Genomic DNA, 72,089 nt, shown 5'->3' with positions numbered 1-72,089 from the left:
CCTGACAGGCTTTTTATATGTTTGATTATAGAAGGATGACACTTTCAGAGTACAGTTCTGAAGATAGACGGTGGTCCTAGTAGATAATTATGAGCGTGCACCTTACACCCAGATCCACACCGCGCGAGTCACACTCCCCATGGGGTTCAAACTCACCAGAAAACAGTAAGGCTACTTTCACACTGAGGCACTACAGCTCTTAAAATAGCGCCTGTAAAGAGCCTCTCCTGTGTCTAGTGTGAAAGCCCAGGGGCTTTCACACTGGAGCGGTGCGCTTGCAGGACGGGAAAAAAAGTCCTGCAAGCCGCATCTTTGCAGCGCTATAGGAGCGGTGTATTCACCGCTCCTAAAGCGCCCCTTCCCGTTGAAAACAATGGGGCAGTGCCGCAAACCCACTGGCAAAGCGCCGCTGCAGTCTTAACCCTTTTTCGTACGCTAGCGGGGGTTAAAACCGCTCCACTAGTGGCCGAATAGCGCCACTAAAACATTGGTAAATCAGCGCTAAATATAGCGCCACTTTACCGCCGATGCCCACAACACCGCAGTCTGAAAGTAGCCTTAATCACAAGCACAAGCCTTGACATTATCAGAAGGAAGTCATCCAAGATAGAGGTCTGGTTAGGGCTGCAAATCGTTCCATGAATAGAGAATCATAGAAAAGAAAGATTCCACATAGTGTGATCCTGTTTAACACTTTTAATGCAAAACACAACCCCCTAAAGATTGTACTTAAAGTTTAAAATCAATGAGCATATAATGCAAAATGTAGTCACCAGTCCACTGATATGGGAGACCGCCAGTGTAGGTTACAGGTTTGTGCTAAACTTCAAGGCAGAATGCAGTCCCACTGACACCGATATGGCGGCAGGTTGATTCACATGCTGTGGAGAAATACTTTAACTGATTGGCCCAACTATTTACAAAGCCTTATGGTGATGCTGCACTTCGCATGTAAAATGTAAAGGACAAAGGCAGGAGAGTCAGCCCACCATGATACTGCAGCTTCTGTGGTCTTGCAATGATTGCCTATGTTATGTTCATTTTTACTGCAGAAGTACAGTTATCCTTTCCTAGATGTGACCCCATCACCTCTAGGCAAAGTGACAGGCTCACTTTACTTCAAGGACCATATATAATCTGTATTTCAGTTTCTTGCACTGCCACCCTGATCTCCCATCAGACTGAGAAATAGAAATACTTTAGAGTATGAGGAGCATATGGTAATCCCTGCTGCCTTTCCATTGGATGCATTGGGTAACAAGGGCTACTGCAGCTTGTTTATGATCTCTTCTAAAATAAACTTGTTTGCTTAGGTTGAGCTTGTCAGAAATAATTTATTTCTAAATCTACATTGGCATGTTCTTATGGTTTTTCTTTTTTGTTTTTTCCCCATTAACAGACAAGTATGAAGAATTACAATGACCAGAAAGAAACTACAATGGAATGACAAATGTCCTTATCTATATTTGTTTACAATTTGGTTGTATGCATATTATTCACTAATATAAGTTTTTTTTTTTTATAGTAAATAGAAAAAAAAACAACTTATTTCATTCACTCAAGCATTTGGCGCCCAAATAGTATACAAAATGAAAGAATGTTGTGGCAAAGTGGATAAATGTAAATATAGTGGATACTGTGTATCTTGTGCTCTGATCTTATTGCTATGAATCTGAAAGCACATTATTTCACAACATGCCAAGTTAAGCAAAACTGTAGTGTATTTTCAGTGAGTACGCCTTTTATTATTTTTTTTAATAAAAGTCATCATTGTTACATTTACCAGAAAGTCATGTTTTTTTGATATAACACTAACTGACAGACATAGTGGCATCACCCCCCTTTTGATAATTATATTTTTCAGTCCCCCTTTTACCTCTTCTGCTTAGTTGCCTTTAAAAAAAAAACAAAAAAAAAAACGGCATAATACGATGATAAGCTGCTGCACAACGTGTTCCATGCTGCCATCTTCTTTTCTGACTTCACTGGGAGCTGGTTGCAAGAATCTGAAAGAGAGAGCTGGCTTATATATTGGGTCACAAAGGAAGGAGGCAGCATGTGACATGATTGCCTTCTTGATGATCCCAGGCTGTTAAAGGAGCTGAAAGTCTCATAATTTTTCACCTTAAGGCATTGAATTCCTTAAGGTGAACACCCTTCTGTGGTGCAGCTGCCCCCCAGAGCTCCCCTTTTACAGCAGCTCCGGCCGTTTTCTCGAGTCCTCACTGAATAGATTGATAGCAGTAGGAGGCATTGGCTCCCACTGCTGTCAATCAAATCCAGTGTCGGGGGGCGGAGCCGTCTCCTGCTGTCTGTGTCAATGGATGCAGCAGCAGGACTTGGGAGCACGCCCACATGAGTGCCCCCATGGAATGCGTCTCTCCGTGGGGGTACTCGATGCAGAGGAGGAGCCAGAAGCACCGCCGGGGGGACCTCAAAAGAGGAGGATCAGGGCTGCTCTGTGCAAAACCCTTGCACAGAGGATGTAAGTATAACATGTTTGTTAGGTTTTTTTTTTTGTTTTTTTTTTCATTTATTTTTTTTTTAACAAACCTTTACAATGACTTTAAGATAAATCTGTAAATATCTTCAGAGAAAGTTAAAAAAAATGTGTGAAGGTCCACTTTAACCTATAGACTCAAGAGGGAAGTGATAGAAAAACTCTCCAAAATAACAGAAATTACCTCAGTTGTCACTAGGACAAGTGTTCCCATTTCAAGATTTTCTTTATTATGATAATTAACAAAAAATAAATACATTGGTTTTATATACACTTAAAGCTGAGTTCCATCTGCAAAAAGCAGCAGTTACAAACACTGTAGCTGCTGACTTTTAATAAGGACACTTACCTGTCCAGGTCGGTCCCCCAAAGCCGATCCGTCTATCGTATCGGGTGCAGGCGCCGCCATTCTAACTAAGGTAAACAGGCAGTAGAGCCTTGCGGCTTCACTGCCCATTTCCTACTGCACATGCGTGAGTCGCACGGCGCTTTGTGAATGGCCAGCGTGTGTTCCAGAAGACAGCAGGGGGGGTGGGCTCGCCGCACAAAAGCGTATGACGTCCTGTGCCACGGCCCGGATGGATCGGAAGTACACTATGTACTTCATAAAAAGGTAGGAAGGAAACAAAAAAAAAAAGTTTTAATATCCAAAAACGAGGGGTGGAGGGGTGGTCTTTCGTTTATGACCACCTCTCAAAAGTAGGTGGAACTCCACTTTAAGTGTGTAAGTTTGGAGACTGTGACCTCTGCAGATGGGGTGTTACTGAATATGGGCTGTCCTTGTACCCAGATATTAACACCTCAATTTTTTCAGCATTATTCAATAAATAGTTGGCCTATCTGAAGAGCTATAACCCCTAGCAACCAATCAAAATTGACCCTCCCAACAGACTTTTGCAAGAGGGATTCTGACTGGTTGCTCTGGGTTACTGCACTTTAGTATTAGCGCTTGTAGTTTGGGAAACACATGGTTTTATTTAATATCTTTAAGAAAAGAAATAGTAATTTAGATTTCTTCCCTTCAGCTGTTGTATTAACATCCAAAAATAAACAAAATATAATTTTGACTATGCGTGTTGAGATTGTGTCCAATGCATGGCCCTAGATTTATTGGGGGCACCATAGATAGAATTGTCCAGACAGGCTGTTATGGACTGTAAAATACAAAATGTTCCTTACGTTGGGGGTTATTTACTTTGCACTGCAAGTGCACTTGAAAGTAAAGTCACTGTAGATCCGAGGGGGACATGCAAGGAAAATAAAAAAACAGCATTTTAGCTTGCACATGATTGGATGATAAAATCAGAAGAGCTTCCACTCATTTCAGATCTACCCCTTAGATTTAGAGTGACTGCACTTCCAAGTACACTTGCAGTGCAAAGTGGATTTGCCTTTCGTAAATAACCCCCATTGCGTTATTACAATATATTATTATATCACATTATAGCAAACAAGATTATATAACGCACATTATGTGTGGGCTTCTGTTTGCATATTTAATTAAAAAAAGAAATGGTTGCGGAAGGGAGTTAAAGTGGAACTTCACTCTCCCAATCAACATTGAATATTTTTAATCCTCATGCTACTAGTACAAGTATTAGTATTCACAGAGCTTCACTTTTTCCATATTTTGTTATGGTACAGCTTTATTCCAAAATGGATTAAATTCATTATTTTACTCAAAATTCTAAAAAGCATACCCCATAATGACAACGTGAAAGGATCTTGTTTGAAATCTGAAAAAAAATGAAAAAAAATCACATGTACAGAAGTATTCACAGCCTTTGAGCTCAGCTTTTGGGTTATAAAATGAATAATTCTAAGACAGAAGTTCTTCCCCTCAACATGCCTCATCAGACACTATCCCATCTTTCCCAATCATTTAATTATTTGTGGAGGACTTCTACTTTAAAGTACTTAGGTGTTAATCTGACACTCTTTATAAAGCTAACTTCCCCCCACTATATACTTCTATTAAAGCCTCCTTTTCCGAGTGGAAATCCCTAAAGTTATATCTGGTCGCTTAGCGACCATCAAGATGGCAATCTTACCCAAATTCCTCTATCTCTTTAAGGCGCTGCCCATCCACATCCCGTCCTCGCTTCTTAAGACTCTACAAGACAATTTGATCAATTTCTTTTGCAACTACAAAACACACCGGATCGCTAGGTCTATCCTTTACACTCCCCGTGGCCAAGGCTGCCTTGCGTTCCCGAACGTAGCTAAGTATTACTTAGCGACTCAGCTGCGCCCTCTCGTTTCTTGGTATACCCTCCTTGCATACAATCATTAGACAGAAGTCGAAGTTGTGGTTGTCCCATCTATCCGAACTTTATGATATGGGGTACTGATGTCCTGCTCAACCCTTTGTGACTGTTGGGACCTATGTCACCTTTGCGGTGTCCCAAATCGCTATACCCCCTTACCTCTACTGCCTCATTGGCAACCTTATTTCTGTTTATGCCTAGTGTCCCAGACAGTTTGACCTCGAAGATGTCTCATTTTTAGATGGAAAGGGCCCTATTTCACTTTGGTCAATTGGTAGATAGTGATACCAGAGCTAGAATACTGCGGACCTTCTAGGACCTGCAGGATGCTTACGACCTGCCCAGACATGCTTTCTTTAGTTACTTACAAATACGACACTTTGCACAGTCCTTGGTAAGGAGCCTCCAATTTTCCCCTCTGATGGAATTTGAGAAAATCTGCTTAGAGGGTCCATCCCCTAGGGGTATGATCTTGGAATTTCCCAGCTCCTAATTACAGACCTATCCCGTCCGGGCCTCGGCATGCCTATATGCGTAAATGGGAGCAGGCCTTGGGTGAGGAGTTACCTCTGAAAACGTGGCAACTTATTTGGTCACAGGTGGCTAAGAGCTATAGTTGTACCCAAAGAAAACAATACAAGGTACTATATAATTGGTATCAAACCCCGGACCTGCACCATTCCATATATCCCGTACGTTATATTTACTGGTCTTGCCCTCTGATCATTATCTTCTGGCATATGGTTCATTCCTTACTCCATTCCATCTTAGGCTCCTGGGTGCCTTTCAATCCTAAAATCTTTTGGGTCTCCCTCCTCCAAATTGTTTAAAAAAACTCCATGCTCACCTGTTAAAGCAGAGTTCTGCTCATTTGTAAGTTTATTAAAAGTCAGCAGCTACACTTTTTGTAGCTGATGACTTTTAATAAACTTACAAACGAGCAGACACTCACCTGTCCCGCTTCCAGTGGTGAGTCGGAGAATGGATCCGCCGGCCCCGGATGGTGTCCATAGAGATTTCCGGGGGACCAGATGGTCGCCGGAGTCTCTATGATCGTTCAGAGGCCGGGCGCGATGTTATGATGTCACACCCGGCTTCTGCATTCAAACAATGCCTCCCTCCTGTCGAGTGCTCCCACAGCAAGCAGCTTGCTGTGGGGGCACCCGAACCGCAGCTTAGTGTGTCCATTCAGACATGGAGATGTGGTTCGGCCCCACCCCCTCTCTCTCCTGATTGGCTAACTGACTTTGACAGCAGCGGGAGCCAATGGCGCCACTGCTGTGTCTCGGCCAATCAGAAGGGAGAGTCCCGGATGTCCCAGGCACTCGTGCACATCGTTGGATAGAGAGGGGGCTCAGGTAAGTATTATGGGGGGCTGGTGCACCCAGAACGTTTTTTATCTTAATGCATACAATACATTAAGATAAAAAAACCTTCTGCCTTTACAACCACTTTAATCCCTAGAGGGAGTAATCCAGAAAGTGGCTAGGGAAGAGATGAATGTTTGAAAGGCCTTGCCAGAGTGTTCTTTAACCTCCAGGAAGTGTTACAGTTCTCCTGGCGCTGTTGTCTGAGACAAGAGATTACAGTCTGTGCCTCTGCAGAAGCTGACCTGAGGACCTGGAGAAACTTGCCAATGGATTTTGTTGTAGGGCACTGTCCTGAAGTCCTGGTCTGGAGAAGGATCTTTTATCTCCCTCACTGAGGATCTACCTGTGGATTCTGTGTGGCAGACAGCTCCTGGGACATTTTGAGACTTGATTTGGGACTGTAGTGTGTGCCTGCTCCTTAAAGGATTTTTCTACTAAGAATTTTGTCCTCCCTTTGATTGCTATTAATGTTTAAACCCCTCTCCTGTTCAAGTTTTTCAGCAATAAATTCTAAGACATCTCATAGACTGAGCCTGTATTGTCGGCATGCATGGATCTCTATGTGTGACTATCATCCTCTGTACTATTCTGGGAAAACCTAGGCATATTCTCAGAAGCCCCTCCAGGGAGTAAGTGCTACAAAGATAACCCAGGAATGCCTTACTCAAATGTATAAAGAAAAACATAGGTGGGTGGGGGAATTGAGTGCCGCTTTATCTCACACTGGCTCTCTGGCACTAAATTTCTATAGCTATTTCTGTAAATATGTTTTATGAATATATTTAGTACATAATCCATTAAAACCAATCAGATTTCATTAGTATATATTAAAAGGCAGCTATGACTTGCCAACCTTTTCCCTGATATCTTATGAAAACTATTTATTGATGAGCTCAAGTTTTGTATATCAATTTGCATACACACAAACTCAAAGCTGGGCATGTTTCATAAATTATGGATAGAGTTTCTTTATTTTACCTTCCTTGCCTTCAAAGAATGACTTTGACAAAAATGTAATCAGATCAGTACCTGGTTCTCCACTGCAAAGCGGCAGGTTTTAATTAGAGTGCAAATCAAGGCTTTGCAGTCCAATATTCTTCAATTTGAAGTTGTAACCATGCCACAAAGATGCTTTTCAAAAGGCCTGCAGAGAGCTCTGAAAATGCTTACATGTTCAATTCGTGGAGCATTTCCTCTCAGGTAATAGAGGGAGGAATGTTGGTTGTGGTGAGTCAGCAGCTTCTTTGAGTAGTAAAAAGAATCCCCATCGAACTAAAGCTCATATGGGGTAAATGAACAACTAACTCCTACTACAAACTGTACTGTATGCATTACATTTAAACACTAATGGAAAAGTTCTAAGCAAGCCTCAGTTAGAACAAATTGTATCGCCAGGGTTTGGTTGATAATTAGATTGTTGGTAGATATGATTTTAGCTTTGCTTTTAGACAAATTTTCAGTCATCTCCTTCTATAATGTGTATTTAATACAATTGTAGTCATTTACGAATATACAAGGTGGTATAAAAAAGTTTTGAGACTAGTTTTGTAACACGCCAACAGATGGCAGCACAAGGCCGAATGCACAGTCACAGAGAGCACCGACCTTCTTAAGTCAGTGTGCCAAAAGACATCCTCTTGTGTACATTGGGGACTGTGCAGCTGACCACGTGTGTTACCATTTCTACTATTTCATCATGGACAGCAAGCTAGAACAAAGAGCAAACGTGGATTTCTGCCGCAGAGACGTTTGACATGATTCAGCACGTTTACGGTGATGCTGCAATGAGTTGACTATCCAGCTCAAAGGTCACCGTTTTGACACCATTGCAGAGATCCAGTCTGAATAGCAGAAGGTGCTTGACGTGCTTTGAAAAGAAGAGTTTCAGGACACATTCCAGAAGTGGCAGGAACGCTGTAAACCTAGCTAAATAAAGTACTTTCTTGTAAACAGAGATAGTCTCTAAACTATTTGATACCACCTCGTAGTCATGGCATGGTGTGTCACATCCCTGTGTCAGCTCTGAAGTTGTAGAAATGTTCAAACCTAACATTAAATTATATCTAAAGCCATTTTTCCATTTTGGGTAGAGTAGGGAATAGTTTAAACCCCTCCGGCATTTTTAAAATCTGTGTCACATTGGGGAGATTTCACTTCACTTCCTCTCCCACAGACACAAGAAGTGAGTTGAAGTCCCTTCAAAAGAAAAGAAACACCCTCTTAGACAGTTGTTGCTGGAAGATTTCCCCTGTACTCTTGTTGACACCTCAAAAGTTTGGATTTTACCTCCTGGTGACCTGGACAAATAGAGAGATTAAAGCTAACCTTAAACGTACAGGTTTGTCTTGTTCAGCCCGCCAACTGAAGGAGAGAAATCATGATAGAATAGATTCCTCCATGCACACTAAAGAGCAAATGGCTGGTTTGAATACGTGAACAATGCCTGGATGTGGTTGGATGCATTCACTATTCAGCCAACAATTTTCTACCTGGGTCGTTCAACAAAAGTCAACTGGAAAAAAAGTCAACTTAACTTTTTACTCAAAAAAAAAAAAGCTCCAGCCTTGCTGGAATATGACAATTTTTTTGATTATAGCCTCATATATTAATAATTGATATAAGATATGAAAGTACCATCATCCAAGTTGATATATGAAAAATTGGAAAGGTGGGAATGTGGGGGCAGTTGCTGACGCTGACCAAAACACATTACCACCTGTAGTGGGTAATGGACTATCTTGGTACTGATACAATGACAAATTAATTGTGATAAAAATCAAACTTTAATACACATAAAAAACATACCCAGGTATTAAAAAATACACCACAAATAACTAACTACTAACGGGTTCCCCCGCAGAGTTTCTGTTGGAGTGGAGTACAAGTTGTTTACTCTCTGGTTTTGCGGTTTAGACCGCTTCTTCAGGAGGAATGGTCTATGGAACAAGTAATACATTTAGACAAAGCATAATTACAAGGCAAAATTAATTTTAACAACATTACAATCAATGTTAAGGCAGGAAGACCCGCTCACCTGTTTGGACAAAATCAACTAGCGCCAGGACCCAACAAATTCCCCCCGCGGCTGACAAGGGGAATTGTGAATGACAATCTCTAATTAAAAGGTAATGATAAAGGTTAAAATATGAATAAGTTTTCTACAAAAGGTGGTGTGGTAGAGGAACCAAATCAGTGCAGCTGTGAGGCCGAATAAGGGGGGAGGGGAAAAGGGGAGGAAAAGGAAGAAGGGGGTGGGAGGGGAAAGGCCAATACAGGGCATCAAGGAGAAGAAAGGGGAAGCAGAAGGGATTAAGGCCGGAGGGTGGCAAAGGGGGGGGGACGGAAGGGACTGGAAAATCAAAATGTGAGGGGGTAAATGTAGGCGTGAAGGAAAAGGAGGGGGGTGAGAGGAAGTGGAGGAAAGAAGAGGGGAAAAGAGTGCAGGGAAACCAAAAGGTGAAAAGAAGTGAGTGGTGTGAAGTGAATGTGTGGAAAGAAAAGAGAAGAGATAGTGATGGAATGGTGATAGTGTAGGAAAAAATCCTATACAGGGGAAACGGGAGGGGGGGAAACCAAGGGAGAAGGAAAAAGGAGAGGAAGGGGAGGGGGAAAGTGTGGACGGAAAACCACCTTGCCCACCACAGTAGCATATATTTCAATAAGCAACTCACCAAACTGTTAAACTGGCCATAGTAGAGGAATTGCATGAGCTGGATGGAATGTGGGGCGGTACAGGATAAAGTTAGATGGGAGTACAATCAAAGGTAGCTCCAAAACAATGCAGAGGCCACTATAACTGTATCGGCACAGATGACAAATCAGTCTATAAGTCCCTTAGTGGCAACCAAATCTGCAAAAGAAACACAATAGCGGTACCATAATGTCAGGAGGGTTGGAAAAAGGGGGGGAGAGAGGATAGGGGAACAGGGAGAGAGCAGAGGAGAGAGGACGCTGAGGGAAAGCATATCCCCTGCACCGCTCTCAACAAACGTCACTCACCTGTAAATGCAACGGCCCATCGCATCAGCCCAGCATGGAGAGTCACTGCTGCTCACATAGTGGTCCCGAAGGAACCGCTATATGAGCTCCTCAACCCTGCGGGCGTCAACGCACACCGCCGAACAGCGGCGTCTGACGTCACAGGGTCAGTTTACCCGCACTGCGCGAGTGCACGAGTCCGTGCTACTGCGCAAGTGCGTCCTGGCTGAGCCCACAGGCCGGAAGGCCCAGGCTTGTTCAGGGCAAGCTGGGACGGCTGAAGGCACAGTCCCGCCAGGGTAAACACATGTCTGCCAGTGGGGAGAGAGAGAAGGAGCCCAGAATCGCCCAGATCGACCATCAGGGGGAGCAGGTCTCCCATACATCAACATAGTACATAACAAATAAGATACAATACACTAATATGGAATATTATTCAGACCATTAAAAAAAGGTTAATATATGGGCCCTGGGGTTAGAAATTCCCAAAGTGTCACCAACCCTAATACACAAAGGAATCATATGTCACCTAGATGGATTGACAATTTAGGTACATAAATCGGCATAATTTAAGGCACTACGACAGGCACATTAGGGATATATGGACAATAAGGGAGGAACAGGAAGGGATTCCCCCAATGAAGAGATGATAGAAAGAAGAAAGAGTGAGGGAAGAAGGAAGATGGGGAAAGGGACAGGGAACAAGGAAATACAGAAAAGTGGGTTGGGGAAGGAGAATGGGAAAGGAAAAGGGGGGGGGGGGACCACACTATAGGGAATAGGGAAAGAGTGGGGGAAAGGAAAGGGATGAACGAAGAAGGTAAAGAAATGGGGGAAGGAGAGGCGGAAAGGGGTAGGGGAAGAAAAGAAGAAAAGTGATGAAGTAGATAACAACATAGGGGAAAGGACAAGAAATAGATCACAAAAATGGTTTGTAAGAGACCATTTCATTAAGGCCCGGGGGGGAGGGTGGCATTGAGCCGTTCAATCCATAGTGTCTCCCTCTGTAGGATTGTTTGGTCCCTGTCAACGGTCAACATGTTGGAGAGATTCATTACTCATTGGACTGAGAGAGTTGAGACATAGCTAACCAAGTCTGGAGGACTAGGAGAGCTGAGGCAAATTGAGCGTGTGAGAGGGCCGTCCACCTCCACCGTTGACCGTTTGGCTATCGGTGACTGCGACCCAAAAGACAACTTGGCCGATTGGAGATCGTGATCGAAGGGCGAACCCTTGGAGAGAGTGTACTGGAGGTCTCCTCCACAAGCTCCGATAGACGCACAGCTATATGGCTGGTATGTCCCACTTGTTCCGGTAAGAGTACCTTACTCTAGATGTTTTGTCGTGCTGTCCATGATTGATATGCTTTCCAGTCTCCAGTCAACATCATGGGTTCATGTACTCCAGCTGCCTGAGAAGACTTCCTCTATGTACTGACTCCAGTTCTTGATTGCAGTCCGTGGAGCTTAATACAGTGTTATTGGACATTTTTGTATTTCATAGTGGTCTCTGAACCTTTATTTTCACTTCACCAGTGTCTATGTTTATGTAGATTAATATTTTATTGTATTTAGTCTTTTTCACCAATCATATATTTGATTCATACACTTTTTAGCGCTGCACTTATTTTGTTTATACTTTACGAGACTTGGTTTGTTTGTGTGCTAGCAGCTTTTTACCACCTGTTCACATTTATTTTTGGGGTCAGCGCAACTTGTTTTTCACATCACATCTTGTACGCGAATACCCTCTCAGTAATAGCCGTTTGCGTAGGGCATTAGCCTGGAGTCTGAAGTCACTTTCGAGTGTGCAATTTCTTCGTAAGCCCAAGTATTGCGCAAAAGGTATGCTACACACCAGTGGTTTAGGATGGGCACTGGTTGCGTGTAGCAACGTATTTCCGGCTGTGGGCTTGCGATATAGATCATTGCCCAACGTGCCGTCTGGTTGTTTGATAATGGACAGCTCCAAAAATGGGATCTGACCATGATCAAACTTGAAAGTGAATTTCAGGTTAAAATCATTATCATCCAGGCTTTGGACAAATTCTAATAATCTATCCTTCGTCCCGGTCCATATCAGAAAAAGATCGTCTATGTAACGATAAAAGGACATTTTCAAGGAAATCTATATATCTTTCGTCCGAATGGATATATCTCTCCCATCCACCTAGATAGAGATTAGCATAGGCTGGGGCACATGACGTCCCCATAGCGACTCCTTGAGTCTGCAAAAACAACTGGTCGTTAAAGGTAAAATAATTTTCAGTCAGGATAAATTGCAACAATTTAAGAATAAAATTGTTGAGGGGCCAAGTAGTTGTGTCTTGTTCTCCCAAGAAGGATCCAGCCGTCAGGATGCCCCGCTCGTAGGGGATACTTGAGTACAATGCCTCGATATCGATCACCACGAGCAGGGTGTCCGGAGGGATCTGGATCCCCTCAAGGTGCTGCAGGAGGTCTGTAGTATCCCTAATGTATGAAGGGAGGTTACGCACACGAGGCATCAAAAATGCATCAACAAATTTGCTTGCATTATCGGTCAATGAACCTATCCCAGAGACAATGGATCTACCCGGGGGGGGGTGGGGGGGGTGGGGGTGTCTGAACGTTTTTGTGGGTTTTGGAGAGGGAGTAGAAAGTGGAAACACGGGGAAACTTGGGGACCAGGAACTCGAGGGTGTCCTTGTCAATGAGGCCTAGGAAAAGGCCTCAGTGCAAAGGACCCGGAGTTCCGAGGTAAAGGTGGACACAAGGGATTGGGGGATGGATCGATAGCAATTACGATTATTAAGAATAGTCAAACACATAGATTGATATTGGCTGTGCGTCATTAGAACGATGTTGCCACCTTTGTCTGATTGCTTAATGACAATATCAGAACGTTTTTTTAAAGATTTAATTGCTTTGGTTTGACTATTGTTGAGATTGGGAGAGATAGCATGCCAATGTTGCTGCTTCAAATCCCTGATAGTTGCCTGCAGAAATGCCCATATGGAGGGGCAGGTCATTAAATCTGGAAATCTTCCTGAACGTAATCGAAAGGGTTTGGACACAGGCTCACGAACTGGGGTAGGAGTGTTCTGGAGTGCAGTAGGGGGAAAGATTTGAGAGGAGAATCCTCAACGGCTCCCCCATCGTACAAGAGCATGAGGTCTCGGAGCGCTGGAAACTCCTCCATCCTGAAGTGCTTGGTGTGCTCCGCGAGCTCATGCTCAAGATTTAATTTTGCACGATCCTTATCGAAAATTAATTTATCGGTGAGATTACGAGCAAACAAATACAAATCTTTAATGGTCTCCGTGACTTAACTTAACTTTTGTCAAACTGGGTTGTACCGACAGGCCACCAGCAGAATAGTGATGAGCTTGAGTTCAGCCAAGATTACGAGGTGGTATCAAAAAGTTTCGAGACTAGCTCTGTTTACAAGTACTTTATTTATCTACGTTTACACACTGTTACCTTCAAAATAGTTCCCTTGCACAGCAAAACAGCACTCCCAGCATTCTTGCCACTTCTGCAATGTGTCCTGGAAGTCTTCTTTTCAAAGCGTGTCAAGCACCTTCTGCTATTCACGTTAAATCTACGCAATGGTGTTAAAACGACAACCTTTGAGCTGGATCTTCAACTCATTGCAGCATCGCCGTAAACTTGCTGAATCATGTCAAATGTCTTTGTGGCAGGTTTGTCCAGTTTCACGCAAAATTTCATGTCTTTTCTTGCTGTCTAGGATGGTCTAGAACAACCTTTTCAACACTGAGGAACCCTTGATATAACTTTCTGGTCTCAGGGAACCCCTGTTAAAAATTACTATATCTACTGTACAACTCATGATACATTAGTGTAATGGTCAATGGGAAGAATGCTCCTTACACTTGTGGACACTGGGAAGAATTACCCCTTATAGATAAAAATATCAATGGTGGCAGTGGGAACTTATTTGGGAGGCAGATATTGCTAATTTCTCAAGGAACCCCCAGCAACCACTGGAGGAACCCTGGTTGAGAAACCCTGGTCTAGGATGTCACAAACATCCTCGTCTCTTGGTGTATGTAAAGCTATGGGTGCGGAATGTCCCAGCCGCAGCTCATTGGTGCGGCATTGATGGCTAACGTCCAGGTTCAGCCGAGCATATCTCCAATGCTGGATCGGCCTCAATTTGAGCTGTATATGACAGGTGTAAATCTCCCTAACACAGATGGCGATAAAAATCAGACATGGATCTCACCCCCTCACCACTCTATCCAGAACAAAAAAAGAACAAGTTTTGTCTTTATATACAGTACACTTTAAGAGCATAATGCACTACTTTAAAAACAGTCAAATGTCCACACTCTTTGATAATTATAAGATAGGCTGGGAGAGGGGAGAGGGGAGAAGTCACATGGTTTACAGAAAATGTGAAAAACTGTTGGTAGAAAATGTGAGATTTATTAAAAAACAAAGTGACATGCTCTAAACTAATAGAAGGATTATTCACAAAATTTAACAAAAGGGCAAGACATGAGAAACTGGACAAAAAAGAAATAAAAAAAAACATTTATTTTTGTGAAAATTGTATTGTATATTGCTTTGATTACTGTACACAAACTTGGAGTTGGAGTTTACTCAAAAAAAAAAAAAAAAGCTCCAGCCTTGCTGGAATGGTCAAGTTTGCTTCTATCAAGGTGGCATGTGCTTAATGCTGCTCATGCACATATTCGATTTGTTAGAAGGTAGCTCCTATATTTCTATTCTTTAAAGGCATATTCCAGCTTTTGCAAAAAAAAAAAGAACAAATACACCCACATTGCTTGAGGAAAATGCGCATTTAATAACTTTCTTGCATTTGAGCCTGCAAAAGCATTGCAACCACAATTAGTGGATGATAGGTGCAATGCACAGCTTCCTAAAGACTATTCCTGAAGCTGCAGGTCCGAAGGGGCTGGAGCAAAAATGAATAGACTATGAGCGCAGTGACATTACCGCAGTGACATTGTGTTCCTTTGAAAACTACAAGCCCTTACCACAGAGGCATGCTATGCACAGCCAGGCTGAGTTTAGCAAAAATGACAAGAGCCTGTGGGGAGAAGAACCCCAAGATTCAGTTAGATGGGGGAAGAGTAGGAGGCTGTGAACTCTGACAATGTTTCATGTTACTCTAAACATGTGCGTAACATGCAAAATGGTCTGAAAGGTGGACTTAGCTCTTAAAGGCTTGTCATGAAAGAAACATGGAGGCTGCCATTGCTGACACCTCCTTAAAATGCTAGTTGCTTGGCTGTCATAGTGAACCACATTCTCCAATAATTTGAAAAATGTACCCAGTACCAGTATGTATGTAAGTACCTTTGTCTTTCCTCATCCAGATCAGTGAGTCAAAGGATCAAAGCCAGAGGGTCAGCACAATAGCTATCACTATGACTATCCTTTTGAGAAGGAGGTCAGCAGTAGCGTCCCCTTGATTTTCTTTCTTTGTTTAGTTTATTGTAAAATCACGAAATATCTATGCTAGAGTGAACGTATGAAGTTTAAATTATGATTATATGGTAATATACATGCTTAAAATGTTGTTAAAAAATGACTGTTAAAGTACTCCTGTATATGTGGAGAAATATGTGGGCTGCTGTTGCTGGCCTTGGCTTAAAGTAGACCTTGATTTAAAAGGCTAAGCCCATTTATTAGATCAGGTCACCTCGTAGCTTTTAAAAAAAAAAACGTGAAAAAGGGTATTGCATATATTTACTTTACACCTGGCTATCACACTGGAGAAAGAAAGGGTGATATCCACATCCTACTGGCAAGAATGCTAAGGATCCTGGAGTTTGTGACAGGCGCTCCTGCTGTTTGCCAGAGTGTCTTCTCTGCGAGCTTAGGGATATTCAGTGTTCCCAGGATCTTGTTGGATGGATTTTGATGTCACCATTCCTCCAATTTTTCCCATGGGTTTTTTTTTTTAATTCATTTTATTGTGGTGTTTTGGTTTGGATGGACTCTGATGCCATAAGCAGATCTTGCCTTTTAATGCTGGGTTTGACTTTAACCACATGCCGACTGCCCGCCGGCTGTGGCAGAATGGTTCCCCTGCGCAAATCGCCATAGCTGTACAGCGGCCGCTTTAAAGAGGTATAGGGGCGCGCACCTTGAGCCTGCAAGGATGCATGACATATCTGAACATTTTGGCCATACAAAGGGTCTGCACAGCATCATTGGTTGGTATGATGGGTGTGCTATTGACCATGCTATCACAGCAATTAGTCTAAAGCAGTGTTTCTCTACCTTTTTTCATTTAAGGCACCCTTTAAAATTCTGCAAAATCCCAAGCCACCCCATTCTAAAATGTAAAATCCTAAACTAATAGTACACCAAAATCCACACACTTAGGACACCCAACATTAGAGAGGATTTAGTCTTCTGAATACTGAATAGTATTCCAATGTTTCTCTTCTCCCTCAGTTTCTCTCACTCACTCAGCTTATGTGACCCCAATGCCGACAGAGAGGGGCAGGGGAGGACAAAAACAAGCATGCTCTGCATGTGCCCAACATCCTCCTTATCAACTGATGACATCATTAGTTGTTAGGACACCAGGGGCTGAAAAGTTGTAATGGTGCACAAAGAAAATCTGTGTCTTACTATAACTAAAAGACAGGCTTCATCCACCCGCTGGCTTGTATAAGCATTTTTGAGCAAATTTTAGGCATTTTGCCAAGGCACTGCTGAAGAAACCTAAAGGCACCCTGGTTAAAAAAGGCTGGTCTGGACGGACAGGGTGAAGAGCTACATGTGCTTTGTAGCCTGGGGGAAAGGAACAAAAAATGTGTACTGAGACTTCTCAAAATTGTTACTGTGCCTGGCAATATTTTAAGGAGCGATCATCAATGGTCAACATCCATATTTCTCTAATCCCAGGTTTTGCTATAATCACTGGTAGTTATCGTTCTTATGTCTGTGTTTCAACTTGCTGCCGTTGTACTGTGGTACATTTCAGCATGTGCCAGGGCAGGTTATAGTAAGATTGTCTAATAGTGACATTACACAACTGTTCTTTACAAATGAATCTACAGAAAGAAAATTCTAACTTATTGATTCCTTATGGATCAAGATAGAGCATGTAAGAAAGGTTCTGGTGAGCTGCTTATGGGAACCCTCTTTTTTTTCCTTTTATTCACTTTTTAAAAAATTTTCTAATATAAGATTAGGTAAACACATCTTTTTTCTGATTAAAGGAGACCTCCAGGAAGTACCACTGAAAAAGGTGGAAAATGCACTTAGCTCCATGCCGTCATTTCTGATTTGCAACCCTCCAAACCTTGCTGACAACATAGTAGTACCATTAGCTAACTGATTCCAGACTCTTTCATTATCTAAATAGAACTTGTCTATGATGTCTACAGAACCAACATTGTGCTAACTAATCCCATTGGCGCACCATGACTGCTTGTACTGTGGTGCTCTCTTTTTTAAAAGACATATTTCAGAAAGGATGGCAAGGAGGTAATTGTAATTAATGCATTTTCCTTTCTAATGACACTTCCTGGAGTTCCCCTTTAAACATGTTAAATATCTGTATTACATGCATACAGAATGTCATTCAGGCATTCAGAAAGTCCATTGCATTTCAGTATAAAATGAACTATGTTACATGAAGGATAGGAATGGCAGTGTTAGCTTACAAACAAACTTCTTGTACCGGGAATGCCTGAAAATTGATTTAAAAGGGTTGTGCAGGGAAAATATAAAACACTTAGCCCGGGTTCACACCTATGCGAATTAGATGTTCGTTTCCGCACATCTAATTCGCATAGCAGGAGAATGTGACTGGCTCCCTATGGAGCCGGTTCACATATCTCTGGGGCGGCTGCGGAGCGCACTGCGCAAAAACGCTGTGCGTCTTTGGCTGCGTTTCAGGGCCGAATTCAGGCATAGAATCGGCCCTGATTCGTCCCTAAAACGGGGAACAGGGACACACAGCACTCCTGTGTGATCCGCAGCGCATTATAGTGTGAACCCGGGCTTAAAGAAAAGTTCTATGACCTAGTATTATGGTGAGAGGTGTGTTTGTGTTTTCATTTTATAATCTCCAGGCTCATGTCCTACTTACAGTGATATAGTGTACCACAGTAAGGATAGAGATAAATTGAAGTCGTCAAGAAGACAGTACAGTCTATGCAGAGAAGGATGAGGCTGGATTCATACATGTGCAGCTGCGGTTTGCAGTCCGGAGTCCGGTGCGTTTCTGCTCACCGGTTCAGGTGCAAATTTTTGCCTGAATTCGCACCTGAACCTGACCCCAAAACACACAGGGCCCTTTTCAAAACCACACCGCGAGAACCCTGGATATGTGCAAACTGGCTCTATTAAGCGAATTGGATGTGGTTAAAAACACATCCCATTCGCATATATGTGAATCCAACCTGAACCCAGAATACATGCAACCTGCTCATTCTGATTTTGTCTCCCTTGAAGTGCACTGCAGCAAAATGCTGTGAAATACAACCAGTAAAAAATGATTTTCTGTTTCCGCCAGAGATTTTGGAGTCTCACTTTTCCTAATGGCACTTGTTGACAGATAAACGTGCTGGTAAAAAAAAAATGTGCATTCAACCTGTCACAACCCTTTTAAAAATACACAAGAATATAAATATTACACACATATAACCTCAGTTCTAGGCCCTAAAAATGACATTTTAGTAAAAATAAAACTCCCAGGAAGCTGGATTTCCTGTCTTATGTGACCTTTAAAAAAGTTCTTGGTCAGGTGGTATTCCAGGTTTCCACCTTGAAAATAGATTAAATGCCTACAGTACAGCATAAAAGTGGACACTATATATATACAGCCCACAAGGCATTCATGTCATCTCTGACATCATATATACATCATATATACACGGAGTCATGATTAGGTAGGGAAAAGTGGTTTCTGGTCCATTGTGGGGGCGCTGTTTGCATTATCTTCATTTCAGGAAGAGCTGTATTTGTTTGTCAGACGAGAACTGCTGCGATCCAGGACTAAGTCATGGCCGTTAGCTTTCCACTTCCCACCAGAACCCTTTTCATCCATAGGAGTGATAGTGAGGTTGGGCCTATGGCACCAGCAGCAGAGGCAAGACTGAAAAAAAAGGAAAAAATGCATAATTATATTGAATCAAGACAGAAGAAATCAACAAAAATTTGAAAACTATCTTGAAGATCTTTAAAGTAGTTGTAAACCCTCACGTATACTAATTGAAGTGAACATTCTCAGATGATACACAGAAATTAAACAAATCCTCCTACATAGATGGTAATTGTTTATCTGCAGTCTCCTCTTCCCTACACCCCTTTAAAAGGGCAGATCGTGTTAAAAAATTTTCTTCATCTGTCAGGAGGGGGTAGAGAGGCTGCAGTTACAGTGTGTGAGAGCTGATTGGAGGAAAAGCACCCCCCCTCCACACAGCAGAAGAACTGTGTTCTGAATAGACAAGCTCTGTTCTGAGCTCCCCCCCACCCGACACAAGTTCATCTCATATGTCTGGGAAACTTGTCATAAGTGATTCATGCTGTTAATAGAGGAACGAAGCAGCAGGGAGAAACGACACTTAGAGCTTTGGCGAGAGATAGGTAAACACTGCAGATATATGTGCTTTGCTCAGATTCCATGACTGAGGTTTACAACCACTTTAAAAAATCTCACTAACCATCTCGAGCCATCCAAACACCTTAAATACTGATTAATGAACCTAGCACATGTGAGTGAGGATATTATAGCGCTACAATATTTGTTCAGGGACCTTCAAACCAGCGCAATGGAGGAATTGCTTTATGTGTTTCTCTGGAAAATATGACTTCTCAGGTTTCCATTAACATAATTGGAACCAATATTTGTTCTTCCATCTGGAAACTAAAGTAGTTTACTGTATAACTCAAGTCATAAAAGTGCACATTTTAATCTGGAATTATTTATTTGTATAAATATTCTAGAATAATCTTGCTGGTGCAAAGCATTTTTAATTGGGAGCTGCTTATATGAACAAATGTACATTTATAACATTTACATATGACACAAATAAAAGGTAAAGATGGGGTGGAAGATGTTAATATAAATGAATTAGGGTCCTTTCACACGGGACGGATCCGTGATGATCCACCCCGTGAACATCCGCTTGCTCAGCGGGGATCGCTCCGTTGATCCCCGCTGAGCCAGCGGATAACAGGGCAGTCCCTGCACACTGTGCAGGGACCGCCCTGTCAGATCTCCGCTCTCCCCTATGGGGGGATTGGATGAACACGGACCGTCTGTCCGTGTTCATCCGATCCGCTCTGCAGACGGATAGAAAAATAGGATTTTCCTCCGTCTGCAGAATCGGACCATAACAGGGACGGATGATATTGGGTGTCAGCGGATGTACATCCACTGACACCCACTATCCCATAGGGATGCATGTATGTCCGTATTTCATCTGAAAATGGATGGATGAAATACGGACATACTGTCCGCACGTGTGAAAGGGGCCTTAGGCCTTATTTTTCTATCTGTCTGCAGAGCGGATCAGATGAACACAGACAGACGGTCTGTGTTCATCCGATCCCCCCATAGGGGAAAGCGGAGATCTGACAGGGCAATCCCTGCACGGTGTGCAGGGATCGCCCTGTCATCCGCCGGCTCAGCAGGGATCAACGGAGCGATCCCCGCTGAGCAAGCGGATGTTCACGAGGGAGGATCATCACAGATCCGTCCCATGTGAAAGGACCCTTAGGGTTAACTAAGAGTTAAAAATTGTTTTAAAAAACTCTTGCTGTACACATTTCAGGACTGAGCTGTCAGATTGACACCTCAGTCCTGCGCAGTACAGGTGACAGCCAGGTGGTGCGGAGGCAGGAGAGGCTCCCACCCCAGCTGTATCCCCCTAGAACAGTGCCTGTATGGGTGCTTCTTCTGCCCTGTCCCAACCTGCTTTAAAGCACCCTTGTGTAAAGGATCAATGCATTTTCAGACAAGTTCACTTTCCCTTCTTGGACCCTCACCGACTTATAATAACCCCTCCCATCCCAGAGGCTTACTTACCTCCACCCCACAGCTGTTTTATTACAGTTGGGTGTACCTTAAAAAAATCTTTGAATATGTTTTTTATATACATTTAATCTAAAAACCTGAATTTTCCTTCTAATCTCCTGCACAGTGGGATGTAGACGGGGAAAGGGAAGGCCAATGTGAGCTTTATGCAATGCAGACTACACTGCAAAGCACTGTCAGTCTAACACTGGGAGCTTGCAAATAGGCAAAAAAAAATCACAGAGTTAAAGTGATTGTAAAGTCAAAGAAAGATTACTGCCAGCCCCACTGTTCTACTAAGCTATACTACACAGTGTACATGTTAGTGTAGCAATAACTCTCGGTGGAGCTGCTTGTTTAAAGCGGGCTGTTACCGTTACCGTCACCTTCGTTACCTCTATTTCACCAGAATCGGGTCTAGGGTCCCGTTGAGTTTAACACCAGGCAATGTAGGCACCGGACACTTGAGTATCTTTTCCAATGCTTTAATAAAGGTAAATTGAAGGGAGTAGCAGGAAAGAGGTACAAGGAAAGTTGCAGGGAAGTTCAAATACCTTTCCTTAGTGCAGTATTAGGAATTGAAAGCTTGTAGATGAATATACTCTCTCTGTAGAGTTGAATCTTTGCCCGCCTGGATAGGTTTCTCTCACTAACCTAGCAGCCAGTACGCAGCACGAACAAAAGTCTCTGCCACAGACTTGATTGGAACAAAACCCGTACGATCCTCTGCCACAGGATGTAATGATTTACGATGAACAGCAAACACAGCACTAGAACCTTTAAGCGAACCCGGCAGTACTATGCGGTAAGATTACTTTAGGATGCGTCCTCCAACTGAGTCACCAGGCCCCTCTCCAGACCAGCACTTTGCATGATCCTTCCATGACGGGTCCTCCCCTGGGATCTTGTCCAGCTTCTTCACAAGGATAGACAGCCCAGGACCATTCCTCTGCCGCTGTGGTAGACCCCAGACAGGCTTCTGGGCCCACCCACACGCTGCAGCGACGTGGGCCTCCCGATGGGAGGCCCACGAGGTAGTACTCTTAGCACATACCTGTCTGCCAGGAGGGCCAGCAGGTGGAACGAAAACAAACCCTAAAACATGGCGTCTCCCCCATAAATACCCTCTCCCAGAATGCAACCCTCTCCCAGAATGCAACTCGGAGGACCACCTCCACCGAGTTATGCCTTTCCAACACCAACCCATGGTGACAACGACAGGCACAGTGTGAAACTACATACAACTCAGCCAAGCTGGAACAGAGGCAAATCTGACTATGTATAAACAGATAACCCACTAAATTTACCTATCAGCAGTAGATTGAAAATCTACCGGTGCTACATTAGTATACAATTATGCCTCTAAATACCTTCTTTCCGCTCTTTTCTGGTTGGTTATGTGACCTCCAGTCACTCTCCTTTCCCCGTTCTAAGGGCTACAGCGGGAGGGTTGAGATCCCCTCTGACGTTAGCCGGGAAGTCATGTGACCGCTGTGCTTTCTGCTCAGCTCCTCCCGCTGTAGCCCTTAGATTGGGGGAGGAGAGCGGCCAGAGGTCATGTGACCGACCAGAAAAGACCAGAAAGAAGGTATTTAGAGCCAAAATGTTATACAAACATGTACACAGTGTAGTAAAGCTTAGTAGAAGAGAGAGGCTGGCAGTAATCTTTCTTTGACTTTGACTGCCAGCTACTAACAGCGGCAGGAGGGGAGAGGCAGGGAAGAGATAGCTCACAGCCTCACACGCAGGAGCTGACAGGAAGAGAGGGAGGGGAAGAGAAGAGCGCACCGGGCTGATGGGGGCAGGTAAGCTGACAACGGTATCATGATCAGCAGCCATACTGTGGTCTGCACACTAAGGGGGACACAGGAACAGGCAGGATCAACCAGGTTTTCTACAGCATAGAAAGGGACAGATTAGACAGCGCACTGTGCTGTTAAACCTGTGTAACATCGGGGGTTGGTTTAGCTTAAAGGTAGAGCTTACCAGTGAGCTGAGTCCACGCCAGATATGCAGTTTTAAGGGCTTGTAGGCCCAGTTTTATTAAAGAAAGAAAATGTCCGATAACAGAACAGTTGCCTACACAGGGGTTTCAGCTTTCCACAGCAACAATGTAAGATCAATCAAAAATACCAAGCCACCTGGCTCTCTTTAGCAGCACTGCTGCTCAAACTTATGCTTCAGCCCTCTCGGCTCTATTACAGAGTTCCTGTAAACCCAGTACCTCAGCACTCTTTTCCAGCTTCCTTTTCCAGCCCACAGGCTTGGACCCTCTGTCTGCTCTGACAGACAGACAGACCTGTGCAGACATGCACACTTCTCCCTTGCTTGCCTGGACTCCTCGGGAGGGTGGAGCAGTCTCCAACTGGGAGCCTTGAGGTCTTCCCATATCCTCATTATAAGTGCTGTGCTCACCTGAGCACACACCCTGCTGGTAATCTCCAAAGTCTGGACACAGGGTTGGAGATCCCGTCCCACCCAAGACACTATGGAATCTCCAAACTACAGAGCCCCATGACCAAATACCAAAACTTGGAGAAAGCTGCGAAAGCAGTTTTCTCCAGTCCACATTTATGCTCTGTAGCCTTGCACCAAGCAAATGTGCATACCCTGTGTCCCCCAAACTATCAATTTTACCTTGACAGCATCTCCTACTGTCACACCTGCTATAAGGGAACAGGATCTATTTCTTAAGGGCCCTTTCACACTGGGGCGGGGGCGTCGGCAGCGGTAAAGCGCTCCTGTCCATTGAAATCAATGGGACAGTGCGGCTATACCGCCGGCAAAGTGCCGCTAGCCCCCGCTAGCGGGCGAGAAAGGGTTAAAAACCACCGCAAAGCATCTCTGCAGAGGCGCTTTGCCGGCGGTATAGCCGCGCTGTCCCATTGATTTCAATGGACAGGAGCAGTGAAAGAGCGGTATACACACCGCTCCGAAGATGCTGCTAGCAGGACTTTTTTTCCTGTCCTGCTAGCGCACCACTCCAGTGTGAAAGCCCTCGGGGCTTTCACACTGGAATCAAGGCAGCGGCACTTTTGGGTCGGTTTGCAGGCGCTATTATTAGCGCAATAGCTCCTGCAAACCGCCCCAGTGTGAAAGGGCCCTTAGGGTTACAACCTTTTTAAGGCTTCATCTGTGTTGTGCTGCTCCTTAATTTTCTAACTAGAAGGCTGGTTTGGGGAAGCGAAGGGACCATACTGTGTTGCTTACTGCAATAAATAAAACAAGCATGATGCTTACCTGGAAACAGTTTTTGAATTTCCTACTGACAAAGTAGAGCGCCACTGGATTTATACAGGAATTCAGTGAGGCCATATTTATCCCGATGTAATTCATGACTAAGAAAAAACTAAAGAAAGAACAAACATGTAAATAGATATAGAGACCAACCAGCCTTCTTGTTTAACGTGTATTTTCAGACAAAACTTTTTCTTAGTTTTGAATAGAATAAAGGGTTAGATTTTAGAGAACAAACTCTCCAACAGCAACACTGAAATTATTTTTAATCTATAAAGTAAAATGTGAAAACTGGTTAGTCGCTATTGGCAACAACTGTAGCTATGTGTTAATTTTCTTTCTCCAGTTTTAAGGTCTCCATGCTTAATGCCAGCAGGGAATATTTAACATGCACTGGGTGAGAATTTCACTGAGAATTTTCTTCTAGGTCTGTCCTGTTTTGGTACTGTCCTAAGGAAGATTATTATGGTCAGCTCTGTCTATGTCTATAAAATATCTCAAAGAGTATCTCCTATAAAAATAAAAAAAACCCATATTTCTTCCTCCATAAATCCTACATGTCTGATGACTGCATTCCTTTGTAGATTTTCATAATAACTTTGGTCCTAATTTAGTAAATTCACTTAGGCCCTGCTTAGTAATAATCTACATAGTTTCTAGAATGCAACAAAATGGCTAGAACTCTAATTGTACCCACTTGTCCTCTGTTTTTATTTAATTATACAATTAGTAAGTCTGCTGACTCTACAGTATATCTCTGTACAAAAAAAGTGATGTTTGTATTTCTTTGAAATTCTATATTAGTTCCTGTAGCAAAAACATGTTTTCAGAAGAGTTTGGGACATTATCATTGGTAATAAGTTTCAAGAGTGTGTAAACACTTCTGTTCTATGACGGCTGCTGTTCTCATTCCAGCATCCTGGTTTTGGCTGTGATGTATTCTCCCTGTCCACCTGCAAGGTGATTGATGTAGCCAGTCTCTGTGTGGAGACCAAACCTAATTTAAGCCCGCAAGTCTGCAGTCTCGTGCTTGTGATAGCGTTGTAACATGTGCTCCAAGCTCCCTGTTCGTCTCCCTGCCTGCTAGTTTGGATTCCATTTTTTATGACTTCGGATTGGAACTCAGACTATTCTCTGAACTCTGCCTGCCTTTTGACTATGGATTTGACCCTGACTATTCTAAACCTTGCCTGCTGTGTACCTGGACTGTCATTAAACCACTCTGCATGTCTGCCAACCACAAGTACCTGTTTACTGTGCTCAGCTTGCGCCTGCCCTGACGTAGTAGCCAGGCACTGTAGCATTGTGCTACCGAGTACCAGTAGGCCTGCTTTCCTTATGCAATAGATGAAGAACACAGAAGCCAGCTATATATTCTGACCATCTACACTAGGGGTAAGCGTGACAATAATTGTTTTAAGGTGAACAGTACTACAGTACTTTACCCATATTGGGCAGCAAGTAAAAAGTTAACTTTTTCCTAGAGACCCTTAATGTAAAAAAGATAATATAACAGCCTGCACAAGAAGTTGTTTAATACTCACCTTTCCGTCAATAGGGAGTAAAACCTTTGCTCTTTGGAAGAGCTATGGGTGTCTTTCCTTCTAGGTCTTATGGATAATGTGCCCCTGCTGGATTCTGTGGATTCACATAAAAGCCAGCAGAAGACCACAGTGCCATGTAGAGGACGTGCTAAGTAGCAGTGTTCTATTGATGTTTGTGTTCTTCTGTCCCAGTAACACATTGCCCACTAATATTTTGGTCTTGTGCCACCTGATCAGGTGACAGGGTGCCACAAGGACAGGTTATCTTTCTAACTTTCTGATGAAGTCAGAAGCAACAACAAAAGCCGATTTATTTATTAGAGGAGAGTCAGAACATCTGTCACAGCAAGTGGGGTGCAGACAATTCTTTTCATTTCTGACCAGGTATCATTTCTGAATAAGTACCATGGCACGTTAAGTGGGCAGTTCTTATAATTTTCTCATCGTCCCTTCTCTCTTCCTTTATAGATAACTGCTGCCTTTAGTTGTCCATCTTAAAGCCAAATCTCCAAGAAAAGTAAGAACTTCCCTGACACTCCAAGGCTTAAAACGCTTGTTTACATCGAGGGGGCAGGGAAAGAAGTTTACCTACCTGATCCTCCTCTCCCCCAACAGATAGTGGTCCCCTATGCTCCAGTGGAGGACTGTTTCACAGCATCTTCATGTCCATTGCAGGCTAGAATATGCCCATTTGTAACCAATGATACCAAAAGGTTGCTAATTCACTTTCTTGTTACCTCTTGACTCGACTACTGCAACTCCCTCCTTGTTGACCCATCTTTATAGAGACTATCCTCACTTTATCATTAATATTGCCGTCAGGCTTATCCACCCTACCAAACATTCAGCATCTGCAGACCCTCAAAAATACTAACTACAACATACAAGCCATCTTCAACTTTGCCCAGAGTTACATCACCAACCTCATCTTTATTTATCACCCAGACCCTCCTCTCTGCTCCTCTCAAGGAATCCCTCTCAGTTATTACTTTTTATATTACTTACCCTCCCTTTTAGATTGTAAGCTCCTATGAGACAGGCCATCCTGCCCTTCTTGTATTGAATTGTATTATCTTCCTTCACTTTGTAGAGCACTGCACAAACTGTTGACATTAAATAAATCCTGTTGTGTTGACACTCACACCCTCTGATTTTTTTGTTTTGGTGTCATTGGGAACAGGAAGTAAGATGAAATCCCCCCCAATGGGGACATAAAAACTTGACGGATGTTGTGATTCTTACCTTAAAGTTGTAAAGGCATTAAGATAAAAAACCTTCTGTGTGCAGGGAGCTGTGGCTCGGCTTGGGTGCTCCCATAGCAAGCTTCTTGCTGTAGGGGCACTCAGCAGGAGAGAGGGGCCAGGAGCACCGGAGAGGGGTCAGGAGTGCAGACGTGGAGGATCGGGCCTGTTCTGTGCAAAACCACTACACAGAGCAGGTAAGTATAACACGTTTGCAACACTTTAAAAAAAACAAAGCTTTTTAAAGCCAAGGAGTTTGGATTTAAAGCCTTTATTTTCATAATGTAGTAGTGGATTCACTTTGTTTTCTGGTCACTGGGAAGCTATCCCTGCATCCTCCCCTTATTCTACATACAGAAGATGCATCAAACCAGCTGGAATCTCACCTGAGAAGTTCACATCTGTGTGGATCTGTTCCATCATATACGGTTTTTTTCAGTATACTGCTCACATGGAGAGGAAGCCAGCAGAGTGCAAAGATCACCACCAAGCAAAACACTGTCTTTGCCACTTCCCTTCTCTGAAAAACATCAGAATCCTTTAACATGGAGTTTCCCAAAGGACATGCATAAGGCTCTATGATATACTTATTTCAAAGAAACATGAAAAAAAAGTCTACATCAAGGAAAAAAATGGTGGATATATAGTGACAAGAGGCCAACTTATGGAATGTGGATATGTTGTATGGCAGCAATGAGTTATGTTTAGGCTGTGATTTTTCAAGTACTGGATAGAAAAGGAAGTCTAGGCAAAAATTTTACAGTTACATCTGTTATTAATGAATACACTTATATTTACTTATATATACTTGTCTGGGTTTCCTAATGTTTTATCGCTTTTAAAAGACTGCAAGTACAACAAAATACTGGTTGATCTTCCAGAAAACCACTGTGTTCCTAATTTCCTGTATGAACTGACAACACACTGCCAAATCCCAAGTAGTGTTGTCAGCTCTACTTATTCCTCCCCTCCTGGACCACAGAACCCCATTATGTGATGGAGATAAGAAAAGGGAGAAGTGCTCTGTAATTCAGAAGGGGAAAACTGGACAGGGTTGACAACACTGCTTGGGATTTGAAGTGGAACTTTAGTCACTTCAGGCTGGCCCTTTTGCAGGTATAGCTACGTGAAACATTAAAAATAAGTACTTATACTGTTTAAAATATACACTGTCTCACCCTGCTTTGCACATGCTCAGTTGCTCTCTATTTTTAGGCACTCTTCCGGATTTGTAGAGGCCAAACTGCTGACATCCCAAAGATTAACTGCTGTTCAGGGGCTCTGGGCTTCAGGAAAATTGTGGCCTCCAGCAAGAAGAAACAGGAGCATTGCTGGAGGCAATTTACAGCACACACTAATTTTTCGGTAGCATAATTATTGATGTGGAATCTATGCTTCTTGCTAAAGAACATTTTTTTTCAGCAGGTTGTTATGGATTGTTAAGTTCCACTTAAAGTGGTGTAAATGAATAAAATAGCTATCTGCTCAAACATCAAGTTAGGAGAACTCTGGGTGTTCTTCTATACCTTCAACATTTTTAAAGCCATTAAACATTAGGAAAGAGAAACGATCTACTGATAAGGAGAATTGTATAAACATAACACCTACCTGTTTCATGTGATCATTGAGTGCTATTCTCATGCCATTATTCATGCTTAGCATCTCACAGGACATTAATGTATAAAAGACTCCAGTGCAGGCCAAAGGAAGGCAGAAGTAAAAACCAAAAAGCCACCATACCTTCACTTCTTGATAAAACTGGAATATAAGCAATAATGGCAATAATTATTTATTTGTATAACTGAAAAATATAACTTCTAGTTTTGCAAAACTTCTGTTTCTTTATGTTTCTTGTTTTATGTTTCTGAGTTATTTTGTTTACCAGGCCTCACATTTAACACCTAATGTAAACCTTTCACAAGCCTGAGTAATGCAAACTAATCATATAATGTAAAAATATATGATCAACAAACATACAATCAAGGGTACCTTGAGATATATATATAAATGGTCTATGAAGCATTGCAGGCAATTACAAGTTTTTTAAATATTTTTTAGTGGCTTTTCATCATTTGCTATCATTTTTAAGTTTTATAATGTAAAAAAAAGGGCACCTTTAAAAACGCTTCTAAATGAAAATGCAGCTAAGGCTGCTTTCACACTGAGGCGCTTTACAGATGCTATAGCGCTAAAAATAGCGCCTGCATAGCGCCTGTATAGAGCCTCTCCTCTCACTCCAGTGTGAAAGCCCGAGTGCTTTCACATTGGAGTGGTGTGCTTGCAGGACAGTAAAAAAAAGTCCTGCAAGCAGCATCTTTGCAGCGCTGTAAGAGCGGTGTATACACCACTCCTAAAGCGCCCCTGCCCATTGAAATCAATGGGCAGTGCCGCCAAACCGCTGGCAAAGCACCGCTGCAGCGGCGCTTTGCTGGCGGTTTCAACCCTTTTTCGTCCTCTAGTGGGGGTTAAAAGCGCCCCACTATTGGCTGAATAGCGCCGCTAAAATGATGGTAAAGGACATAAATTTTGTTTGTGTACAACTTCACATGACAGCGCAATTGTTAGTTAAAGCGATGCAGTGCCGTATCACAAAAAATGGCCTGGTCATTAAGGGGTAAATCCTTTCTGGGGCTGAAGTGGTTAATTGAACTAAAAAGCTGAATTTAATAGCTGGTTGGTTACTATGCCAGCAGCACCAGATTCTGTGTGCACCAGTTTTAGTAAATCCCCCCATTGTGTACATTCCATGTTAGATGACTAGGAACAGTGGAAATATGGGAAAGAAGTAGAAAGGAAGTAGAAAAAAGGGATGTAAGCAGGTTTCAAGTTGGTTAAAATGCTTTTTTCCAGTTGTGAGTGAGCATGTCCTACCCAGGGTTGCCAAAGGTATGAGAACTGGAAAGAGGACACAATAAGATCTGACACAATAAGCAGCAGAAAATCTAGATTAGATGTACTATAAGGGCAATGATCTTTCATAGCTGTGCCTGAAATATTATCCACAATACTTACTGTCAAAAAAGGAGATGCTTGCTCTAATGGCATCATGCAGACCGGCATAATTTGTCCCTTAAATTCCAGTTCGACCAGGTCAAAGGCAATGGCTTCTGGGACAGCCAGTAGGATGGCTACAGCCCAGATTAAAGTGAGTTCTATGGCCTTCCAAACTGGAATTCCAATGGCCTGTATTCGGTTCCAAGAAGCCACAGCTCGATACCTGTAAAAAGGTTAGATACTATTGATTAATGTTCGTCTGCTTTTATTTCACAGTGATCATGAAAATGTTTTTTTTTTTTTTTATATTAAAGCCTGTTGTAATCAATATATATATATTTTATAAGTGAAACTGTCCAAATTGGGTCCAATTAGCCATCTTCCCTGCCCGGGGTCACGTGACTCGTTAGTGTTACAAGGTCTCAGGTGTGAATGGTGAGCAGGTGTGTTAAATTTGGTGTTATCGCTCTCACTCTCTCATACTGGTCACTGGAAGTTCAACATGGCACCTCATGGCAAAGAACTCTCTGAGGATCTGAAAAAAAGATTTGTTGCTCTACATAAAGATGGCCTAGGCTATAAGAAGATTGCCAAGACCCTGAAACTGAGCTGCAGCACGGTGGCCAAGACCATACAGCGGTTTAACAGGACAGGCTCAACTCAGAACAGGCCTCGTCATGGTCGACCAAAGAAGTTGAGTGCATATGCTCAGCGTCATATCCAGAGGTTGTGTTTGGGAAATAGACGAATGAGTGCTGCCAGCATTGCTTCAGAGGTTGAAGAGGTGGGGGGGTCAGCCTGTCAGTACTCAGACCATACGTCACACACTGCATCAAATTGGTCTGCATTGCTGTCATCCCAGAAGGAAGCCTCTTCTAAAGAGGATGCACAAGAAAGCCTGCAAACAGTTTGCTGAAGACAAGCAGACTAAGGACATGGATTACTGGAACCATGTCCTGTGGTCTGATGAGACCAAGATAAACGTATTTGGTTCAGATGGTGTCAAGCATGTGTGGGGGCAACCAGTTGAGGAGTACAAAGACAAGTGTGTGATGCCTACAGTCAAGCATGGTGGTGGGAGTGTTATGGTCTGGGGCTGCATGAGTGCTGCCGGCACTGGGGAGCTACAGTTCATTGAGGGAACCATGAATGTCAACATGTACTGTGACATACTGAAGCAGAGCATGATCCCCTCCCTTTGGAGACTGGGCCGCAGGGCAGTATTCCAACATGATTATGACCCCAAACACACCTCCAAGACAACCACTGCCTTGCTAAAGAAGCTGAGGGTAAAGGTGATGGGCTGGCCAAGCATGTCTCGAGACCTAAACCTATTGAGCATATGTGGGGCATCCTCAAATTGAAGGTGGAGGAGCTCAAGGTCTCTAACATCCACCAGCTCCGTGATGTCGTCATGGAGGAGTGGAAGAGGACTCCAGTGGCAACCCGTAAAGCTCTGGCGAACTCTATGCCCAAGAGGGTTAAGGCAGTGCTGGAAAATAATGGTGGCCAGACAAAATATTGACACATTGGGCCCAATTTGGTCATTTTCACTTAGGGGTGTACTCACTTTTGTTGCCAGCGGTTTAGACATTAATGGCTGTATGTTGAGTTATTTTGAGGGGACAGCAAATTTACACTGTTATACAAGCTGTGCACTCACTACTTTACATTGTAGCAAAGTGTCATTTCTTCAGTGTTGTCACATGAAAAGATATAATAAAATATTTACAAAAATGTGAGGGGTGTACTCACTTTTGTGAGATACTGTATATATATATATATATATATATATATATATATATACACAGTCAGGTCCATAAATATTGGGACATCAACACAATTCTAATCTTTTTGGCTCTATACACGACCACAATGGATTTGAAATAAAACAAACAAAATTTGCTTTAACTGCAGACTTTCAGCTTTAATTTGAGGGTATTTACATCCAAATCAGGTGAACGGTGTAGGAATTACAACAGTTTGTATATGTGCCTCCCACTTTTTAAGGGACCAAAAGTAATGGGACAGATTAACAATCATCCATCAAACTTTCACTTTTAAACTTGGTTGCAAATCCTTTGCAGTCAATTACAGCCTGAAGTCTGGAACACATAGACATCATCAGACACTGGGTTTCATCCCTGGTGATGCTCTGCCAGGCCTCTACTGCTACTGTCTCCAGTTCCTGCTTGTTCTTGGGGCATTTTCCCTTCAGTTTTGTCTTCAGCAAGTGAAATGCATGCTCAATTGGATTCAGGTCAGGTGATTGACTTGGCCATTGCATAACATTCCACTTCTTTCCCTTAAAAAACTCTTTGGTTGCTTTCGCAGTATGCTTCGGGTCATTGTCCATCTGCACTTTAAAGCGCAGTGAGTTCTGAAGCATTTCGCTGAATATGAGCAGATAACATTGCCCGAAACACTTCAGAATTCATCCTGCTGCTTTTGTCAGCAGTCACATCATCAATAAATACAAGAGAACAAGTTCCATTGGCAGCCATACATGCCCACGCCATGACACTACCACCAGCCATGCTTCACTGATGAGGTGGTATGCTTTGGATCATGAGCAGTTCCTTTTCTTCTCCATACTCTTCTCTTCCCATCACTCTGGTACAAGTTGATCTCATCTGTCCATAGGATTTTGTTCCAGAACTGTGAAGGCTTTTTTAGATGTTGTTTGGCAAACTCTAATCTGGCCTTCCTGTTTTTGAGGCTCACCAATGGTTTACATTTTGTGGTGAACCCTCTGTATTCACTTTGGTGAAGTCTTCTCTTGATTGTTGACTTTGACACATATACACCTACCTCCTGGAGAGTGTTCTTGATCTGGCCAACTCTTGTGAAGGGTGTTTTTCTTCACCAGGGAAAGAATTCTTCGGTCATCCACCACCATCTTCCAGGTCTTTTGGTGTTGCTAAGCTCACCGGTGCGTTCTTTCTTTTTAAGGATGTTCCAAACAGTTGATTTGACCACACCTAATGTTTTTGCTATCTCTCTGATGGGTTTGTTTTGTTTTTTCAGCCTAATGATGGCTTGCTTCACTGATAGTGACAGCTCTTTGGATCTCATATTGAGAGTTGACAGCAACAGATTCCAAATGTAAATAGCACACTTGAAATTAACTCTGGACCTTTTATCTGCTCCTTGTAAATGGGATAATGAGGGAATAATACACACCTGGCCATGGAGCAGCTGAGCAGCCAATTGTCCCATTACTTTTGGTCCCTTAAAAAGTGGGAGGCACATATACAAACTGTTGTAATTCCTACACCGTTCACCTGATTTGGATGTAAATACCCTCATATTAAAGCTGAAAGTCTGCACAGTTAAAGCTCATCTTGTTCGTTTCATTTCAAATCCATTGTGGTGGTGTATAGAGCCAAAAAGATTAGAATTGTGTCGATGTCCCAATATTTATGGACCTGACTGTATATATATATATATATATATATATATATATATATATAAATATATATAAGAAAGGAAACACATCAAAAAGGATAGCTATATGGGAGTCTGATTTGAATTGCCATAGGATTCTCGTCCTTTCCGGAACAAATGGATTATTCATGCTAAAAAAGGGCTTAATATACCTAATAAGCTTATAGAATGTCTAAACTAATGAACAAAACCTTGAATGTGATGACTGCATTAGATTTCCCTTTTCTTACTTTGTATCCTTTATTCTCACCTGATGACTCTGAAAGGAACACACTTCCTTTTGTGGGGTGAACGCGCTCCCTCACTGTACTGTATCTGTGGAGGAGCAGATTTGTCACCCTAGGTTGCTCTAGGTGCAGTTGCACTTGCAGAATGCCCAGTCTATTTGCCTTTAGTCAGTCAACTAAAGGGGTTCTGACAGTATCAACTGGTATGTTTCTGTATTTCTAGAAAATATACTAAGGGAAATCTCATGATCTGTGATCTAAAACCTCATATACCACTCATCCTACCATTGCGCCACAGTAAATGGTTAAGAATCCAAATTAAATTTAAATGAGCTGCTGGCACTTAAAACATATACGGTCAATAGCAGCGCTGTACAGTGAAAAGGGGATCTTAGGCTCACCTAAAACATAAATAAAACATCATAAACAAATAGAAAATACTCTCAAAACAATAAAAAGTAGACTGAAATCACACCCAGTAAAAATGAAGCAAATAAAAGTCCAGATAATAGTAAAAATCATAAGATTGTTGTAAACTGATGGTCTGTGACATTTAGTAGATGTATCTTTAGAGTATCTCCGCACCACACCATGTGAGACTGTGCAAACACTTCCCCATTCGGTTTAAACTCACCAAATTAATTTGCCTCAAATTCTCATATTTGTCAAAACAGGCAATGTACCCCTCAGGGTTAAGGACATCAGCAACGATCTCCAACCATTAGAAGTGAATCACAAATTATTTTGAATGCTGCATGGCTGATCAGAAGTACACTTGTGTGTGCTTTCTCTAAACTACAGGATTTGTAGAAAGAAGAAAGCAGGCTCAGTCACTCCCCTTTGTTACCTCCGCACTCCTCAGCTTGTGTCTCACTCCCCAACTAAGACAGACACGCCTCCCCGTTGCTATAGAAAATATAGACAAAGAAAACTAATGCAACCACCACATCTAAAGATTGGTAAAGTGCAATATATCCATTTTTTGTCTTGAGTTTAGTAAAATACTTAGACCCTTTTCAGGCATTTTAGTACTAAAAATAGCACCTGTAAAGTGCCTGAAAAAGGCCTCTCATGCCACCCCAATGTGAAAGCTTGAGTGCTTTTACACTGGGGCAGTGCGCTTGCAGGACAGGAAAAAAAGTCCTGCAGGCAGCATCTTTTGGGGTGGTGCGAGATTGGTATATACACCACTCCCAAAATGCCCTGGCCATTGAAATGAATGGCTTTGGCAGCGCCGCAACGCGGGCGCTATTAACCCTTTTTTTGGTTGCTAGCGGGGTTTAACAGTGCCTTGCTAGCGGCTGAAAAGTGCCGCTATAACAGGGGTAAAGCGCCGCTAAAACTAGCGGTGCTTTGCCGCTAATGTCCGCACTGCCCCAGTGTGAAAGGGGTCTTAAAGTGGAAGTCCATGCTAAAACTAAAATCTCTGCTTTTAAAGACACCCGCAATCTAACACTAACCTATCTAGCCCTGTAAAGAAAAAAAGAGTATACATAAATTTTCTGAAGTCGATCTGACCCAATCTCCAGCGGCAGAAGCTCTGCAGAGGACACAGCCGACAAGGGCTGCGAAATGAATAGGAAGTGACTTCACCCATAGATTTGCTATGGGGCTTATGTTGTCGGCTGTGTCCTCTGCACCCACCTCCACAGTGAAGCCACGGCTGACAGCTCAGCGTGAGATCAGGGGCGGATCAGCTTCAGAAAAGGTATGTATACTCATTTTTTCTTTACAGTGTTAGATAGGTTAGTGTTAGTTTGCGGGTGTCTATAGATGCAGGGATTTTAGTTTTAGCATGGACTTCCACTTTAATTTTCTAGGGTGGCAACGCTCACACACTGTACAGTATCTATGAAGGAGTAGAATTGTCACCCCAGGGAAAGAAGTGTGTGGGCTACAAAATACTTACCTGCTCCTCATCTCCATAACATAGAGGGAGGTGTTCTGTAGTTCACAAATATAACTGATAAGAGTGCAGCACAGGCAGAGTGACAGGTGTTTTATTTGCACTTATCAAACAGATATTGCATAATGCTTTCAACGGTTTATTTAGCAGACCAAAGCGCAGCAAATAAAAAAAGTTTTACGAGCCAAAAGATCACTAAGTTAAATACTAGCAAAGCTAGTATCTTTGTAGGACTATTCACATTTCCAGGTGCATTACCTCCATCTTACTGTGCGAATATTGAAATAAAAAAGCTTGAAATGTTACCTGTCTATGCTCAGTGCACATAAACTCAGGACTGTGACACCCACCGAGGCCTTCTGGATAAATGGAACAAGCTTGCACACGTGAACTCCAAATGGCCAGTTTTCAGCTAGAAGCTGCAATCATATAGACATTATTTCAGACAGGTAAGTGGTTCTGTAATTCCAATTCCAATTCTGATTGTCAAGAATGTTTGACAATTTACAAATACATAATGTTAAATGCTAATTTTTACAGGAAGCAAGTTTCCTTCTAAGGTCATTTTGGTTTTGGGCAGGTGCTGTTTGATTAATTCATCGGCATCATAACTCTTGGATAAGTGACAACATTGGAAGTTTCCATTGCAATGCTTTCTTTGACCATTACACATAAACATGTAGGAGAACTCTCTCTCTTATTCCTCCATAAAGTGAAATGAATCAGCAGTAAAAGCAAGACCCCTTTTTATGTACATGCAAAGTAGGTGGAGCTGAGAACACAGACATCTCATCTGCTGAGTCTTAGTTGGATATATGGCACAAGTAGGAAGTGCAGAACTACCCAAAACCAGAGCAATATTTATGATATCTATGCCAAAAATGTCTAATAGAGACAATTGTATTTAATGCAATTTATAGATAATTAGACATATGGCACTGATTTATTTTTTAGCTCCACTCCAGTTGTGTTGTTAAGTTTAGAGTACTCCACAAGCCATGTATGATTCATGTTCAAGTCAAACCGGGACTTTTGAGTTTATATAATAAAAGAACAAATGTCAAGGAGTAGAAACTGCATTTATTTTTTGACATACTCCCCTGCTACATTTATATACCTATCCAGGCATTTAACTATTGCCTGGAAAGCTTTGGCATAGAAAGATTTGTCAGTACGCCTGAACCATCCTAGGACAGCCTGCTTGTGATTGTGTTCAACGTTCTGGCAGAAAAATTAGTCTCCTGTGCACAACAGACTACAGTATGTGTCGATTATCCAGGATCAGGCGTTACACGCACTGAATGCTCACAGGAATGACTGCAGTGAGCTGGGAACCACCATGGCGGGGATCATCACTGATGGATGTACGGCCATCTTTGAAACGTTAACTGTATTCAAATGTCTTACTGCATCTGAACACCTCATCACCATACTGTGCTTGAAGTTTTCTGTAGATATCCGCGGGTTTTACGCCTTCGTTCAGAAGAAACTTCATCACCACATGCTGTTCCGTGCATGCACTACTGTGTGTAGTACACTAACATTACTTTTTATACCTGTAAAATTAAAAGTCCTGGTATGACGTGAACCCCCCCCTCATATATAAGCTGCATGGATTATAGTAAGATTTTATGCAAACCATTACATATTGTAGAAATAGGCAAGTGCACTTGTTCTAATTTTCCAAAACAGGCAATATGTGAGAATATGTATTCTATGTTACACGTTCAGTCCCATATACACTACAGCTCTTTAGGGGATGGACAGCACTTTTATTCACCCAATTCATCTGCTGTGCCAGCAGACGCCGCTCCACTATGCTTTGGTGGTGGACTGTTCTTTGTTGGCCTTAGAACCCATGAAGGGCCTTGCATTGGTCCTGATGATGTCAGGACCTTAAGTTGGGTATACACATTGAGTTTTTTTTCGTTGAATGGAAAAAAAAAACTCACAGATTGCTGCATCCACACAAGCGATGTGGATGTAGGGATCTCCACCGATGTTCTATTGTGCTCTAAAAGCGGGGATCACCGCCCCTCCCCCAGTCATAATACACTGATTAGCCAGTGGCTGATCGAATGCTGGTCTTCCAGCAGGACTGTTTGATAGAAGCCTGCCTAACGATTGGCTTCTGTTGAACAGAGAGGGGTATAGGCAGATTGAAATTTGTCCAGTCTCTGTTGAACTGGCCGAAATTTGATACATGTATACTCAGCTTTAGACCCCCGGAGAATGAGGGGGAAGATACTGCAGGGACCGTTCTAGCAAAAGGAGGAGTAGAGGATTGTTTGAGTAAATCTACTTTTCATGCCCCCTAGTCGTAAACAAATATTTAACTATAAAAGTGTGGGTGCAGTTTTCCTTGCAAGGGAGTATTTTCAAATTTCCCAGAGTTGGGCTTTAATGTCAAAGATAAAATTTGAATCGCAATAAACCTAAGGGCTTTGCCACGGATGCCTCTAATTTGACCTCAAGTTCTCAACCTTCTGAGAAAATGAGTCATTCCAAACCGCAAGGGATAAGATTATGGGACATCCTAGTTACAATGAGAATATTGTTGTCATGGGTTTAAGGGAGAGGATGTGTTAGTTAAAAAAAAAAAAAACTGTCTGCAAATTTATATTTCAAGGTAATTTGATAGCATTAAAGTCTTTTTTCACTTTGCAGCCAAATATAGATAATATTTGTTTTATTTTTGTTACATATTGCCATTAGCATAGCATAACTAAAAAACATATACCGTAATTAATTGTTTCTGCTTACCTTCTTAAGTGCTTTTCTCTTGCTTTAAGATCCTACAGAGCTCCCCCCCGCTATGTCATGTTAGGGTGGGGGTTGTGTAGTAATGTTTAAAAAAAATAATCCTGTCTGTACTGTGCAGGGAGATCTTATTATCAGTCATAACTAGATTTGAACAGTTTATTCTAGCAAAATGTTAAAGATCGCAAGGCTTGGTTTCTGCATTGTATGTTAATGCACTAAAAAAAAAAAATTGTCCTTATCTCTGTCCCTTATATTGACATACTTTTAAAGCAATAGAAGCTGCCTATGTATAAATATGCTCCAAAAACAACACAAAAGGTAGACAGTATGGCTCTTTAAATTATTTCTAGGCATGCTGTGTGAATAGGAACGCAGGACAAACATGGTTGGGGTTTTTCAAATTTGACCAGAAAAGTAGAAATACACTTTAACTCCCAAAGGCCACTACCAGCTATCTATGTCTAAGGTCTATGTCTCAAAGTATATTTGATGCTGTTTTTCTTTTTTTACTATGGATAAAGTAGGGAAAGGTTAAAATCCCTGTCAATTTTTTTTTTTTACCCATTTTGAATAAAAGAACAGGGTTACAAATCTGTAAAGACCTAGACGACAATGTGCACTTGACGGTAGACCCATGTGCATGCCCCCATGTCCATGAAATACTTGTTAGTAATAGCTATTATTACATTAAATGTACTGAAACTTGTTCCTATGCATAAAATGACAGATTTTTCAACAGGCTTTGTTGGGCAGTACTGGGTATCCAATCTTTCCAATTTAGCATGCCTAGAAGTAACACCCAAGGTTGTTTTACTTTTATTACCATATACTGTATACTGTATGTTGGGTATTAATACACTGAAATATGGCATGTGTATAGAGAGAATAGCTTTGAAACAATAAATGTCAATTCATACAAACCTTATAAATATTGATGGGAATAGCTATTAGTATGTAGAAAAGATCTCCCAGTGCCAGGCTGGCGATAAGTACATTGGGACCATTCCTCATGCATTTATTCTTGTAAATAATTCTTAGAAGTGTTGAATTTCCTACAATCCCCACCAGGAAAATGACACAGGACAATATGGTGGTGACATACTTAAATGCATGCTTGATTTTAGACCGGAAGAGACAAGGCGGTGGTCTTCGAGGTGACATATTTCCAATATCATCTTCAGACTGTTGACTTCCGTTGGGGCTTTGGTTTGTGCCCAGCTGTATAATGTGCCCAGCTTTTTCCTGATTTAATGTCTGTGACAGCTCTGAGATTTCTTCCAGATACTGTGGGGTTGGGGAATACTGGCTGTAAACACCACAAATTAGGCATGCTATCCACACTAGGGCCAAGGTGGTAGGAGACATCATGTGCAGGTCTGGGGCTTGAGTTTTAGAATGATCTTGAAATTATGGCTGAAAGGGGCTCAGTTGTCCAGCAAACAGGCCTGTTAATACAGAATTAAATAGTTGTAAGAGTGAATCTCCCCAGCGGAATTAGAAATAGCACAGATCTGGCAGGCATTAGAGACACTTTAACAATAACAAGCCCTCAAAATAGCTTTTTATGAGTTCCCAAACATCCCTACCTCTTTCAAAGTAGTATGATGGACAAGGTGGTAGATCATGCCTGACTCTTTGAAGGGAAATCCCATGCCAGAATTGTTTCTTTTTAAATAGTTTAGGAATGCTAGCAACTATGTCCATTATGAACAAACCCCAAATTTAATAACAGGCCCTTTTAGCCACTACCATTTCTGATAAACCACAGCCAATCTCTGATAAAAGGATACTTAACATATTGCCTATCACCATATAAGCATGGTCGTCCGCAGGTAGGGGCAAGGGATGGCGAGTGACCCCCCCTGGAATCGGCAAGGGTCTGCTGGCTCTCTGTGTCTGTGCGAGTCGGCTCCACAGCTGTTGCAGATCAGTGTCATTGAGCTTACAGAGCTCTTTACTGCCACCTCTGGCTGCTTCCTGTATGTGTGCCCTCGCATTTGCTTTGCTGCCTGTGATGTATTTTCAAAGGGACATGTGGAAACAGGACCTGGGAGAAGGAACACCACTGTGACCTTACAAGTAGGGGTCGTAAGTACAAGTGAAGGCAGGAGGCTGAGTTGTGTGTGTGTGCTTACAGATCTGTGTGTGGGGGCCTGACATATATACAAATGAGGGGGGGCAGCTAAGTGCATACAGGTATGATCAGTGAAGGGGGGTGCCACATATTGGAAAGATCATATCATCTGTCCTGTCCTGTATACAGCTATATACACCCACCTTCCTTCCTGTATTCCTCCATCATCTCTGACTGCAGATATACATCATCTGTCCTGTATACAACTATATACACCCACCTTCCTTCCTGTATATACTAATACCATCCACCCCCTCTATATACACATACTGTACACCCTCCGTATTGTACAGGCCACATTTGATCAGCACAGTGAGGCTGCATATGATGGGCACATGCCTGCACTTTATAGGATAATGACTAATCCCCTCCCCTTCATGACACTGTCAAAGGGGCGGAGCATGGGTGACCTTAAAATGATGCCCCCCCTGAAAAAAGTTCTGCGTACGCCCATGCATATATGCCACTCTTCTTGGCTGATCTCGCTGCTTGGTCTGTACATCTCATGTACAACTGCAAGTAAAGTTTGCTTATGTATTAAATTTTGATCTCTCAGATGATTTGTTCAACAACTCAATCAAAGCCTGCGTAAGATTCTGTTCTGCTGTGTTACATATTTACCGGCCGCTATCACATGCACCGCATGGCTTTCTTATCTCCTTGCAATAGTATCCAGCATACCAATAAAGTATCTGTAAAGTCCATTGTCCTATCGTCCAAGGTCATAAGTGTCCTGTTTTTCCTGGGGCTCTTCACATGTATAGCCTAGAAAATCCAAGCTTTGATGACCCGTGGTGAGGAGCCAGTGAATCGGGAGAAAGCAAGATATTGGACATAGGAGCACAAGAGAAGAATTGAGTGCAGAGTGCATATCAGCAAAACATGCCCTTAGGTACCAATGCTTTATTACTAACCATAAATCTGAACTAAACAGTATAATGGGCAGCATTTGAAGATTATTCACACAAACACTGTTCCTACAGTATTAAGCACAATGCATGGGTGGATTGGTTTGAAGAGAAGATAATTATCATCATGCGTATTATGTGTAGAAATGTAAGACTAATGCGCAGTATTCTAACAAGAATAAGTTCATAAGTGTTTTCTTTTTGTAAGAGTTAGTATTAGTGTCTTCGTGAATTGAGAGATTCAGAAGACTTTAACAGATTTTGAAAAAAAAGTGTTTTCTCTCAGTTAACTACAAAGTGCTTGTGAACAATGTAGTACACTATCTTTTTTGTGCCTTGACAGTAGGCTAGCCATTGACATCATATGGTGCTTATCAAAACTGTGAAAGATATTTAACTTAAAAGACAGTGTGATAGATAGTAGTGTTCTAATCTTATGGTTTGATCATCAATCCTGTCAGGTCTTTAAATAATACCCAATGGCACTTTCCTGCAACAGAGTAAATATTATACTCACCTTTCCTGTTGCCAGTGTCTCCTACCTCCTATCCAGTGCTGCAACTTCCATAAGACTGTTCGGAATTTGACATTTCCAGTAATGTTCAACTCCCACCCCCTTCTTTTTTGACCATACTAGATATAGGACAGTTGGAGATGGACTGGTTCCCATTGGCTCTACAGTTTCCTTCCTGTCAGGTAATAAAACACTATGGTGCCCATAGATGAGCATGTGTCTCCACAAGAAGAGCTGTAAGGAAACATTTTGACCTTCATAAAACATGCTGGTACCAGTTTCCATGTATTTTGTGGCCCAAAAAACAGACAGAATCAGTACAATAAAAGCACGAGTGGAATCTGGTCCCTGTCTGCAGAGGATAGGGCTGAGTCTACAATTTTGGAATCTGTTGAATAGTTACAATTTTGGAATCTGACATTCCCAGAAACAAAAGAGGGTATCAGTGGTGTGGGTGATAGAAGGGGTGAGTATTAGGCCTCATGCACATAGGCGGTTTTAGCCTGAGAGCGTCAAATCCTAGCATTTTCAGGTGCTCAGGAGGCACAGGGGCAGCGTCCAATCTTGCTGCCAGCAGTCTATCAAAATCTATTAAAGGCTAAAATACAGTGTGACTGAACACTGTACTGAGGGGTAATTGCATTTCGAGCCATATGCATTCAGACACGTATATCAAACCGTCTGCATGCATGTAGGCTTAACTACCTTAGAACAAGCCCCTCACTGACCTCTGTAGCTACAGGTATATCTGAGCAATGCTTACTCAAAGTTTACAAAAGTGGCACTGTAGTTGGGTTCTAGTCAGTTTCTTCACTTTTGTGATAGGGAGCAGAGTGAAACCGATACTAGAACCTAATTAGCGTGTCTTTGTTTTGAATTTTGTGGATTAATTACTGTAGTTACAAAGAACAGTGAGGTTTTGTTAGATACCCAAAGCCAAGAACAAAAATGTAGTATATTTCGACTTACTAGTCCTCAGATGTGGTGACTGCATTAGTTTTCATTTTTCTGGCTAAGAAGAGAGTCTTTGTGACTTCCTGTAAGCACCACTGCAAGCAAAACAATCTTGTGTTCCGTCTGTAAACTCCAAATTTTCTTATCAGCAATGTCAGCAATGTAATGGAGATGAACAAAGGCAGACATTGTAGGCCAGCCTAGAAGGCAGCCATTACTTCCCCCATAGATACAGTGGAGAAGTTAGTGTAGCCTCTCAGGGTCAGGAAGTTTGTTAACAGAAAAGAATAAGGAGAAAAAAACCTGAAAAAAAAGCCCCCCCCAAAAAAATTATCCACAACAACTAAGGACTGGTAAGATGCAATATATAAAGATTTAGTTTTGCGGTTTAACTACGCGTTAAAGTGTTTTTAAACATTAAAGGAGAAGTATAGCCAAAGCTTTTTTGGCTGTACTTCTGTGGATCACAGGAGTGCAGTTCGTTCTGCACTTCTGTGACCCATTTTTTGTAAGAGTGAGTATACTTGAAGACAATACGGAGCAAATAACAATGAAAAAATGTGATAAACTTTTTCTTCAATACGATGCACCGTATTGAAGAAAGTTTATCACATTTTTTCATTGTTATTTGTACCGTATTGTCTTCAAGTACTGTTTTTTTAATATTGCACAGTATTGTTCATGAAGGATTATTTATATTTTGTTTATTTGCTCACTTTTAGTATCTTAGGTGACACAGTTGAATATTTGTACATTTATCACATTTATTTGAGTAAGCGCCACATTATTCATTTTTCTTTTAAGGCTTATTTACTGCTTATTAAGAATATGTAAATAAATGGATGCCAATTGCTTGACCACAAGATGACTTGAATTTCCTTTGCATATAATTGGTTATTCAGCGTGAATGCTTTACCTTATTTACAATGATTAGTCATTAATTTTGTAAAGTGAACACTCTATTCCTTTAGTAAACTACCCCATAAAGTTACATATTCCTGACTGGTCTGTGAGTAAGAAGTAATGGTTCATATGTCAGTGTTTGACATCCAAAATTAAGATGCAACTTCATCTGTTTTTTTTTTTTTTGGGGGGGGGGGAGATTTCCATTCTGCCGTGGTAACCACTGTCAGCAGTATCTACCCAATAGAAAAGTTCTACTTTAAATCAATTATTTATTTTTGCACATATAATGTTATATAGTTTTATTTCATGCTATAGAACGGTAATTATTTCTTTCACTTGGTTAATCTGGTGTAATCTGGTAGTTCCCAATGTATTCCCAATTGCACTGCACAGTTTTCCCAGAGATAAGGTCACTATTTAAATAATTAACAATCATGTCCCACTTTCATTTGTCTGCACACATGAAAATGCCTTAATGCAACAGAAATTCTATTTTTGCCTCTATTATATTTGTAGCACATCTGCCACTATGCTAGGAATAATCATGAATGGAAATATTAGAAAGGCAGCATGGGTTTATTTTGGCTTTTCTTGGCTAAATGCAGAATGGTTTGTTAAATTCATTTATAGCCTCATAAATCTATATTTCATCTGACAGTGTATAACCCTTCACAGACCGGAGCTTTGAAAACTTGCTGTCTACATGGTATAAGGGATAATTATACTTGCAATGAATAATATTCCCTCTTCCCCAACACAAAGCAACAATTGTCTGACTTTCCCTCACTGTCCCCTTCAATCCATCCCATGCTAAAAGGCGTCCTGGACTTTTAGAATGGATAATCTAGTTCCCATTAAATTAAGAAGCAATTACCATTTCAAAGAGACCTGTCATAGTAGTAGATTACAATAGTGTGTATGTTTTGTTTTATATACACAGACTATGGTATTTTTAATAATATTATGTCTTTATTATTTTATATTATTTGTTTTATATTTTTTGTATTATTATTTATATATACATTTACAATATATATATATATATATATATATATATATATATATACTGTAAATGTATATATCTATAATATATAGAATCCATGTCTTCATTCTAAAGCCCAACTCCACACATAACTTAATCCCCCCCCCCTTTTGATAGAGGTAAGGGATTAGAACATATGTCCCTCTTCATGAGATTTTGCCTAAAGCTGGCCATAGATTCCTCCATCCACACAAACCAATCCCCCCGCTACCGCCTTGAATACACCGATCAGCAGCTGCAGGCACTGATCAACCAAAGTTTTCCGGCGTGTCCCTTCGACAGAAGTTGATTGAACGACCAACGTCTGTAGAGCAGTGACAGCCACTCACACACTGATCCAACAGGGACTGGCTGACTTTTGATCAACCTATGGCCAGAAAGTATTGTTTCTTTATGAAGGGTGTCAGATAAAAAAGGAAGTGAGGGGACACAGGCAGCAGAATAAGAACATTTTCGGGGGGGGGGGGCATTTGTCAGATTCTTTTTGTCCCCAAAGGGAAAATATCCTGTCACTTCCTTTCTTGTTAATGGGTTTTAGACTAAGGCAGGCCATACATTATGCAATTTTCTACCCTTCGACTGCAGGTTGAAGGAAAGAAAGTTGCTTGGTTCTCCCATTAACACAGTCAATGTTGATGGGGGGGGGGGGTATTTCTCCTGCTGCTCTATTGAATTCCTGATCAATAGATTGACTTTAGTCTTTCCTGCACACTTCAGGCACCCCACTCACCTGCTGGGGCTCTGAAAAAAAAAAAACCCTGTGTAAGATCAAGGTCTGGATCAGAGAATATACAAGGCTAATGAACTCCAGCTACCCCAATCTCTGCATGTTTCCACTTGGTGATTGGGTGCTCAAGTGCCAAGTGTGGCACTGCGGGAGGAAGGAAAGAGAGTCCCATGTTCTCCTATACCCTGAAATACTGGGTATTTTTTTTACTCTAGATAATGGGGAGGTGGGGGAGTTTAAAGAGTTATGCCCCGTACACACAATCGGACTTTCTGCCAACAAAACCGTGGATTTTTGTTCGAAGGTTGTTGGCTCAAACTTGTCTTGCATACACATGGTCACACAAATGTTGGCCAACAATTACAAACGTGGGAACGTGGTGATGTACAAGACGTACGAGCCGAGAAAAGGGAAGTTCAATAGCCAGTGCGGCTCCTTCTGCTTGTTTCCGAGCATGCGTGAAACTTGTGTGGACTTGTGTACACACGATGGGAAATTCTGCCAACAAAGTTTTGTTGACGGAAAATTTGAGAACCTGCTATCAAACATTTGTTGGCGGAAAGTCCGACAGCAATTGTTTGATGGAGCATACACATGGTCGGACTTTCACAACAAGCTCACATCTAACATTTCCTGTCAGAAAAAAACGACCGTGTGTACGCGGAATAACTGTTTCCACACATTTAGATTCTCCATTTTTCAACTGAAAATCTGAACCTCGGTACTATTCACTGTATTTATTGCACAGCACATTTTAAATCAAAGACCTAACTTTTTAAATTTTTAGATTTGCAGCTTACAGATGATCATATAGAATGACCAATGTTCACTTATGGCTACACACATTTGCCACACATTTGACACTTTTCACATGAGGATTTTAGCCTTGAATCATCATTTGCATTTATTGGCATTCACCTTCATTGCTTGCTGCAGGTCCAGGTTATGCATAACAAACAGAAGCAGCTGTAGGATGCAGACACATCTACACAGGCCTTCTTTCACCTTGTTATTTTAATATAGGTCCCAATGAAAATACTACTGCCACACTAAAATATTAATAACTTTTCAACAACCCCATTTTTGCTACCTGGAACATGCCAATAGTCAGGTAAGTGAAAACAAACAGCTTTATTCAGTAAGAGCAAGAGCAAATGAAAGGTGCACAAGAGTACAAGAAAATTTTAATAATTGGCAAAAACAGTCATATAAAAACAACCAAAATGCTTTAGGGGCAACCCCTTCTTCAGGGCTCAACACAAGATAAAACCTAGAGATTAGCGACCCACGTGGTTTCTATGGGGCCCGCGGTTGCTATGGGGCCCTCAGCCGGGGCCCGCTGCCGAGTGGGGCCCTCAGCCGCGGCCCGCTGCCGAGTGGCCCAGGGCTCGGCATCAGCAAGCTCCTGTCCTGCACAGAAGACCGAACACCGGTGCTATCCCCGTCCCAGTGGCGTGACATCACTCGGTCGGAGGCGCGATGGGAGAAGCGTCGAGACGAGAGCTACTGCAGCCTGCAACCAAGAGGAGCCAGGCAGCACCGCCGAGGAGGAACCTCAATACACCCACTTTTTGCAGTCAGAGAGACAGTCAGAGACCATTCTTCACATTTTTTTCACAGGTAAGTAAGCAGCAGTGATGCCATATGGACTGTTATTAACTGTCTGTGACTGTGATTTTTCTAATATGCAGCATGGCGGGGGGAGGGGCACCCTCTCCCCGCCATGCTGCATATTAGAAAAATCACAGACAGTCACAGACAGTTAATGGGGGGTAAATGTCCTGCACAGCTGCACTGGTCATAGTAACTGCTGTATTAATGTCCTGCAGGCTGCACTAGTCACGGCCACTGATGAATGATTCTACTGGTCACAGTCACTGATGAATGAGTTTCCTAATCACAGTCACTGATGAATGATTTTACTAGTCACGGTCACTGATGAATGAATTTACTAATCACAGTCACTGATGAATGATTTTACTAGTCACGGTCACTGATGAATGAATTTACTAATCACGGTCACTGATCAATGAATTTACTAGTCACGGTCACTGATGAATGATTTTACTGGTCACAGTCACTGATCAATGAATTTACTAATCACGGTCACTGATCAATGAATTTACTAATCACAGTCACTGATGAATGAATTTACTAATCACGGTCACTGATCAATGAATTTACTAATCATGGTCACTGATGAATGAATTTACTAGTCACGGTCACTGATCAATGAATTTACTAATCACGGTCACTGATCAATGAATTTACTAATCACGGTCACTGATGAATGAATTTACTAATCACGGTCACTGATGAATGAATTTACTAATCACGGTCACTGATCAATGAATTTACTAGTCACGGTCACTGATGAATGAATTTACTAATCACGGTCACTGATGAATGAATTTACTAATCACGGTCACTGATCAATGAATTTACTAATCATGGTCACTGATAAATGAATTTACTAATCACGGTCACTGATGAATGAATTTACTAATCACGGTCACTGATGAATGAATTTACTAATCACGGTCACTGATCAATGAATTTACTAATCACGGTCACTGATAAATGAATTTACTAATCATGGTCACTGATGAATGAATTTACTAATCACGGTCACTGATCAATGAATTTACTAATCATGGTCACTGATGAATGAATTTACTAGTCACGGTCACTGATCAATGAATTTACTAATCACGGTCACTGATGAATGAATTTACTAATCACGGTCACCGATGAATGAATTTACTAATCACGGTCACTGATGAATGAATGTACTAATCACGGTCACTGATGAATGAATGTACTAATCACGGTCACTGATGAATGAATTTACTAATCACGGTCACTGATGAATGAATTTACTAATCACGGTCACTGATGAATGAATTTACTAATCACGGTCACTGATGAATGAATTTACTAATCACGGTCACTGATGAATGGATTTACTAATCAAGGTCACTGATCAATGAATTTACTAATCACGGTCACTGATCAATGAATTTACTAATCACGGTCACTGATCAATGAATTTACTAATCACGGTCACTGATGAATGATTTTACTGGTCACAGTCACTGATAAATTAGAAGTACTGTGCCACATGAGTGTGATAATCTGTTGTTCAATGGAATTAGTTATTTTTTTTGTTGGGGGGGCTGTTTGCAGGGGGGGCCCCATACAACATTTTGCTATGGGGCCCTGTGATTTCTAGTTACGCCCCTGCTAGAGAACACACCGGGTTGATTTACTGATACTGGAAAGTGCAAAATCTGATGCAGCTGCTTCCAGTTTTTTTTTGTCAAAGTTTCGCTGAGCAAGCTGAAGTTAGAAGCTGATTGGCTACCGTGCACAGCTGCACCAGATTTTGCACACTCCAGTTTTAGTAAATTAACCCCAGTGACTTCACAGCTCTATATAAAAACCGGTATTGAACTCTCCACATGCTTAGTAACTGCTGCCAAGTTGTTCCTCCATGAGGAGAGTCCAATACTGGTTCTAATATAGATCTGTGAAGTCATTGTTCCATCCAAGTTTTATCCTGTTGAGCCCTGATGAAGGGAGATTGGTGTTGCCCCTGAAACGTGTTAGTTGTTTTTATGTGACCTTTTTTCAACAATTAAAATTATCTTAAATTCTTTCATCTGGTTTTGGTATGGCGCTCCTTTCTGTATTTCTATGTTTGGCTACTGTTGGGTTCCCATCAATGAAAGCCTTACTGTGTGGGAGCTGTCTCACCAGAGCATGGTTAAAGCTTTCCTTCATCTGACTACACGTGTAAATCTAAAGATTCCCAGCACTTCTTCAAGTGCGTTATTCAGTATGAGGACAGTGATGATGGTGTGTAAAGAAGAGTAAGGCTTGGCCATACATGCAAAACTTTCTCTCAATCAGTAATTCATCCATCCATGCTAAACAGTGTGAATGGAAGAATCTCCCCTGACAGTTGTTTTATTTAGACAGCCACAGTACCTATGGATACCCTAACAGTGACTGTGTATGATTGTCTGCAGTATCTGTTTGTCTGACAATTTTTAACCCAAATCCTTTGCTTTTCAGTCGAAGTTTGTTTAGCCAAGTGGTGCCAATAGGGCATCCCATGGCTCAACCTTTGGCTGATTTGGCTGATTCAGCAGGCATAGGCAGTTTGAATTTTGGCCATTCGGCCTGTGAGAAATAGAGAGAAAATCACTTGATTCCTCCATCCACTCTAAACCATCCTATTCAATCCTATTCAAGCAGCCAAAGTTCCTGCATCTACTAGCTACTTGCACTGCGGAACTGAAAGGGTGCAGTCACTGTTCGGCTGAGAAATTTCGAATACATTTGGCCAAGTCAATTTTAAAATACAGGGTCACCTACGGCTCGAATTTCAGCCGATTCAGCAGAAATTGGCCAAAATTCAAGCTATCTAAGGAAAGAAGCTTCAAGTGATTGTAAACCCTCGTGTTTTTTTTTTTTTAAATAACAAACATGTCAAACTTACCTCCACTGTGTAGTTCGTTTTACACAGAGTGGCTCCGATCCACCTGTTCTGGGGTCCCCCAGCGGCGCTATCAGTTCCTCCCCATATTGATAAACCCCTTAGGAGAAGCGCTCTCCCTGGGGGTTACCGTGTGGGCGTGCTCCCAAGTCCAGCATTTGCATCCATAGACACAGAATGCCGGACTCAGCTCTGCCTCCCCTCTGGTGCCCACGTTATTGGATTTGATTGACAGCAGTGGGAGCCAATGACTGCACTGCTATCAATCTATCCAATCAAGAGAGGAGACAACGGGCTTCTCAGATCCAGGGCTTCTTTGATATTCATGTGGATAATTTATACGCTGAACCCGCCATATTGAAGTGGATTCGGGAGAACATCGCCGAATGGAAAACTTGCACTATAGTGTCCCCTGATGCCGGAGGTGCCAAAAGAGTCACCTCCATCGCCGATCGCCTGAACGTAGATTTTGCTTTAATCCACAAAGAGAGGAAAAACGCAAATGAAGTGGACCGGATGGTCCTGGTGGGGGACGTGAAGGATAAGGTGGCCATTCTTGTGGATAACATGGCCGACACCTGCGGGACCATCTGTCACGCTGCAGAGGAACTGCTCTCCGCCGGAACCACAAAAGTTAGAGCACATCCCCGCCGAGGGAACGAACGGGCTCAGGTGAGTAAAATGAGGGGACTGGTCAGTGTCAGAAGTTTTTTCACCTTAATGCATAGGATGCATTAAGGTGAAAAAACACAAGGGTTTACAACCCCTTTAAGCCATGGCCATCAGTTAACTTCAGTAAGATCCAGGAAAAATAAACACTGGCTGCTAGGGGATACAGGAGAAGATTTACTAAAATTGGTGCACTCGGAATCTGGTGCAGCTGTGCATGGTAGCCAATCAGCTTCTAACTTCAGCTTGTTCATTTAAGCTTTGGCAATAAAACCTGGAAGCTGATTGGTTTCTATGCAGAGCTGCACCAGGTTTTGCACTCTCCAGTTTTAGTAACTAACCCCTACTGTTCCTTGCATGTTATTCATCGCTGTAGTAAATAAACCAGCAAAACTAGAATCCTAGCACTCTGCTACTACTCAATAGGCATAACAGAACAAAATCTAATCTAGCAATCTCTGAGCTATAATCCCATGTCTCCTAGAAAGTTTCTGTGAAGTAATTAAATTTCTAGGAGGATGCATGGTTATTCTGATTAAGGTTTGAGAGAAGATAAGGTCAAATGATTTACAGAAAGCATGAGAGTAGAAACAGAACTTCTTGATCATCAATGGCAATAGGCCATCCCAGGATTTATACAGTGCCAATTTAAATAGACGGTCGGTGCACAAATAAGTTATATTTTAGTTGTAGGTGCAGTATTGTGGGCTAAGTCAGGCCCTGGGTTCGTATATGCCTTGGATGTTCCAATAGTGAGATCTCCCTGTCATAATTCCCAATAAATTCTGCAATAACTCATGCATATAAAAAGCCTAGTACATACATGTTTGCGTATCTGATCTTAATTGCTAGGTGCTCTCATTACACTGACAGTTCACATTCATACCATGGGTTTTTGATCAGAACATATCTAGCACTTTCAGAAGAAATTCAGTTTTTCCAGAAAGTTGCAAAGCATTAACTATAGAGATATATTATTTAGGACTCATACAGACTTTAAGCCAGGGTTCACACTATAGCGATGCAGGAACCAGCACGATACCAGCGTCGGTTCCCGCATCGCATCTCTCTTGCAGGCAGTTCACTCTGCCCTCTGGAAACCGCTGCGGTTGTCAATACAATGTTAATGACATCCCCAGATCGGTATACAGATCGCAGGGTGAACTGTGGATTCGGACAGGAATCAGATCACATGGGCATAAACACCCATGCGATCCAATTCCAGTGCGGGAAATAAAAAGTCCCTGCACCTTTTTTATTCAAATCCAATGCGAGTTCAGCCATACAACAGTATGGCTGAACTCGCATTGCACAGACATTGCATGTGATCGGCACAGCAGTGCGCGTGCGAATCACATGCGATGTCTGTGTTCGCTATAGTGCTAACCCAGTGTGCTGCGACATAAGCAGATATATATAGGTTCTGAATTCTTTTTTCAGCACAGAGCATCTGCATCTTTGCCTTGCTATGCACTGAAATGCATGTGTGTTGCATCCTATTGTAGGTGTGCATTGGGGTGCAATTACTCTTTTTAATTAATGCACATTAGTAAAAATGATTATGTTAAGACTTCAGGTTAAATATTATCTAATGGATCAACCACTGTGGCAATACTGGCTATTATACCCTGTGTACACCAATTTGCGGGGGGGATGTCAGACCTCTGTAGAGAGACCTCTGCTACTACACAGAGAGCAAGGGTCCTTCTCTGCAGCATGCTGGCAAAGGGCTTTATTATTTCTAGAGTTCACTAACATAATGTACTTTGTGTAGGTTATGTGATCTAATCTAACAGTCATTTTTGTCTCAACAGAATTCCTTATATACTGGGCTACCTGTAGCAATCCATCACTGCCAATGTACCTTTTTAAAGTGGTATTAAACCCAAAAACAAAAATGTCATATATTGTAGCTTACCAATCCTTAAATGTGGTGGCTGCATTCAGGTGTTTTCTCCTTTATTTCCACCAGGTGATCTAGTCAGTAACACATTTCGGGGAAGATTTACTAAAACCAGAGCTCTCAGAATCTGGTGCAGCTGTACATGGTGGCCAATGAGCTTCTAACCTCAGCTTGTTCAGTTAAGCGTTGACAAAAAAACCTGGAAGCTGATTGGTTTCTGTGTAGAGCTGTACCAGATTTTGCATGCTCTGGTTTTAGTAAATCTCCCCCTTCCTTACTTAGGGTTTCTCCACTCTAGAAGGAGGAGCAACAGATACACCTTTGGACTTCAGCATTGTCAGTCTGGAGAGAGGGTGATGTTAGATGTACTGTAGAAAAAATTATCTGCACTCCAGTTGTTGCTCTTAAAATTTCTTCATTTTATTGAATAGCGACAGTGAACAAACGCTGAATAAATCGATTGACGCGTTTCAGCCTATAAGGCCTTAGTCATAACATGGTTATGACTAAGGCCTTATAGGCTGAAATGCGTCAACTGATTTAATCAGCGTTTGTTCACTTTGGCTATTCAATAAAATGAAGAAATTTTAAGAACAACCGGAGTGAGGATCATTTTTTCTACATTACTCTACTCAGCCAGCGACTGTGGATCGATCACCTGGGAGCTCTGCTATCTATGTGGTGTATGGGTAGTAGCACTGACTTTTCTGTTTATACTGATGTCAGATGTACTAGCAGATTTAGATGGACCTGACTAATAAATTAAAGCTGAACTCCAGTTGAAGCATTATAAGCAGTTACGGCAACAGTTTTTTTTTCCTTTTGGGATAAAGGTTTTACATACATGAATAAAAGCTGATCATTGTAAGCATCCCTGTCAGTGTTAATAGTTTGTCTCAGCCCTCTAACTGTCACTTTTGCTTGACAGCTTGCACTGTTAAAGGAAGTTGAAAAATAACGGACTTACTGAGCAGTTCTTCAGGTGAAAATAAATAATAATAAGCTGAAAATAAAAAAGAAGACCACAAAAACAATGCAATCACCACATGTAAGAATTAGTACACTGAAATATTTTTGTATTTAATACCAATTTAAGTAGCATTAGGCACAATGCTCAATAGTAAACTAGTAACTGATAACACTGGTTTGTGTAATAATGGTACCCATACACATGAGATGACGATCTCATGTCTATAGAAATTGACCCGTTCTGGCTAGCCACTGTGAAAACAACACATTTGGATAGAAAAATTCCTGTTCACTATTTTTCCTTTGTCTCCTCCCTATAGCAACAAATATGACACTTTGGCAAACAAGGCTTATATATGTACGCCCAGCGGCCGAAGACTGTGCCTGCGGGTGGTTATCTTGTGTATGCACATCCAATCGCCCTTGTAATTCTATAGCTTAAGGCAAAGAGAAAGGTATATTACACAGGATTTCATAATCACAAATTAGCATTCAGCTTTCATTGATCTTCCTGTTCTAAACTCAAGGAAAGCAAACATTTTAATTGGCTTTCAGTTACAACATTCAATTTCTCTTTGCCACAAGCCTTATAGTGGTTAAAGTTTGAGTTGTTTCTTTGGGTTACTTAACGTAGATCTGAACTCTAACAGCATTTCATTTTCTAAAGCACTGGGTAGCAAAAACATTTGCCATATTTTCAATAAAATATTGTTTTTGCAAATTTGTCATCCATTTTTTAATCTCATTGTTGCTGACCTCTTCCAGCCTTTTTTACTTCCTGCCTACACGAACTCGCTCCTACGTCTCTAGAACATCATTGCTATGGTGGTGAACCGTGCCAGAGCAATGTGTGGCAGCAGGGTTGCTTATAGTCTCAACCAGGGGCGCATGGGACAGGGGGGCAACATAGGAAAACCCTTGGCAGAGATGGACAGGGCATCGTCACTCTAGTGTCCTGATTCAGGAGGTGCCTGAGCCAGGACATTCATGGTAGGATCACCACATATTATTTTAATGTAAGCTGGTCATTTAAATAGATTGAAAAAGATTGAAAACAAATTTTTTAAAAATATTAGTTTGCTCAAGCTTATATAAGATTTTACTGATTGGGCTTACAAATACTTTTGCCTGCCCAGTAATTAAAAGAATATTGAAATACAATATAAAGAGACAAATCCATTATTTATGTGGTTCAACAGAAAATTTGTAAGTGAGTTATAACATAGATAATGTTTATTGATCTACCTGCTGTCAAATTATCTATCTATCTATCTATCTATCTATCTATCTATCTATCTATCTATCTATCTATCTATCTATCTATCTATCTATCTATCTATCTCTCTATCTAAACTATTAATTATAGGAAAAGAAAATGAAAACTGACAGATACCAATCTGTCTATCATAGATAGATAGATAGATAGATAGATAGATAGATAGATAGATAGATAGATAGATAGATAGATAGATAGATAGATAGATAGATATATGTGTAGAATAGATAGATAGATAGATAGATAGATAGATAGATAGATAGATAGATAGATAGATAGATAGATAGATAGATAGATAGATAGATAGATAGATAGATAGATAGATAATGGATATGTCTATTGAGCTACGTGCTGTCAAAGTATCTATCTATCTATCTATCTATCTATCTATCTATCTATCTATCTATCTATCTATCTATCTATCTATCTATCTATCTATCTATCTATCTATCTATCTATCTATCTATCTATCTATCTATCTATCTATCTATTTATCTATCTATCTATCTATCTATCTATCTATCTATCTATCTATCTATCTATCTATCTATCTATCTATCTAAACTATTACTTATACAAAGAGAAAATGAAAACCAACAGATACCATTCTGTTTATTAAGCTATTCAAGTGGTTTTATGTATCTATTTATATCATATCATATTATATGTTCCGCACATAGATAGATAGCTATATAGATAGATTGATAGATAGTCAGACAGACAGATAAATAATGGATATATCTATTGATCGATCTGCCATCAAATTATCTATCTATCTATCTATCTATCTATCTATCTATCTATCTATCTATCTATCTATCTATCTATGGAACAGGATAAAAAGAGATACATAAAATCAGTTGAATAGCTTGATAGACAGATTGGTATCTGTTAGTTTTCCTTTTCTTTTCCTATAATTAATAGTTTAGATAGATAGATAGATAGATAGATAGATAGATAGATAGATAGATAGATAGATAGATAGATAGATAGATAGATCCATATTCTATCTATCTATTTATCTATCTATCTAGCTATCTATCTTAATATCTAATTATGTATCTCTCTGTTAGAATTGCATCTACCAGATTCCTATCTATCTATCTATCTATCTATCTATCTATCTATCTATCTATCTATCTATCTATCTATCTATCTATCTATCTATCTATCTATCCTATTAATTACAGGAAAATAAAATGAAAACTAACAGATACCAATCTGTCTATCAAGCTATTCAAGTGATTTTATGTATCTCTTTTTATCCTGTTCCATAGATAGATAGAAAAGTAGATAAACAAACAGATAGATAGATAGATAGATAGATAGATAGATAGATAGATAGATAGATAGATAGATAATTTGATGGCAGATAGATCAATAGATATATCCATTATTTATCTGTCTGCCTGTCTATCTATCTATCAATCTATCTATCTATTGATATATCTGCTTTCTAGGAATCTCTTTTTTTCTATTTATCAATGATATGGTAGATACATAAATGGGTATATACACATATAGATTGGTATCTGTTAAGTTTTCATTTCCTCTTCCTGACATAGATAGAATATATAGATATATAGATAGATGGATAGGTAGAAGAAACAGGCTTAATTCACCAAGTTATATTGATTACTATCTGCCATATTTTCAGCAGTGAGAGATGATGAGTGCTGGAAATAGGAGATGTTATGACAAATAATCCATATGGTAGAGTTTAGTGAATTGAGCCATTAGTGAAATGATAACATCACTCTTTCCTCCTGTCCATTGCACATCATGTACTACTCACTCACATGATGATATCCATCAGTCATGACGGAAAATACTGCTCACTCAAAAAAGAAAAAAACATATTAAAAAAAGGCTTTAATAAGTAACGTATTTGAAAAAAAGTGATATATCCAAATCAGATTATGTTACACACAAATTCTGGAACAGTACTAGAATCCTCACTGTTTAAACAAAGGTTACCCAACTTTGATTAAATTTTAGAATAGTTTTTAAAGTTAGTTCATTATATCCTAATGTTCCCTGCAGATGTGCACACAGAAATACAAATTACTCTTATTTCCTGCATAACATCCTTCCTCATGTAATAAATAAAAATGAAAAATAATTTAAAGTAACATTATACAGAAAAAAAATGTAAATTACCTTTATGGATATGTTCAGTTTCTTAGCTCATTAAGCTTCTGTTTGCAGACATTCATATAGAAACCAGAAGGTTAGATCAGATCCACATAGTTAAGTCCTCCTCATCTGACAATTCTAAAGGGAATTTTTGGCCAGGGAAGCTTTATATGATGCAGTTATTATGTCCAGTGGCACTATATAGGCTGTCTGTTTGATGTGTCATAGCCAATGAGGTAACACAAGGGGGCGGGACAATTCTCGGAGTTAGAAAAGCAGAGAGGGCTTTAAGAAAAAAAAAAATAGTTAAACTTGTCATTCAAAGGAGAAGTGAAGAGAATTAGGGAAAAGGGAGGCAGCTAGAGGGCTCATTGTTGTGATGTCTCTATGGGGACAGTTTACATTTATTATAAGAGTAGCCAACCATTTTTTTTTTGCCTAACAATTGAAAAGGATATTTCCATATATTAATAAAAGTGTTGCATTCAGGTAAATAGCAAAAATAATTAATTGTAAGATTAGCCAGCCGTTTTTTTTTTTGGTAGATCTAATTACGAGGCTATGTTAATGTGTAAAAACAAATAATGTGGGATGCATTCAGTTAATAAATAATGAGCTATTAACTATATCCAGTACAAACACTGTGGCTGTTAACCACTTCAGCCCTGGACCATTTGGCTGGCCAAAGACCAGAGCACTTTTTACGATTCGGCACTGCGTCGCTTTAACTGACAATTGCACGGTCGTGCGAAGTGGCTCCCCAACAAAATTGACGTCCTTTTTTCCCCACAAATAGAGCTTTCTTTTGGTGGTATTTGATCGCCTCTGCGGTTTTTATTTCTTGCGCTATAAACAAAAGAAGAGCGTCAATTTTGAAAAAAACGCAATATTTTTTACTTTTTGCTATAATAAATATCCCCAAAAATATATAAAAAAACATTTTTTTCCTCAGTTTAGGCCGATATGTATTCTTCTACATAATTTTGGTAAAAAAAAAACCCAATAAGCATATATTCATTGGTTTGTGCAGAAGTTATAGCGTCTACAAAATAGGAGATAGTTTTATGGCTTTTTTATTATTAATATTTTTTTTACTAGTAATGGCGGCGATCTGCGATTTTTACCGGGACTGCGACATTATGGCGGACACGTCGGACAATTTTGACACATTTTTGGGACCATTGGCATTTTTACAGCGATCAATGCTATAAAATTGCATTGATTACTGTAAAAATGTCACTGGCAGCGAAGGGGTTAACCACTAGAGGTTATGTGTGTCCTAGTGTGTGTTCTAACTGAAGGGGGGATGGGACTGTGCAAGGGAGATGATTATAATAATTTTGTGATCACTGACAGTTTAAGTGAATAACTTTGATTATATTATTACAAAGGAATCTGAAAGTCAGTGGGATATATAATACAGCAAGTAAACATGTTGTACATGTTTGTACGTTTTGTACATGTACACTTGATGTGTGGAAAGCAGAAAAAATTGGAAAAAATTGGCATTGTGGTTTGCCATGTATGGGACTGTGTACCTGAAGACCTGCCAGGTTGCCCATGCTGACCCGTGTCCCCAGTCAAAAATGCTTACAATGGGCAAGTGAGCATCAGAACTGGACCATGAAGCAATTGAAGATAGAAGAAGGCAAGCCGGTGGAGGCAGTGTGACGCATTGGGCAATGTTCTGCTGGGAAACCCAGGTCCTGCTATTCATGTGAATGTTACTTGACACGTACCACCTAACCAAACATTGTTGATGACCAAGTACATTTCATGAACGTTTCATGTAAACGGTATTTGCTGATGGCAGTGGCCTCTTTCAGCAGGATAACCCTGCCACACTGTAAAAATGGTTCAAGAATGGTTTGAGGAAAACAAAAACGAGTTTAAGGTGGTGACTCGGCCTCCAAATTCTCCAGATCTCATCTGTACGATGTGCTGCAAAACAAGTTTAATCCATGGAGGCCCCATCTCGCAACTTATAGGACTTCTGCTACTGACAACTTGGTGCCAGATACCACAGAGGTCTAGTGGCATCCATGCCTCGATGGGTAAGGGCTGTATTGACAGCAAAAGGGGCTGTTTGGTGGCAAAAGGGGATCTACTCAATATTAGGTGGGTGGTCATAAAGTTATAGCTAATTGGTGTATAAACTGTATATGAGAGAGAGAGCGAGAGAGAGAGAGAAATGATATACACAGAGTGTATACATATTAGCAAAAAACTGTTTACACAATACAATATTTACTTCATTCAATTTTAGCAGCTTCATCCATAAATGCAAACTTCAAGTTTTGTGAGCAGAAGAACACTACAGATGAAGCCAGCATCTCTAATTCTCTGTTGGCATCCACAGCAATGAAGGAATTATACCTCAATCAAAGAAAAACCTAGACTGAACTAACTTTTTAACATGTGTGGATTGGGGTCCCTAGCTTACCGGTGAAACAAATTATCCAACATGAAGTACGTGCAGAGATGATATCTTCACTGCTGTGGAGCAGGATGTAGCTCTGCCAGTTGGCAGTAATTTGGGATTGACTAAGCTCTTCAATACTCGTAGTAAAGAGGACACCTTGGAACATACCGCATAAATGCAGTTAATATTTGTAGTAGGACGTTTTGGCACCCATGTACACTTTTAACCTTGTATATGCAAAAATCAGATGAATCTAAATGTGTTCTTTGATACTTTACAAGAAAAAAGTATTTAAAACAGGCTTTTCGATTATAGTATAAAACTAATAATAAATGTAATGAAAATATTGCAAAGCGTTTTTTTTTATTTTTTCGCTTTTGGTTGGCAAAATTTTACTTTTTCATGTTTCCTATATTACAAAATAACAATAATAAATATTATAAATAATATTGTTGTTGAACTTGGACTTGGAAGCAAATCAAACTCGATCAGAGATGGAACTAGATAAAAGTAACGCACTTACTCAAGGAGCTTTAAAAACAGCATATAGAATAAAGCTATAGCAACACGCCAGTCTCAGCGGGGTTCGCGGCAACGCAGTGACGTTAGCATGTCCCTCCTCCCGACGTGTTTCGTCACAATATGACGTCAAAAGTAGTGCAATACTTTTATTTAATAAATTGATCCTCTGGTTTTACGCTATGGCGAGTCTGTTTTTCTCTTTGGATCCTATCGAGTTCCATCTCTGATCAAGTTTGATTCCCCTGGAATCCGCTTCCAAGTGCAACAACATCTGTTTCGGCTCCATCGTAGGTGTTCCTGGATGAGAGTTGCTGTTTGTATTCAACTGGTGATTAAAGGACTATCCAGCTTACTATCTGGTAAGCCTAAAATCTATGTGGTGGAGGGATTGTCGCATTTGTGAGTCACTGTTACACGGAGAAGGCTCTGGAAAGCAATTCTTTTACTTTGAAGAGCGATTCACCAAACTTCAATTTGCACTTTCATTTGTGTACTGACATTTGTTAAGACTCTGAAAAGTGATTCACACACTTTGAATAGCGATTCACCCTATCACAAAATTAATTTTAATATAATTTGTTGTGTTATTTCATTTTGAGAGGACTCTGAAAGGTTATTCACACATCTTTAAGGGTGGTTCATTCAATTATTTTTCTCACATATGTTTTTGATCAAGTGTTATTTATATGTTTATTTTCTTCACCTTTGGAACATAATGTTATAGACATATTTGAGGACCCTGAAAAGTGATTCACACACTTGAAAGAGCGACTCACAGTTTATTTATTTATTTGTCTTTTGGCTGTTTCTTTTCATTTGGAATCCCCCTTATGATTCTTAGCTCAGCTCTTTCAAACCTTTTAATATTTTCTGTATGTATCCTACAGTTGAGCCGCTGCTGTTTTTATATTTAGTGCAATAGGTTCTTAGCGCGGTTTGCTCTTTATGTACATAACACTGTATATTTTTAGTGACATTAATTGAACAGAGTAATATATTCCAATGGTAATACAATAGGCTTCCAAATATGGTTATGTATTGGTAAAACATTAAACCCACATTTTTTGGTCTAGGTTGTTTGTTGCTTGTGATCCTGCTCTATTTAAACAGATTTTTTTTTGTATAAGAACATTTCCAGTTTCTCATTGGAGAAAGGAAACAATAACCTAGAATAAGGATAATAATTAGAAATTGAAAGAGGAAGAAAAAGCAAAACAGAGGGAATTAAAAGATAGAGGGAGGTTGGGGGTGTTCAACTAGGGCAGGCATGTCCAAAGTCCAGCCCGCGGGCCAATTGCGGCCCACGTTCCAGTTTAATACAGTCCCCCTGGTGATTTGGATATATATATATCTTTTTTGGCCCCCAGGGCCACCAGAGATATATACCGTATTTATTGGCGCTGCCTCGGAGGGGGCAGGACGAGTGCCGTCAGATTACATACAGGAAAATCTCCTTGGCGGCGTCTGTAATAGCAAGTCCCATTTCCTGGGCTGCCATTGGATGAATGTTCTGTCTATCATAGGAGGCGGGACTTTGTATTAAAGGGGCCACCGAGTAAACAGGAGATTCTCCTGTATGTAATCTGTTGGTGCATGTCCCACCCCCCTCCCTGTTCCCTCTGAGGCTGCAGATGGCCATTGATCAGAATGCACTGATTGCAATGGTAAGGCTGCATTCATGGCAATGGTGAGGCTGCATTGATTGCAATGGTAAGGCTGCATTAATTGCAATGGTGAGGCTGCATTCATGGCAATGGTAAGGCTGCATTGATTGCAATAGTAAGGCTGCATTGATTGCAATGGTAAGGCTGCATTAATTGCAATGGTGAGGCTGCATTCATGGCAATGGTAAGGCTGCATTAATTGCAATAGTAAGGCTGCATTGATTGCAATTGTGAGGCTGCATTGATTGCAATGGTGAGGCTGCATTCATGGCAAAGGTGAGGCTGCAGATGGGCACTGATTGGGCTGCATTCATGGGCACTGACCCTTATTTTGCTTCACAGTTCTTTATGTAAAAATAATTTTTTTTTCCCTGAAACTTCCCTCCTAAAATAAAGGTGCGTGTTATACGCCAATAAATATGTTATCCAAAATATGTTATCCAAATAACACGCCTGAGTTCATCTTTAGTGCTGAGCGGCGCTCTGGAATTTATTGGGGGCCACAAAAGATATATATATCCAAATAACACGCCCAAGCTCATCTCTTCACCACACACAGCCACAAAGGCAAGAGAATTCTTTTGCGCAGTGTATTAGTGCTTGGATGAATACACTTAGACTGAATTTTAATGGTTCAAAGAATGTCAAGCAAAATGGTCGGCCCTCACGCATGTTCACTTCATCAAATCTGGTCCTCTTTGAAAAAAGTTTGGACACCCCTGAACTAGAACAAGAGATCCATCTATGGCCATGTCCCAAATTGGTGTGGTTTCAATTGGATCAGCAAAGAAGGTCCCTAAATTATTGTAGATAAATATATATGTGATGGCTGCGCTTAGGACGATAATTAGGTATGCAGCCCAACTCAAAGGAGCTTCCCTAGGGATCCTCCAACTGGTTACAAATATATCTACAATGGGGTATGGCGCTCCCTAATTGGTTATATGGGATAAGCAACTGTAAGGAGGAGGGGGTTAACTACTAACTGAATTGGTGATCGTGTCCCTCCTATATCCTAATTAAGTGATAGTTGCAAGCTAAATAATACCCTAGTGAAAGTTTATAAATATCAACATTCAGTTGTGCCAAAGTGTAGGCTTCTCTATGTGATAAGAGAAATCGTAATAAATAACGTGCACGTTACCATATATTTACTACTATTATTGGAAAGAGTGAAACTAAAAAACTCTATAGGTCCCCTATAAATAATAGTGATGTGCCATCAAAAAGAAAAAGGAAAACAAAAAGAAAAACATATAACATCAAAAAGAATAGTGATAATGTTAAATGTTTTTCTTTTTGATGGCACATCACTATTATTTATAGGGGACCAATAGAGTTTTTTAGTTTCACTCTTTCCAATAATAGTAGTAAATATATGGTAACGTGCACGTTATTTATTACGATTTCTCTTATCACATAGAGAAGCCTACACTTTGGCACAACTGAATGTTGATATTTATAAACTTTCACTAGGGTATTATTTAGCTTGCAACTATCACTTAATAGGAGGGACACGATCACCAATTCAGTTAGTAGTTAACCCCCTCCTCCTTACAGTTGCTTATCCCATATAACCAATTAGGGAGCGCCATACCCCATTGTAGATATATTTGTACTCTAAATTATTGTCACCCCATGTAGTAATTATATGGGGCATCCATTATATGGCTGTGATGCTAGATTTTCCATTTGCATTAGTTGGCTGAGTTCAACTATACATTTTTTCATTATTGGGTTAATATTTGTCATCCAGTGTCTTGAAGCCATCACCCTGGCTATACACTAGTAATTGTTTTAATGAACATTATTACAGATATTCATGCAAACATTCATACAAAAATTCTCTTCGGTACATTTGATGACATGATGAATGTCATTGGAAAGTACTTCAAAAAAGGTTTGCTTTAACATTGAATTTTGAAACAAATGGATTTTCCCAGATGGAAACCACATTACCTGTTAGAAATTTGTTTGTTCAAGAAAAATTTTCAATCCTTCTCCTTCAATTTTTCTCATCATTGTGGTAGAAAGCAAAAGTTGATTTAACCCCAGTAATGATTTGAAAATCAAATGTTCTTAAAACAGAAATGTTGGAATGAAATTTTACTAGTTTATGGTCAGCTTAAAAAAAAAAAGAAAAGTAGAGTCCTTTCTTAAGCTGGCTACACATTAGTAGATTTCCGAACTAACAAAAATTCTGATTAGTACATTTGATAACCTGCAGAATGTCATTTAAAAGTACTTCAAAATTTAATTTGCATTTACATTTGATTTTGAAATGAATGGGCTTTTCTGAACGACAAACACGTTCACTTTAAGAAAATCTTTAATTCAAGAAAAATTTTCTATCCTGTTCCTTCAAATTTTCTTTTAACTGTGGGAGAAAATTAATGTTGACTTCACTAGCAATCAGAAAATTAAAGAAATGTTCTGAACTTTCAAACTCAATTCTACTAGTGTATGGCAAGCTTTAGCCACAAAAACAGCCTGTTATGTTTGATAAAAGTTTGATCTCAAGGGACATTCCACTGTATTGCCCATTAACTTAAAAGATTTGTTTCCAGGATGATCAAAATCGCAGTTGCATTGATTTATAAAAGGCTCTTTAATTGCGATCCAAAAATTCCATATATATATATATATATATATATATATATATATATATATATATATATACATATATACACATATATATATATCAAACTCACCCATGTCCTTATGGACCTTACTTTGTGCACTGGTCCGAATCGTTTGGTGGAGGGGGGGGGGTTATGATGTGGGGTTGTTTTTCAGGGGTTGGGCCTGGCCCCTTGGTTCCAGTGATGGAAACTCTTAAGGCGTCAGCATACCAAGATATTTTGGACAATTTCATGCTCCCAACTTTGTAGGAACAGTTTGGGGATGGTCCCTTCCTGTTCCAACATGACTGCACACCAGTGCACAAAGCAAGATCCATAAAGACATGGATGAGCGAGTTTGGAGTGAAGGAACTTGACTGGTCTGCACAGAGTCCTGACCTCAACTTAATAGTAAATCTCTGGGATGAATTAGAGTGGCGATTGCAAGCCAGGCCTTCTCCTCCAACATTAGTGCCTGACCTCACAAATGAGCTTCTGGTAGAATAATCAAACATTCCCATAGCCACACTCCTAAACCTTGTGGAAGCCTTCCCAGAGGAGTTGAAGCTGTTATAGCTGCAAAGGGTGGGCCAACTCAATATTGAACCCTACGGACTAAGACTGGGATGCCATTAAAGTTCATGTGCATGTAAAGGCAAGCGTCTCAATACTTTTGACAATAATATATATATATATATATATATATATATATATATATATATATATATATATATATATACACATACACACACATATATATATATATATATATATCATATAATCTTTGAGCAAAGGTGTTTCTCTCTTCTATATTCATTGAACAATAGACTTCAAGCAATTATTTAAGATGTGAAGTTTAATTCCAACAGTGCTGTGATTATGAAACATTGACATGCAGTATATTGCTCCACCTTGGGGCACCCATTGCTTGTTATCCATTGATTAATTTGAGTGGTTGACACTTTTTGTTTAAAAATATTTGATGCATACACAGTAGCAGGTCTTAGGCTGCTTTGGGAAAGTTTGGATTGTAATGGGATACTGTCCTTCCAAACTGTGTTACAGACTGGACCCTGCAAGCTTCCCCTAGCCTGGCACCCTGGTTAGGCACCTTACCTCTCCAGTGCCTGGAACAATCCTCCTGCCAGCACCACACCATCCCCCTGCCTGCAGCACCAGGGAATCCCACCAACCCAGTGGGTCACCTGGTTGGTGTATTACACCCTGCCACACACAGGACCCATGCTCGGGCGTCCTCTGTTTTACAGCTCATCGCCAGTACACTACTGACAAGCTTACTCAGGTACTTCACCTATTTTTTATATTACACTGTCGGGGTGCACTACCTCTGGGGTCCCCAATACCCTCTCACTGCCTCTCCATTACCTCCACCTCTTGCTCCCTGCAGACTGGAGCCCTCCCAATACCATCCCTCTCATTGGTGGCTTTTTTGACGCCCTCTGTTGGGGAACCTGGTGGTTGCGCCGTGAGTGGACATACAAGCCTTGCGGGTTGTGGACCAGGAGCAGACCATACCTCTACGTTCAGTGGTGTTACGTCCCTCCCATACCCCTCTCCTTTTTTAATGGATGCAGCATTGACACATGCCCTCTAAGCAATACCATATGGTCAGTACCTACTATTTTTCTCCATGTATATTGTATATGTGTACCATAACAATCACCCCTTCACATATCTATGTTTATATTTGATCACAATATTCTTACAATTGGTTTATAATTGTTTTCTTAATTTATAGACATACCCTTTGTTTGCTGATTCCAATCTGATACCCCTGAGGAAGAGTATATCTCAAAACGCGTCGGGAACTCCCCGCATATGTGTTCCATGTGTATTGGAGTTCTATGATTGTGAATTTTTTGCATTTTGTATTGCTATTTTTTTGTATGTATCACGCATGCTGCATATTTACCCCATGTACTATAGACCTATTTGAAGATCTACATTATTAATAAATACCTTAAATTCATTCCAACATCTTATATCTTTCATACTCTTTATGACCCGTGAGTAGGTGTTCCCTTTAAAGTCCCGTAAGAGGATCAATTTTCCATTTAGCTAGTCTAACTTGGGATGTGGGTTCACCCTACCCTTTAGACCAACTCAGCACCAACCCTTGTTTATTCTGTCCCTATATGGAGGACGAGCCTACCTCCAAGGTACGCCTACTGTTAAGAATACCCTGTTACCACCTGCTATGCTGCCAACTAAACACAGGAGTACCTACAGAAACCCTTCCTGCTGCAATGATTGAGTCTGGTAAATCTGAACTCTGGATTGACCAACAAAATTAAATTGCCCTCCCCCCAATATGTAAAATATAATTGTTTTGTCTAGTGGGGATCTAAAAGAGTAACACCTACAGCTGGCCCACCGGTCTTCTTCTCTCCAGCGGCAGAATATAGGCAGACCCCTGATGTCATTAGGCACAATGCAGAACCAGAAGAGGCCACTGTCCTGCATTTTACATGATGATATTAGCAATCAGCGTTACAATGCAACCAGGGAAGAAGAATGGCTTTGAGGCACCAGTCATCACTACCAGCAGAACCAAGAATTAGATACCTTCTGTTAAATTATCCCAGGAAAAACAAGCATTATACTGCAGTCTGCATCTACTTGGAGAACTTTTACCTTTTGTGGCCAACTCCAAGTTGGGCTTTAAGCTAAGCGATCAGAATAGCAATCCCACTGCAAAATCCACACTTCTATGAATCTTGGATAGAGAGTCTTCCAGGCTGCCCATAGCGGATGTGTAATTAGCAGATGCCTAATTTTCACCCACTAGCTGATACCGATCTTGTGGCAGGCAAATTCATTTATCTTAGTTTCTAAGAAATTACTCAGACTCCATAGCTTATTTACGGTAATAAGATTATCGTGTGCTCATTCATTCCCTCTGGTTAAGCAGATCCGTACTGGCCAATGACACAGAAAATATACCCTGCAGGCACATTTCTGCTCGCATTTACAATATGTGTGGGAAAACTCTGATGGATGAGTAGTCTGTTCTGTAAACAGGCAGCATTGGATCTTCTGGTCCATTATGTAGACCACGTGAAGTTGGCACTATGGCATTTACATACAAATGATAGTGTGTTAAAGTGATTGTAAACGATCACCTTGTGAAACTGCCCATTCAGTTTAGAATTGAAACAAAAGGAAAAACATTTATGTATAGATATAAAAAAAACATTATAAATACCGTTTCCCTCCCTTCATATAAGTAATCACATTCCCTCTGCTTTCTCTGTTCTCAGCTGCATAAGAGCTGGGGGAGAAGAAGCAACAGTACACTGAGCTTTCCAGTGAATGGATGTGCAAGGGGGTCGTATCAGGACAAGTCTGGTCATTGGAGGAGAGCGGGCTGAGTTACCAGCATAGCTAGAGAAGTGACCATGGTGTTTTCTCCTGCTAAGTGTGGTCAGTTTTTAAGAGGAAAGCAGAGGGGCTGACAGGAACACCAGGGATTTCACACAAAGGAAGCAATACAAAGAGAACAGGGTACTTTTTCATACAAGTACATTGTACAGCAGACACATATCAGGAATATGAAATGCTGGGGTAACAAACACTTTAAGTACCCTTTTCAATACCCAACACTGTTTATGGACAAAAAAATGTCCAAAAAAGCAGAACTCAAGCCCCCAAAAAATGAATAGCTGATTAATAAATCAGGTTTTGATGCAATATTTACCTATTTTCCTTTAGTTCAGAGTCCCCCCCCCCCCCCCCAGGCATTAAATTCACTTCCTATGAGCCCGGGTCATCCTGGACCCACCCCAGCCTGTGACTGGAAAGTGAAAGGAGAAACAATACAGTGATTAGCTAATTTTTCTGTCATTCAGCTGTCTCCTCCTATCAGCATGCATCTGATTAGGACATGAACTGATTGGCTCCTTGTGCTGCTTCTTCCTCTCACACTCAAGCCCCACTGTACAGGGACTGCAAAAGGCTGATACCAGGTCCAATTCAGATACTTATACTGCTTGCATAAAAAATATATTTAAATATGTAATAATGGTTAGAGAGCTGCATTCATTTGTGTCTTTTATATCTTGCTAGTATTCAGGTTAAAATTATATGTAAACCCGATCATTAACATCTCATATAAGCTTTAACATAATAATGTTATTCTAAAAGTCATTTTCAGTACTTTTAAATTTGCAACTTTCAATAATATAATTCCTAGTGATCGTCATAAAGGTCCTTGTTCAGGCATTTTCTGTTATAGTGTGACAATACGTTATCCCTGTCTCCTGATTATGCTGTTTTATTGCCATCCTGTCACAAGGGCTTATAATGCAGGCTCCAAGTGGCCATATTAAAACATATTATACAATTATGATACACTGTTGTTACCACCAGAAAGCCCACTCAGAGAAATGACTTGTAGCCATTGCTGGAGCGCTTGGCAATGAGACTGCAATATATTAGCACCACAGGGATGCAAACATTTTTTTTAAATTTAATTTCCAAGTAAACAAAGTAACAGTTACATCCCAAGAAAACAAATAAAATGTGTGGCAGCACAGTGGCTAAGTGGTTATCACTTCCACCTGGCAGCACTAGGGTCATCAGTTTGAATCCCAATCACAGCACTATCTGTATGGAGTTTGCATGTTCTCTCTGTGCCTGGGTGGGGTTCCTCCCACACTCCAAAGACATGCTGTTAGGTTAATTGGCTCCTGTCTAAAATTGCCCCCAGTATGTAAATGTGACTTAGAGACCTTAGATTGTAAGCTCCTTAAAGTGGAAGTAAATTTCCATCTCTTGCTTTTACCTATCGGTAAGCCCATAATAAGGCTTACCTATAGGTAGTGTAAATATCTCCTTAACGTGCACTATTTAGGAGATATTTACTGTACATGCAGTCAGTGACATCACTGCGCATGTGCTCTGAAGAAATGGCCACCTGTGCTATTCCTTCAGAGCAGGGGCGTAACTAGAAATAGCAGGGCCCCATAGCAAAATGTTGTATGGGGCCCCCCTGCAAACAGCCCCCCCCCACTGCTGCCCTAGTGTCAATGCAGCGCGACCTGTGCACAATGCAGCGTGACCTGTGCCCAATACAGCGTGACCTGTGCCCAATGCAGCGTGACCTGTGCCCCATGCAGCGTGACCTGTGCCCCATGCAGCGTGACCTGTGCCCAATGCAGCGTGACCTGTGCCCCATACAGCGTGACCTGTGCCCCATACAGCCTGGTCTGCCTGTGTCCCATACAGCATGACCTGTGCCCCATACAACGTGACCTGTGCCCCATACAGCATGACCTGTGCCCCATACAGTGTGACCTGTGCCCCATACAGCCTGGTCTGCCTGTGCCCCATACAGCCTCACCTATGCAGAGGAAGAGGCAAGCCACCCGGATCAGCAGAGAGCGGGATTGCCCGCTGTAATAGCTTTCATTTGAATTTCCCGTCTTCCCGCGGCTCATCGTCACATAGCCCCACCTCTTGGCCCGACGCCTTTGATGACGTCACACGTTCCACATTGGATCGGCGTTCTGTCTATCAAAGGCGCCGGGCCAAGAGGTGGAGCTAGGTGACGTGAGCCCCGGGAACACTGGAAGTTCTAATGAAAGCTAATACATCGGGCAATTCAGCTCTCTGCTGATACGGACAGCTCGCCTCTTTCTCTCCTCTCTCTTCCCCTGGCTGGGAGACTGTGCCAGCGGTGCTCTCATCCTCACTGGGCCCCACTCGGCTGCGGGCCCCATAGCGCCCGCATGGGTCGCTATGGTGGTAGTTACGCCCCTGCTTCAGAGCCCTGTGCCGTAAACGGTGGCTCCCGCACGCATGCACGGGAGTGATGTCATCGCAGCTCTGGCCAGTCACTGAGCCAGAGTCCACGAACCCGGAAGCAAGACAAGTGAAGATGGGAGCGCTCTGACATCTCAGCGCTGGAATGAATACCAGCACATTATGATATTGCAAGGTCCAAAAAAAAACTTCCAGCGGTTTACAACCGCTTTAACCCCTTCCTGACCGGCGCACGCCGATGTACGTCGCAGAATGGCACGGCTGGGCAAATGGACTTACAGGTACGTAAGTTCAGCCGTGCCATTGCGCGGAGCTTCGTGAGTCCGGTCGCAGGTCCCGCGGACTCGATCGCTGTGGGGATACCCGCGATCGCCTCACGGAGAGGACGAACGGGGAGATGCTGATGTAAACTCCCCTGTTAGTAATCACTCCCCTAGGACACACTTAACCCCTCCCCGCCCCCTAGTGGTTAACCCCTTCACTGCCAGTGTCATTTACACAGTAATTAGTGCATTTTTAATCGCACTGATCGCTGTATAAATGACAATGGTCCCAAAAATGTGTCAAAAATGTCCGACATGTCCGCCATAACGCCGCAGTTACAATAAAAATCGCTGATCACTGCCATTACTAGTAAAAAAAAAAATTATTAATAAAAATGCCATAAAACTATCCCCTATTTTGTAAACGCTATAACTTTTGCGCAAACCAATCAATAAACGCTTATTGCGATTTTTTTTTACCAAAAATATGTAGAAGAATACGATCGGCCTAAACTGATTAAAAAAATGTTTTTTTTATAGATTTTTGGGGGATATTTATTATAGCAAAATGTAAAAAATGATGCGTTTTTTTTTCAAAATTGTCGCTCTTATTTTCTTTATAGCGCAAAAAATAAAAATCGCAGAAGCGATCAAATACCACCAAAAGAAAGCTCTATTTGTGGGGAAAAAAGGACGTCAATTTTGTTTGGGAGACACGTCACATGACCGTGCAATTGTCAGTTAAAGCGACGCAGTGCCGAATCGCAAAAAAACGCTCCGGTTAAGGGTAGGGACTGATGTGAATGTACAATATATATGTAAAGTGCTACGTAAAATGATGGCACAATATAAGTACCTGGAATAAAAAGAAATGAAATAAAGTCTAGTGCTCTTCTTCATTGGAAACATACTGCAGTGTAAGAACCAATAAAACTTGTTAAATAAAGTGTACTCTGTAACATACATACCAAATACATTTTTAAATGATACTACCGCTTCCTGGATCTCACCATTAGGGAAGGATACTGTAAGCCGTGACTGTGTCCATGGGCCCCAGTTTTTACTGAACCTCTCTGCAGAGTGTGCTGAAAATAGTAATAATGACAGTATTTTTTTTAAAAAGTTGATCATGATACAGATTTATATAAATGCCCAAAAAACGGGGTCCCTAAACAGTTAATACTGACACCACATCCCTATTACACAATAGAAATATATTACTAACCAATGCAGGACTTCTAAGATGTTACACATACAATAATCATGTACAACAGGTATAATTTTTAAAAATTCAATAAATACATAGTAGAATTTAAAACAACAGTATTCCCACAATGCTGTACAATATTTTTATAAGATATACAACCATACATCAGTGCCCTCAACCATTCCTCTATCCAGATATAATATTCTGAGAGCAATGCTTCCTTCCAGGTAATGCTGATGGACAGAAGATAGTAGAAAGATGGAACTTTTCTTGACTTGTTTCCCAGAACTTCCTCAGTAGTATGGGGAATATCTATTCCCCAGGCATAAATACGAGAGACATTTAAGTCAAACCGGGACTTTTGAATTCATATAACAAAAGAACAAATTTCAAGGAGTGGAAACTGTATTTATTTTTCAACATACTCCCCTGCTACATTCATACATGTATCCCAACGTTTAATTAATGCCTGCAAAGCTA

The 72,089-nt window shown here is 41.1% G+C and overlaps 2 protein-coding genes across 3 annotated transcripts in view; one reads left to right on the top strand and one right to left on the bottom strand.

The window, feature by feature from the left end:
* The window catches only part of LOC141107973 (DNA-directed RNA polymerases I and III subunit RPAC2-like), a 15,370-nt gene extending 13,581 nt beyond the window's left edge, over window positions 1–1,789 (top strand). For both annotated transcript variants that reach the window (XR_012235991.1, XM_073599083.1), the window contains one exon: window positions 1,400–1,789. Coding sequence is in view for 1 of the 2 variants with exons in the window: in XM_073599083.1 (XP_073455184.1) it covers window positions 1,400–1,447 (48 nt within the window). In the remaining variant the exon portion in view is untranslated. The remainder of the gene's footprint in view (window positions 1–1,399) is intronic.
* A 12,579-nt stretch (window positions 1,790–14,368) lies between these two features.
* LOC141107972 (endothelin receptor type B-like) lies at window positions 14,369–57,340 on the bottom strand. The gene is made up of 8 exons (XM_073599082.1): window positions 57,151–57,340; window positions 39,409–39,932; window positions 36,031–36,143; window positions 30,163–30,367; window positions 28,759–28,908; window positions 27,537–27,670; window positions 24,369–24,477; window positions 14,369–19,205 (listed from the first exon to the last, which is right to left on the bottom strand). Exons 2-8 carry the CDS (start codon window positions 39,853–39,855, stop codon window positions 19,056–19,058), a joined length of 1,308 nt encoding a protein of 435 aa, XP_073455183.1. The 5' UTR covers window positions 39,856–39,932; window positions 57,151–57,340; the 3' UTR covers window positions 14,369–19,055.
* Between the last annotated feature and the right edge of the window lie 14,749 nt (window positions 57,341–72,089).

The sequence above is a fragment of the Aquarana catesbeiana genome, linkage group LG09 (assembly GCF_042186555.1).
Source record: "Aquarana catesbeiana isolate 2022-GZ linkage group LG09, ASM4218655v1, whole genome shotgun sequence".
In the NCBI taxonomy this organism is placed as follows: domain Eukaryota; kingdom Metazoa; phylum Chordata; class Amphibia; order Anura; family Ranidae; genus Aquarana; species Aquarana catesbeiana.
Note: the sequence above shows the minus strand (reverse complement) of the source record. Positions and strands in the feature narration are given on the sequence as shown.

Excerpts from the sequence above, each read along its gene's own strand:
- LOC141107972 (XM_073599082.1), bottom strand. The coding sequence starts at position 39,855 with ATGATGTCTCCTACCACCTTGGCCCTAGTGTGGATAGCATGCCTAATT. Across the intron at positions 28,909-30,162 it reads AAGCATCTCCTTTTTTGACA|TTTTATCAAGAAGTGAAGGT; the intron begins GTAAGTATTGTG and ends CTTATATTCCAG. Across the intron at positions 27,671-28,758 it reads TCAATGATCACATGAAACAG|AGAAGGGAAGTGGCAAAGAC; the intron begins GTAGGTGTTATG and ends GATGTTTTTCAG.